The sequence below is a fragment of the Physella acuta genome, unplaced genomic scaffold (assembly GCF_028476545.2).
Source record: "Physella acuta isolate Inbredline_101_S28 unplaced genomic scaffold, ASM2847654v3 ptg001192l, whole genome shotgun sequence".
Lineage (NCBI taxonomy): Eukaryota > Metazoa > Mollusca > Gastropoda > Physidae > Physella > Physella acuta.
In genome coordinates, this window is record NW_026732709.1 from 78,187 (window position 1) to 150,275 (window position 72,089).

The following is a 72,089-nucleotide window of genomic DNA, read 5'->3' on the forward strand; positions in this document are numbered from 1 at the left end:
CTTGACTCATGATTTCTATAAGAATTTTACAAGGCTTAATATATTTTTCATTTCACTGATGGGAGTATGCCTTGAGATAAATAGCTTGGTTGGTGCATCGAAATTATTATTTTAGTGGATTCGTAAAACTGATTGGTTTTATTAACAGCATTCATTAAACTATGCATAATTCTTTCCTATAAATTGACCTCAGAAACATGTAAACCTTGTCTGGCCTGAAAACTAATCTTGAAAGGGTATATTAATAGGTTGTGAGTTAATTTAGCAAGCTGACTCTTCCCTAAAAATCTCATGAGATTTAATGTTGTAATTGCCAGGTTTTTCACAAAGTTTGTTTCAAATGCACCAACTGCAACAAAAGCTTGGACTCTACAACTGTCACAGAACACTCAGGGCAAGTTTACTGCAAAGGTAATTTCAACTTTTTCATTTTTACCTTTAGATTATTTACCTGATTAAGCTCTGTGTTAGAAATAACTTTACATTACAAGTTTGCACCCTATGAGATTTGATTGCGTTGTGACATTTTGTACATTTTTGTACTCATGTCATAATTTGCATAATACGTGACTGATGGAGATGAAACTTGGTATACCATGTCAGGATAGCCACAACATCATTTTCCATCTGTGGGATAATTTTTTTGGACAAAAAATCCTGAGGTCGTGTTGGAAGGGGTTAAATAAAAAGCGGCAGTTATTTAGTTTGTAGCTTGGGTCATAACTAGATCTATAGATATATTTAGGATATTTTTGTTTGTAAATGTATTGATTTAAAATAAATTTGGGTCATAACTAGATCTATAGATATATTTAGGGGAGATATTTTTTGTTTGTAAATGTATTGATGTAGAATAAAGTTATTTTTTATCATTCTCACATCTCATCTTCTTTCATGATTTATACAACTGTAACTCATGTATATGACATGATTTAAATGAGCATGTACTTAAATTAACAGCTTGCTACACACGTAATTTTGGACCAAAAGGATTTGGATTTGGCGTGTCAATGGTCACTGAACAAGCTTAAAGCCTGCACATGGTTACATGGAGTGTGAAACTTTGAAGAGGTTTTTTTAATTACGTTTTACAAAATGTAAGGTTTGGACTTTGTAAATCTTTTTGAAAGTGTAAAGAGTTTTTCTTCTGTATTTTTGTATCTGAAAGATTGTTATGGGACCATGTATTGAATAGATTTACCTACTGACCAAATATATTACTATAAACAAGACTTTATGCAATGGTGTTTGTTAAATTTTCTAAAACTATAGCTCTAAAAGATTTATAATACTCAGTAGAAAATAAACATTATTCATGTGTATTACCTTATTTGAGGGAATAGCAGTTGCTTTATTTTTACTTTAGCTTTTTTTTAAAACGTTGTTTGATAAATTTTGACGATAATTTATAAAGTATTGTGTAGAATAAGTCTTGTGACACATTGACTCACGCACAGTTAAACTATTTTTTATTCAATTTCTCTTTTTAGCCCAAATAACTTTTTTTATGTTATTTTTTTATTCCAAGTAAAAAGGTTGTTTTATTAGCTTGATAGAATTTTGTGAAATGTTCAGCGAATGCCGAAGTTTTTTTGGTATTTTAAAATCTATTTCCTCAAATTAGAAACCTATATCTAAATAGATGGACTACTTAGTTAAGGTTTGTCACTTCAGTCACACATCCCCCACTCATTTTTATTTAAAAAAAAAATTGTGCTTTATTTGCATAAGCTGTCTAAAATCTGTTTAAAAAATTCCCTTTTAAAATGTAGAAGTGGCACTTCCTGAACATTCTTGTCCCACATAGGGGTGACATTGTTTATTGATGACCCTTTATTGATTCTTCACTTTCTAGCTTGATGTTCATTCTACAAACTTATGGAGGTTGGTGCTTATACTTATCATGTTTAACTTTGAAAGCTTTTTACCAGCATTTAGTAGTTAGTTTAATAACCTGCATATGTAAATAACTAAAGACCATATGTTCAGATATATTTACAGATTTAATTTCTTTATTAAATAACGGGTTTAAAATGACATAATATAGTATACATTTTTAATTTATAAAATGGCTTTTTTAAAAAATGAAAGGTCTTGTTGACCCCATTTTTTTTGTTACACCTCTTAACTTGTAAAATGTTTTGGAAAAAAAACAACTCATGACACCTTTATTGTAGCATTTGAAGACAAATAACCAAAATATATATATTTCCATCATGAGCAGTTATTTTTCAGTTGAATGTTTGAGATTGATAAATCTGGTTTAATGTTTTTTTTTTTTTTTATGTTGCCACATTTGCCTAATTGGCTAATGCATTTACCATTAGACATTGTACATTCCTGATGAAACCCTGCAGTTTCTGCAGTGAAGAGTGTACATGTTTGTCATGCACTTACTGAGAGCACTTGTTAAACAAAAATTGTTATTCCACTGTCCTCCACATTGTTGAATATTCTTGGTTCTACGTCACATGACATTCCACCTGATTTTAAATTGTGAGTCAGCAAAACAAAAACTTTCAATGTCTACACTAGATCTGATTTCTCCACTACTAGTAAATAATTTGTTTATCACATTAAAAACATTTTTTACCTTATTTTCCACACAATCAAAAAAGCAAGTTTTACAACACAAGATCTTATTGTATGTGTTTTGTATCACCTACCTCCCACCCTGGTTCAAGAACAAATATTTTTTATGATCACAACCAGCACCGCTGTTCTTACATATATATGTGATGGGACCAACACCCTTGTTTCTTTAAATATGTTATTATATTCACAATGCATACATTCTGAATGTTATCAAACAGGATTCTCATCTCTTGTCTTTCTGGTTTTTAAGAGTGGCTTCCCTTAGGTGGTTGTGAGATTGGTTTTCAGAGGCCTTTGTCTCTCTATAATTATAGCAATACTAACTTATCTACTTGTACAATGTTTTTAAATTCGATGTTTAATTAAATATGACAGTTGAAAGTTGTGTTTTTTTTTTAGGGGTTGGGCTTATTATTTAAATGCTTGTATCTTTTGTGTGTGAGTGCTATATTTTATACTCAAGATCTGTCTTGTGCTACTACATCTTAAATTGAATTCAATTCTGTTCACTTCTATTTGTTTAAAGCCATTTGATTTGCAATAATTTTTTCATTGATAATAATTTCAAACACTATAAAAAATAATGATACCACCATTTATATGTACATGTTCTTTGGCAAATTTTTGTTGCACTATATTCATACACCAGTGGTTCCTAATCTGTTTTCACTTGGTACCCCAATGTACTTGGCCTTTGATGGCAGGAAACTGTTTTAAAATACAAATTTATTTCAGTTTAAATTGAATTGTATTTATTAATTACAACAACCAGTTAACGAATGAAAGATGAAAAAATTTCATGTTTGCCGGTTAAAAAGTAATTTCAGTATTAGGTTATGCAGCATTAGTAGGAAAAATTACACTACAGTATTTTTAATAATTAATGTTAAGTTGATTTTCAATCTGTTTTTAATAGTTCACCTGTAATAGGACTACATTTTTCCAAATTTATCATCTCATTGTAAGATGTTTATAAAAAATAAGGTTTATGTTCATGGTAAACATAAATGTAACATAAGAGTTAGGGCTATGGTGGCAGTACTGTAAAATGGCTTGATGTAACCTGCCTGTGTTTTTACAAGTAACCTGTAATATTATTGTGAAAAAATAAACACCTGAAAGTTTGGGGCATTTACATGTTGAGAATCCCTGTATAAACACCTGCATTGTTTATTGCATGTTACCTGCATTTATTCCTATTTATTATGTATTTAATTACTATAGCCACAATCCATAATAATGTATTTTATTATCATGTTTGCTGTGTTGCTAATAGACTAGTATATGAGCGCTAGCATAGCACTTGTTTAAAATGGTATTTGGTTTTATTATTGCCGAGGTCAGGTTTATGTAGCAAATGGAATCAACTTGATAGAGTTTTGCGACTTGAATTTGTGGTGTGATTAAAACAATTATTGACCATAAAATATTTTATCATGAATACACTAGTTTTATTTATATATTTTAAGTGCTAGATTAATTTATATTTTTTAAATAAAGAAGTGTTCCACCTTAGTTCTAAAAGTTTTCACAGAAGTTTTAATAAATCAACTTTACATGTAGAATTTAAATTAAATCCATAAAAACATGATTGATTGCCTAAGCACATTTTCTACCATACAGGTAGACTTTATGCAAACCTACTATAGGTAGACTAAATGTAAACCTACTAAAGGTAGACTTGTATAAAACCTTTGTTTACTAGTCATTTTACATGTTTTAGCAGTAACATTTTTATTACATTGAAACTGGAATTGTAAATCTAGATATGGTGATTTTTTTTTTCCAGTAAATAAGTAATTTTTATTTTATAATCAATGTTCAGCAAATTAATAGATTGACTATGTTTAAAAAATTCTTAACTGAACTATATCCAGATGGTGAAATTTTAAAACTTAATAAGCTTATAGAAAGAATAAACTTATTTTCAGGACTTTATATATATTTTCAGGAAAATGCAAGGTTACCGTGTTAGATCATAGGGTTGCATGTCCATAGACTTTAGAATCAGTTGATGTGTGTTTATCACTTGAATGTTGTGTGTAGCATATTTTAAACCATTGTACCCTAATGTAAACCATGTAACTAATACTGAGCTAATGCAATTAGCAAGTAAACCATTTGCCTGTCTAGATTTTCAAACTTACAAAATCAGATCAGATGTATTTATTTTTTGAAGTAATTTTATGATTTACATTTAAGAAAAAGTAAATGATTATTTTCTGTTTTTCTAAAATGCAGAATATATTCTGGCAAATAGGAAGTGACATATTTGTATGGTGAAGAGTATTAGGTTTATTAAACACCTTCAGTATTGAACTATTAAGAATTGAATATTGATATAGTTTATAATTTAAAAATAAAAATTGTGGATGATGAATCAAATAACATTTAACTAATTCAACCAAAGAAACAAACTTCTTACACATTTGGACAAAATTTACATTTTAAATAATCATAGTAAAATATTTTTGTATATTATCTAGTAAATGTTCCACTTTTTGTTAGTTTTTTATATTACATTACATTTTCTTGTGAGTGGGGAGTGGTGTTTAAGTATTTAAAGCTTTGGACTTATAAAAATATTTCTTTTGTTAATGAAACAAACTTTATTTAAGATTAACTTACATGTCTTATGTAGACCTTGTTAAATTTGTTTTTTTTTAAAGCTGTCATGTTTTTAAAAAAAAACATTCCCATAATTAATAGAAATTTCAAACCATCACATTTTGTAACAAATTATATAATCAGGAAAACATTTTTATTTATAAAGGCTAATCTAACGTAATGTGGTCTGTTGAAATTTGGCTTTAAACTATAAACAGTGTAATATTATATTAAATCTGCAGAAAAAAATCATATCCCAGTGTTAAATTTTGTAATCTTTTTCTTGTATTTATTAAATAAAATAAAAATTACAGAGAGTTGTGTTTGTCTTTTAAAAGTTTGGTAAAATCTATCGACTGTTGGAACTCCCAACCCTGGAAAAATACTATTTTAGAAATGTAAATAAAATTTACCACATTTAGTTAGCTGGTTGTCCTGTTAACCCTTAAATCTTTGGTTGTTGGCCTATTTCAATCTATTTCTTATCATCAGCCCATTGTAGTATTTGTACTCGAGTTTGAATGTAGCTTTCAAGTTTTAGGTGCAAATCTTTATTAGAAGTGAAAATTTTAATAAACTCAAAAATACACATTCCTGGAAGAAACTGTAAAGCAGTAGCATCTTGATATTGTATGTAGGAAATTTTTTATCTAAGAATGGAAATCATTGCTATAATATCATTTTGCCAAAAATAAATGACTCATGTTTTTTTTCTGTTAACTTTATTCTTTCATGTTTCAATTCTCTAACAGCAGCCTTGACTTACAAAACATCTTTGCAAACTGTTTCTTTTGAAATACTTGTAATTGCAAGGTTATATAATTTTTTAAATTTTCTACAAAAAAACTTGTAAACAAAGACCAAGTAAGCTGAAAGCAATTTTAAATTTATTTAAAATTTGAATGGTTAACAGGAAAAAATACAATAAGAGATAATCTAGGGTAAGTAACTCTTAAACAACTCTTTCAAATCACTGAATTCAATAAACATTTCTGTCTCATACAAAAAAAGTTCCAATTTCTTCAACCAAGAATTAAGCAAAAATTGTAATTTTAAAAAGTGCCGAAAAGAAATGCAATGCAGCAATAACTTTCGCAGTTTTTCTCAACACAAAATAATACAAGTAAGCAAATTATTTAAAAAAATAAAAATCAATGGGGGGAAAAAGTTGGCTCTGGTGATTATATGATCTAACGTTAAACTATTTTTAGAAAAAATGAAATAAAAACATGGACTGGAAAGCTTTACTACAAAACTGCAGGACAAAGTGTTGACATAGAGGCAAATGAAAAAAATAACAACATAGTTATTCATCATTTCATCTTCTGAGAAATTGAATTCTCCTATTCTTTCGACCATTAACTCTAAATTAAAAAAAAGTTATCTGCAGATTTATCTACCTTGCTTCTACTAGGATTGAGTGTTACATGGCAGACTGCTAAGCTAAGAGTTACAACAGTACAAAATAAAACTAAATGAACACATGTAAGGCGAGTGTTGGGTACAGTCCAGCAAGCACTTGTCCTATCACAAAGTAAACTGATTTCGTCTTTAGTTTTTGTTTTTTTATTTCAAGAAAAGTAAAAAAAAATGTATAATCCCAAGGAAATTCTTACAGTACCTAAGCTGAAATACTGCAGTCATATGGTAACTCTAGGCGTGGGTAAATGAAAGTCTAAAACAGTAGGCACTGATACAATGAAAGCAAAAAATCTACAGGGTAACAACAGGCAGATGCATCTTGTTTATATACAAAGCCCAAAAGGTCAATCCTGTGTCATTCATACAGTTGAGAGGGGGGGGGGGGTGTCAAGAGATCATTCTAGTGCATCTATATAATGGCACCATCTCAAGCTATTCAAAATAGAGAGAGATGGGCAGATAACCAAACAACACAAACGATGGAACTCTTCAGGGAAGATGTGAGGAAGTTACAGAAAGCCATCTTGTCAAGTTCAGAGTTCATCCAGGTCCTAGATCTTAACTTTAGAAGAAAATTCCAAGCATTTCTTGTGTCAAAAAATTACTGAGGATGATGGAGACCTGACCACTAATTGCATAAGATGCCAGTATCCATAGCAACCATGAAGATAATGCAGAAAGACTAATTCAACATTGTGCGCATAAAAAAAAAAAAAAAAAAAAAAAAAGAAAATGTGATGTTTCTAGATATTTTCAAAATGGTGGATTACTTTTGTAGCTTCATCATTTGTGCTGAACATGAAAAAAAAAAAAACAACCTTCCAGCGTCTTGCTATACAACATTGATTCTACAAGATCATTTTAAATATTGCGAAGCAAAAAAAAATAAATCTTTAATCAGTAGCAATCTCTGCTTTCCACGTCACCATCTTGTTCAATTTCACCACAAATAAACAGAAAAGGAAGAAATAAACAAGATGGCAGAAGAAAATAAAATATTAGTCTTTTTTTTCTCATAAAGTATGGAAGTTTTAGAACTAAACTTTCAAAATCTTTTTTTCATTATAGACAACTTAAATTGTTTATTTTAATAATTTCAATATTTCTAAATGTTTTGAAAATATTGCTACTGAACCAATCTAAGGACAGACCAAAACAAAGGGGAGGTCACCACCAGCAGTCTCATCCAACAAACTCAACAATGATATCAGTGAAATCAAACATGCAGCAACAATGTCAAAGCTAGGTAGTAATTTTCATCAAATAACTTACTCCCATGCCATGCTCATAGAATGAAAGACTGAAATACACTTTTTTTAAAATCATCATCATCATCATCATCAGCTGCTAAATAAACAAATACCAGGCAACCAATCAAAGGTCACATTAGTTTTCTGTTGATCATGTGACTGACCATTGGTCATGTGACCCACAAACATTTTTTTTTTTTACAGTCATTCAAAGATATTTTAAATAAATATATATTTGAAACTGAATAACTTGTGAAATAGTAAAGCATTGGATATACTTATTTCCTGCTAAGCTATTTCATGAGTTCATGGATATGATACAATCTGTGTGCCCAGAATGGCAGCATTCCTGCTTTATGATACAAGAACAATCTATTTGGTAGAGTAGCATTTATCAGAAGTAACATTCATGTTTCTTGGGGCAGTGTAAGGGAAGAACTTTGGTGAATCTACTCAATTCATGAAAAATAACTCTTTAGTGGGATTTCTTCTTCAAATAATAAGTTTAAAAAAAAATTCAAATTCTTTGTAACATTTTTAAAAGTTGATAAATTAAAAAAAAATATTCTAAAAAAAAAACAACAAATTCTAAAAAAAAAAAAAATTCTAAAAAAAAAAAAAAAAAAAAACTAAAAAAATAAAAATAAATTCTAAAACACAAAAAAAAAAAAAAAAAGACAAATGTTTTGTTGTGTGAATGTTATAATCTGACAATAGTGAAGTGATAGGTTGCTATTAAATGCCATCAGGAGAAGCAGGAATGTGGGGATGATCAGAGTTTAACACAGTAAGAAGATCAGTGGGAGACACATTTATCAGCCGCGAAGCTTCATTCAAATGTTTTCCACAAATTTGTTTCAAAAAAAAAATTCAATGAATTCATTATGCACATTAATTAACTGATATGAAAACAAGTTAATCAGATGATGAAAGGTACGAGGTTTACAATTACAATGGCGGCAAAATGAAGCAATATAAAAAAAAAAACTTGACCAGAGAGTGAAACAAAAATTCTGCTTTAACCTAGAACTAAAACTACATAGAAAAATTGAATGAATGTATTTGAATATTGCACTTTTAATGGATGGCTAGCCATGCTCTCTTTCTCACACACAATTTTATTAACATTTTAATCTACAGCAAAAAATCCTGAATGGAATATTAGTCAAAATAAACTGTTTGATGGATGAATAAAATTTTTAAAGTTTAGGAGAAAATCTATTTAAAATTGTTGGCAAAATCCTAAGATTATACATTTCATTATTCAAAAGAAATACTTTTCAAAAAAATATCTAATACAATATTTTAAATATTTTCTATATAAATTTGTTGTATTTGTAATTACTAATATTTTATAGTTGTAACATTACTAGATCTAGTTTCATTATGCAAACCAATAACTAAAGAACAAATCTAAATTCTAAATTCAAACTTCTATTCTATAAAATTAGAATAAACAAGTTAAGCATAGCATGCTACAAAACTGCAAAATTTAACAAAACAAAAAATGAGTAATTTACAAGTAAACCTCTTGTTGATGTCTAGCCTAAATTAGCTATCATAAAAAAACAAATTATGAGTCAAATTAAATAAAAGGGATTTCAAAAGCAAAGATATAAATGGATTCTGTCCACTCTAAATGCTACTGTCCTCTTTTAACATCCAATCATGGAAATGCTCCAACATAGCATCAATGTAGCCAGGTAAGCATTCCAGTTCTCTGCCACTTCTCTTCATGGCAGATTGGCTGACAACATTTCAGCCAATTACATCATTATGACAGTTACAGTAAGGATCACTGGTGTTTACAACAGTCGATGTATCCAAATATTTTTTTTCTGTCCTTATTTTGGATAGCGGATATGGATTATGCCACGAGATCACCCAAAAATGGAGGTGATTACATAATTAAACAATAGAAACAGTTCTGGTCAGCGGGAATGGCCGACATGAAATGGTTAACTAAACGAGTGAAAGATCAGAGAAGTCAACTGTCCTGAGACGCTGGCCATCACGTGATGATGGCCACCAGGAGACTCTGGCCATTTGGAGACAATGGCCATCAGGTGGCCGAGACCTGTAAATTAGACAACCACTCCGAGGGGGGTTTGGTCGTGTCCATGGCCTCGCCCCTCCCCTTGTGCGGGGACAGGTGGGAGGGGGAGAGCGGGGGGCTGGAGCTTTTCTTCAGCCCGTTGTGCTCCATGGGGGAGTCCTGAGAGTTTGTATCACAGAGGGAGTGAATGAGATTACTGCCACCGTTGCTGACACGCTGGGAGCTGGTACTGGAATCCTTCTCGCAACTGCTGTCTGTGGTTTTAGAGTCATACGGGGGTCCAATCACCCCTTCTCCTATTCCCAGGCCCTCCCGCAGTTTCGGATTCTGGGCCGGGTCGGCGAGGTTTTTGAGGAGGAGGGAGAAGAGGTGTAGGAGGATGTCTGACTCTTTGTCTTGGACCAGGTCAAACTTGGAGGTGAAGACCATGAAGTGGGTGAAGAGGGTGTTGAGGTGTGCGTGGAGGCCCAGCTGGCGCAGGAGTTTGTAGTGGGCGTGGTAGATGTGGGCCAGGACGTGGAACAGGTACTTGTGGATGCGCTTGACTACAGCCTCCAGGTCGGGGGGAAATGCATGGCCTGTTGACCAAAGACAAGGGTACCAGTATTAAACATAGCTCTACATGTCAAGTTTGTTTTAAAAACAAACATAGCTCTACATGTCAAGTTTGTTTTTAAAACATAGTTGAACATATCAAGTTTGTTTTAAAAACAAACATAGCTCTACATATCAAGTTTGTTTTAAAAAAAAACATAGCTCTACATGTCAAGTTTGTTTTTAAAACATAGTTGTACATATCAAGCTTTTTTTAAAAACAACCATAGCTCTACATATCAAGTTTGTTTTAAAAACAAACATAGCTCTACATATCAAGTTTGTTTAAAAATTGTCTTTACACTATGTAGTTTATTTACATTAAAAAGTACTTCATTTGAACAAAAAGTACTTGGTATACATTATTTTAAGGCTTAGTTATAAAAAACAAATTACTTTATTATTTACCATATAAATTAACAAATTAATAATTTTTTTTTCTTTTTGCTTTCAATAAAATTAAAGGTATACATTTTTTAAAATTTCAAGAGAAATCAAACTTTTTAAAAAGTGCTCTGTCTATGGTCCATGAGGCAGATCAAGTAGAGTTCATCTCTTTCTCTGACCTTATGAAGTGATAGTATGGTCAGTGCCCAGCTGCCTTTATTTTCCCTAATTAGTCAGGTACCCATCAAACATGTTTGTACATAAGTCCTAGAGACTCAAGCCAAGGCAGAGACTTTCTCAAGTTTTAATGAAAAACTATATCACCTGAATTGTTTTAAGAAAAAAACAATTCTTATAAAAAACTGCCTATCACAGCAGTAAATCTTATTGTCATTGTTTCACGAAACACAAATTTTTCTGTCTTCTCAAGTCACTCACCAAACTTTGTAGGGAAGACAGACTCGTCATTGACAACTTTCTGTATGTGTGTCATCACGTAGTCAATGTACTGGGATGCTGTGTGCTTGCTTTTCTTTCCTTTGTCATCGTACCAGAAGTATTGCCTGCAAGTCATACAACATCAGGAGATGAGCACTACAAATCACAACTTGACAACATCCATAAATCACAACAACTTGACAACATCCATAAATCACAACAACTTGACAACATCCATAAGTAAAGTATAAGACATTTTTTTCTAAAACTGCACTAAAAGAAGTAGACAATCTATAGAAAAGTAAGATAACTCATACAATCCAATAAAAGAAAAGTTAGATAACTCCTAATACCTGTATAATAAAATGTGTATTGCATTAAAAGAAGTAGACAATCTATAGAGAAGTTAGATAACTCCTACAATGCTTAAAAGAAAAGTTAGATAACTCACACAATCAATAAAAGAAAAGTTAGAAGTTAGATCTGTATAATTAAATTTGTAGAAAAAAGAAGTAGACAAACTATAGAAAAGTTAGATAACTCATACAATCAATAAAAGAAAAGTTAGATAACTCCTTCAGTGCTTAAAAGCAAAGTTAAATAACTCCTAAGATCTGTATAATAAAAAAAAAAAAAAAAAAAAAAAAAAAAAAAAAAAAAAAAAAAAAAAAAAAAATAAATAAAATAAAATAAAGATCTATATAATAAAATGTGTACTTACACATTGTCAGGTGCTGTCATGATGGGACAGGAGTCAGCTGTACAGTACTCAGACACCACCCCATAGATTAGGTTGACATGGTTGAAGAAAGAGATGGCTGGGGAAGACAATTCAGATATATAAGGGAGGGGAGACACATCAGATATACAAGGGAGGGGAGACAAATCAGATACATAGAGGGAGACAAATCAGATACATAAAGAAGGGGAGACAAATAAAAAATATTAGGGAGGGGACACAAATCAGATATATAAGGGAGGGGAGACAAATCAGATACATAAAGAAGGGGAGACAAATCACAAATATTAGGGAGGGGAGACAATTCAGATACACAAAGAAGGGGAGACAAATCACAAATATAATGGAGGTGAGACAAATTCAAGGGAGCGAGGATAAATCACAAATACCTCCACCCACATTTAGTACATGACTAAAGAAAATCCTGTAAATAAGTTGACTTATGGTAAGGCTATACATTTTATGTTTAAAAAAAAAATGCCACAAAATATGGAAAACAGTGGCAACCTTGAACTTGACGATGACACTAACAATACAGGTTAGTCACATCTGACGTTTGTGATGGTAAATGTCAGAAAAAGTGGTGGTCAGCACAGTGGGGTTGAGGTGGAGGGGTAGGCTGATGATCAGGTGGGGCTGGCATGGGGGATGGGTGGGTTTGAAAGTGGAGTCTGTATTTAAAAAAAAAAAATTCCAATATTCTCCCCTCCCCCATTTCACTGTAATTTTCTCCCTAGCTAAAGTCTAGCACTGTTAGACCAGAGTTCCATCCTGATCTATTTTTAGCTCATACAGAAATAACCAGAGGTCAGTGACCCCATGACATTAGCCAGCATATGCACATAGGACAGACAAAGCCATGCAGCAAACCTGCACCACAACACTGTCTACAATGATAAAATCCTTATTGGCCAAACTGGCACTAATCGTGATAACAATTATGGCTTCTTATCAACAAACACCTGGCAACATTTTTTTCAGTAAACAGCTGTGTATAATACACTGCACAGATGGAAAACAGAATCTATTTTTGTAGCTATGCCAAGGATATATCCAACATAAAAACAAATGACGTGGGATAAATGTTATATTTGGCTGACCTGTTGTTTATCAAATATTTCTAGAAATGGTCTCCGAAACGGGAAATTCCGCTACACGGTCGACGTAGTTGAAGGGGGAACAACTCATGATAAGAGTTCAAACAACGATATTTGCTATTGCTCTCCCTTGACACATCACCGCATCGTAAACAACAAATCGGCCTTTCTATTAGAACTATTTAAATCTGTCTGTATTAAATGTATTTGTGAGCTATGAGAGATTCGTGACACTTATCCACTGAATGGCATGAGTCTGGGTGTAATGTACACTGAGAAGCATGGACAACAGATGATATCCAATGATGACCTACCTAACTATACACAGAAAGGCGTAAACCTCTGCACGTGTTGGGGGTGGGGGTGGGAGTGGGAAGGTGTCCAGTGTCCACCCAGACCGACAATATTGGCAGACGATCTGGATCCGTGACGCACGTGACGGGTCTAGAACCCGGGGACCGTTGCTACAATTACGTAATGGACAAATCATCTGTGTCAGGGGGATACGGGGATCATGTGACAACGTGCAGTAGGGGAGGGGATGGGGGATTTAAGATCAACAATTTTGTAATGGGTTACATTACAACACTGGGGGGCAGGTGTATCTGGTTTTATAAACATGATCTGATGGTAAATGTTGATGGTTAAATGTTGCATGTTAGATGATGCATGTTAGATGCCATGTTTTATGTTAGCTGTCAGATGGTTTTGGTGTCAGATTTAACATGCCAGATGTCTGAGGTGTTGGATATCTGATGTGATGTCGTCTGACTGTCACACTATGCTCCCAGAATCAACAAACACACAGACAGATTCGGCCAGTGGCGTCAAACTTTTGTGTATTACTGCAGTATCGAGCTTTGAACTGGGTGGTACATCAGTGATCAGATGTACCTAAGGTACTAGGGTTACTGCTTGAGCATCAAATAACCCGAGCCGTTAGCCTAGACTCGAGAGAACAGACACGTAGGTTAGAAGCGAGTACGTTTTTTTGGGTATTAGGCACAAGTAGACTCACCGGATAGGTACCCATTAGAGCTGATTGGACTCAAGGACACGCAACTAACTCGGGCACTGAGCTCGTGATTTGCGGGTTAACAATCAAGCGCTCTACCACCCGACAGCACTATTGAAATGTAAAAACTATAGCGCTAGGCCACTAATTAATATCAAATTTCACCATCCAGCCTCCCATTCCCCCCTCCCCCCTACCAGTCTGGCCAGACTACAGTGCCAGACACAACATCAAAGCCAGGTATGGGTAACAACAATAACACGTCCACGGTATTTCTAGCACCAACATCTCCCCCCCCCACCCCCAAACACTTTCCTGGGGCCTCTGAATCACGGTTACGTAACCTTTAAGCCTTCAATTATCTGCACACACACAGGAAGCACATCACAGAGGCGGTGACATAACTAAGACAAATATCACTTACCAAATGTGTTTGGCCCCGACACCCCTGTATTTTTATACACCCCGCCCTCAAGTAACGGTTTTTATTCTAGAGGTCGCGGCTGGCGGTGGGGGGAGGGGGGGGGGGCTTCTGAGGGGTGCCATGGGTGTTGTGTCACTCCATCTGGCAATGATATGGACGTTTGTTTTGTATCATCGCACACGGCGTATGTCTTTTTGATATGTCCGCCCTCAAAAGGCGGGGTGGCGCTAGCTAGACGTGAAGTCGAGGTTTGAGTCCAAGACAAAGGGCCGTAACTGTGTCTGCACCCAGGTAAAGGGGGGTAACAGGTGGGGTTGATACAACCAGACATGCACTGGCTCGTTACAAGGTGTGGGATCGCACACACATAGAAGACAGGGGACCCCCACACACATAGAAGGCTGGTACCCCCACACACATAGAAGGCAGGGACCCCCACACATAGAAGGCAGGGAACCCACACACATAGAAGGCAGGGAACCCCACACATAGAAGGTAGGGAACCCCACACATAGAAGGCAGGGAACCCACACACATAGAGGGTACTGAACCCACACATAGAAGGCAGGGAACCCACACACATGGAAGGCAGGGAAACCACACACATGGAAGGCAGGGAACCCACACACATGGAAGGCAGGGAACCCCACACATAGAAGGCAGGGAACCCCACACATAGAAGGCAGGGAACCCCACACATAGAAGGCAGGGAACCCACACACATAGAAGGCAGGGAACCCACACACATATAGCAGGCAGGGAACCCCACACATGGAAGGCAGGGAACCCCACACATGGAAGGCAGGGAACCCCACACAAAGAAGGCAGGGAACCCACACACATAGAAGGCAGGGAGCCCACACACATGGAAGGCAGGGAACCCCACACATAGAAGGCAGGGAACCCCACACATAGAAGGCAGGGAACCCACACACATATAGCAGGCAGGGAATATCACACACACATATAGCAGGCAGGGAACCCCACACACATATAGCAGGTAGGGAACCCCACACATGGAAGGTAGGGAACCTACACACATATAAGGCAGGGAACCCACACACATATAGCAGGCAGGGAACCCCACACATAGAAGGCAGGGAACCCACACACATAGAAGGCAGGGAACCCACACACATATAGCAGGCATGGAACCCCACACACATATAGCAGGCAGGGAACCCCACACCCAGAGGGGAGGGAAGCCCCACAGAGGACATAAAACCCCACAGAGGACAGAAAACCCCACACACCTAGAGGGTAGTTAACCTCACACACCTAGAGGTTATGGAACCCGCTCCACTCCACAGAACGCAGTAAAACGCACACACATATAATGCAATGAAGAGAATATATACAACACAGCCCCCCCAACCCACACATAACCTTAGTTATAAGAAAACACCACACATAGCACACAACATTCCAAATCTTCCATTGAAACAAGTTTGACGTTGTTGTTCACGCCAATCAGCACACCTATATATTTTTAACTCTATCCCTTTTGTAGAATTTTACCACCCAGCTTCTGAAACTATGTGGATGTAAATCTATATTTACTAGATCTATGTTGCATTTAATATTACTGGACAGAAATAAGTTTTGTGTAGGCAAGTTTAAAATGATTTTTTTTAAAAATGAGAAACTTAGATCTAGACGTCTATAAATTTTAGTTAATCAATTCTTATCTTTACCCTGTTTTCCCAAACTAATAAATGTAGAAAAAAAAAGCGGCATGCAAGTGTTGGGGGAAGGGGGAGTATAGGGGAATAGAATGATGCATCATTTAATAAAAAATGACATTCGTGAAAGCCGCACTAAAACAACAACAAAGGTTTGCACACACCCCTCTCACCCCCACCCCTCTTTCATCTCCCTGACAATTTATTGAGAACGATTATTTTTTTTTTAATAAAACAACATCAATATCAACAGCCAATGATAGGACGTCAATATTGGGCTTCTATTAGCGGGGCCATTGACGAATGCACTCTGGGATTCCGTCTCGGCCTCTGTTTCAACACAGCGCTCGCTTATATAAACTTCCATCGCTCGGATTCACACAGCAGTTTAAAATTTCGCTCTACTCAAAGTTTGTTATGTCGTTTTTTGATAACAAGTTGATCTGTGTTTTGTTCTCATTTCGACAACAAGATTTGTAGCGTTTTTTTTTTCACAGGCAACTTGATCTGTTTTTTTTTTAAAATTAATACAGGGTCCATAGCCAAATCCCAAAAGAAAATTCAAGGGTTTTTCAAGGATTCAAGGTCCGCTACGGACCCTGTAATAATAAATTTGTTAAGTTCTTTTCGAAATTAAAAAAAATTTTTTTTCGTCGTTTGTCAACAAATGGTTAATTTTTCTCTTTGTTTTAACGGCAAATGTGTTTCATTGTTTACAATAGAAAATTTGTTTCTTTGTTTTTAAAGCAAATTTGTTTCATTGTTTTATATAATTTTAATTTAATTAAAAATGCAATAACAATTGTGTAGCAATGCGTTTATTTTATCAATTTAAAAAAATCAATGTGATGGAAATGAAGAAAAAAAAAAGACAAAGGTTGAGAGTTTGAATGTAATGAAGGGAAATAATGTCTCGTGGACAGACGCGGATGACCCAAACTGACCCGTGTTAAACCCAGGACAGAAGATCGATTGTCCGGCTGTGAAAATGTTAATTCAATTAGGGGGTACGTGTGGGGTGGGGTACGTGTGGGGTGGGGTACGTGTGGGGTGGGGTACGTGTGGGGTGAGGTGCGTGCCCGGAGGGGGAGGAAGGGGAGGTGATTCCAGACAGCGTGCAAGGTTTATGAAATTAAGGCAGAAACGGGTGATAGGTCATTAGGGGGATTGTTGGGAGGTAGGTCATTTGGTTCCTTGTTAGGAGGTAGGTCATTTGGTTCCTTGTTAGATAGGTCATTTGGTTCCTTGTTAGGAGGTAGGTCATTTGGTTCCTTGTTAGATAGGTCATTTGGTTCTTTTTAGATAGGTCATTTGGTTCCTAGTTACAGGGAAGGTCATGCGGGCCCTTGTTAGGAGGTAGGTCACATATGCCATGGTTTCTTCTTCTTCGTTCTTAATTTTAGTGTTGGAAGAGATCCGCTCCAACAAAATTAAGGATACGTGTCAACTGTCTATGCGCCATTTAGGCCATTGACTCCGATTTCGGCCTGCTTTTCTTTTTGGATTTGTCTCCATAGTCTTTGTCCAACCAAGAACAAACTACAAGGCAGCAGTTGTTTGATTTTGGAGTTGTCTCTCCATGTCATGGTTGAGATAAAGGTCATGTAGGTCCTTGTTAGGTAGGTCATGTAGGAACTTATTAGAAATTACATGACGTGTATACAGTACAAAGTAAACCAGCACTACAGAGACATGACGTGGATACAGTACAAAGTAAACCAGCACACCAGAGACATGACGTGGATACAGTACAAAGTAAACCAGCACACCAGAGACATGACGTGGATACAGTACAAAGTAAACCAGCACACCAGACACATGACGTGGATACAGTACAAAGTAAACCAGCACACCAGAGACATGACGTGGATACAGTACAAAGTAAACCAGCACACCAGAGACATGACGTGTATACAGTACAAAGTAAACCAGCACACCAGAGACATGACGTGGATACAGTACAAAGTAAACCAGCACACCAGAGACATGACGTGGATACAGTACAAAGTAAACCAGCACACCAGAGACATGACGTGTATACGGTACAAAGTAAACCAGCACACCAGAGACATGACGTGGATACAGTACAAAGTAAACCAGCACACCAGAGACATGACGTGGATACAGTACAAAGTAAAGTAAACCACCAGAGACAACTTACTGTGTGTGGCTAGCCACTCGTTAAGGTCTAACATAGGCGGCAGGGCCACGAGTTTGAAGAAGTCGGCGTCTGATATCCTGTCCTTGATGTTGGGGTCCTCCAGGTATTCCTTCTGTTCCTCGGCATTTGGGGGAGTGGGCGAGTCCTTGTCCTTCCTGCGCCCCTTCCTGTAACACACAGAGGGGTAATTCACTTACACGACGGCAAACAGTAAACATTGGGGTTCAAATGGCAAGAAAAATCAGCCTTCATAAACTTTTAGTAATAAAAAAAAACATGTCCCGGATCTACTCGTTCCAAAGATGACTGTTTATAGACTCCCCCCCCCCCACCCACACCCCTTGTAATTTTTTCCCGCATTGTTTCGATGACAGCAAATTCATGTCAACATCGATAACCCCTATACTGTGACGTCATGTGTAAGAGTGAGTAGTCTCTATACGGGTATAAAATCTGCTCTTATAGATACTAAAATTCAAATTTTAAGTTTTGTATGTTTAAAAAGGTCAAGTGAATAATTTGTGATGTAAGTTGAGAGGGTAGGAGTTGATAAATGCTAGAATCAACACTTGAACGTGCTCGCGCATGTTTGGGCGTGGCAGAAATACATCAACTTATCAAAAACTCGGATTGATAAAACTAGACTTCCGCTTTCATATCACATGCCGTAAAAATGTTCTCAAAACAGTAATATAATTTAACAATATTGACAAACAAAACAAAGTTCTTAAAATGTTTTATAAAAATAAAATCAGTAATAATTTTAGGTTAATATTTTATTCTTGTACGCAAATACTGACAATTTTGAACAGAGTAAAGTAGCACCATTATAAAGTCTAATAGTCTAAACACAAATTTATTTTGACATGGATTTATGGTGATTCTAATTTTAGCAATGACTGCCTTATTGGAGACAATAAAAAAAAATTTCACCATCATTCACTAGTTAATTGAGGTAGGAGGCAAGCGGCAAGGGGGGGGGGGGGGGGGTTATATGTATGACGTCAGAGGAGATAAGCCAAGTTCCTAATGTGTAGGCTGGGGTGGGGAGAGGTGAGAATTGTGTTACATAATAAATCAGAGAGAGGCGATAACGGATGCAGTCAACAGATGACTTATGTAGCAGACGGCAGATAACTCCAAGTCTACATAGCTAGGTCACGTGTTTCCGGGAAAGTGGCAGCCTACCTGTCCATGTCATTTGTTTCATATCAGTAACATCCTACCTGTTCATGTCATTTGTTGCATATAAGTCACATCCTACCTGTTCATGTCATTTGTTGCATATCAGTCACATCCTACCTGTTAATGTCATTTGTTGCATATCAGTAACATCCTACCTGTTAATGTCATTTGTTTCATGTCAGTCACATCCTACTCGTCCATGTCATTTGTTGCATATGAGTCACATCCTACCTGTTAATGTCATTTGTTTCATGTCAGTCACATCCTACTCGTCCATGTCATTTGTTGCATATGAGTCACATCCTACCTGTTAATGTCATTTGTTTCATATCAGTCACATCCAACCTGTCCAATTCATTTGTTTCATGTTATTCCAGTCAGCCCCATCACTAATGGTCATTTAGTGTCCGTCTCATCAAACAGACCAGCCCTCTGCCCCCAGAATTCACTAGTCACAATGTAAGGTCTAATATTTCTATATCCTCGACATACCACAACTACCTATAACAACTAGTATCACAGAATACCATACACTTAAAACTAACCCGAACCCTGTCTTCAACCATACATATAACAACAACCTTAAGACTCACGTATAATCGACACATTTACAATACGAGTACGAGGGCACGGCTAACCGATAAGAACATCCACACCTGTAATACAGACCCAGACACGAACCAACCGACCGTCCATCTAGCACTGACTACAGGACACGCCCACACAATTAATTACAATCTAAATCCTTCGACCACGGTCCAGACACTCTCTAATTAATTACTGATCACATTCTCTAATTAATTACTGATCACATTCTCTAATTAATTACTGATCACATTCCACCTCAAGCTCGTATCGATTTCCCATACCGCCATCAAACAGCTCAATTATTTTAGTAATTAATTACTAATCAATCAGTTACTTCGACCATAATTGCGCCGTGGAATCGCTTAATTACAAGCCCAATTACCAATTATAATTTAAATAAATATCAGCCCTATGATAAAAAATAATAATATTTAATTAGAGGAACAAAATTGTTTAGCTCAAGTGACTAACAATTTAATTACTTTTTAATTAACCTACTAACAATTTTATTACTTTTTAATTAACCTAACAAAAACATTTTAATAATATCAATCATTGTAATTAAATTTAGGTTAAATAGTTTTAAAAAATCTTGCATATGTAGATGGTAAACATTTGTGTCACGCCAACCTGGCATTTGGAGATGGTGTAGTCTTGCCAGGGTCGGTGGGGGAAAAGAGCAAGGGGTGTCTATATACTGAGTGGGGGGGGGGGGGTGCAGACAAGGGTGAGGGGTGTCTACATAATAAAACTGCAGGCTGGTGTGTCTATATATTAAAAGTGAGGGGTGTATCAAGGGTTGTCTATATATCGACAGTGAGGGGTGTATCCAGGGGTGTCTACATGATAAAACTGAGGGGTGCAGCAAAGGGGAATAAACATACTAAAATTGAGGGGTATCGCAAGGGGTGTTTACATACCTACAATGAGGAGAGCAGCCATGAAGTTAACTACAATGGAACACTTTAAAACAACATAAAAACATATAGTTATAGGAAGTGGTCGATTTTCTGTTTTGACCGCTTTTTTTTTTACCCTTAATAAACCTTTAAATAAGGTCAACGTACTTTCTCCCCCGGCTAAACAACAATGTCGTACGGGAGACAATCACCAGATGGCAGGGGCAACAACTCCCCTTGAATAGTTTTTTCCAAAAAAAAAAAAATCAGAAAAAAAAAACAGCGATCCCCCATTAATGACAATGTACAAGTAGTTTTTTGTTGAATAATAATTTCAGATGACAAGTTCACACACACACACAAATTACTAGAACTGGAATAAATCATTGCCCCCTCCCTCCCCTACCACAACACGAAGCCGCATAACTCCCCTGCACTGACGCCCTGTGTCAGCCTGACACCCACGCAGAAGGTATGACGTCACCGTAACGTTGGTCACGTGGCTCCCTACAACAGACGAGCGTTGTTCTCAAATCTTGTCGATATGACTCAGGGAAAATGTGAGTGATGCACCCGTAATAAAGAACGTGTAGAAGTGGTGGATTGTTTTAGCGGTAGAAAGTGATGAGTTTTAGATTGGAACAAAAAGGTGAAAACGGCATCTTCGGCATTAGACAAAATACTACAAGTTCAGTGTATAACTGATAGACATTTAACGTCGATATATAAATGACAGAAATTTATATTCAGTATTTGACTGACATCTGACATTTAAATTCAGTATTAGACTGACATCTGACTGACATCAATAGCCGTCATTAAGATGACACAACCTTGCGTGTTCCTCACCCAATTACTGCTGATTGATGCGCGCGCATCAAGGTCACGCCAATATCAGCGACCGAATTCTCATCGCTGTTATTCAAAGCAGGTACAATACTTGTCAAATCGGCAATTAGCCACAGAGGTAAACAAAAACAAAGATCCACTCTCATGTGATCGGCTCTCATGTAGGTGGGGGAGGGTGGGGGAGGGAGGGGTGACAACAATAGCACAGAACATAAAACCACATTGATGGTGCTGACATTTATGCTGCCCTGGATGACAACACCTGTCGCACTCAATCCATTGACCTAATTGTTCTTCCTCAAGGTGGTTCTCACATCTTAGTTTTGTGAGGTACCCCTCCAGTCTACGGCTCCTTACTATTGTATTAAAACTACTGCAAGCATGACATCTACTTTTTGAAACATTCAAGTATCTAATTCTTATAAAGTAAGCTTCCATCTTAAAACTACAGAACACCGTTATTGGGGTACTTAAGTCCCACTGGTTGAGAATCCTGATTTAGCTATACGAGTGTGCGATGTGATTATATCTAGAGATTTATAGAATCAGATACATGTTTCAGCATGCTGTAGACGGCTATGGGTTAAATAAGTCCATGTTTACAGTTCGCTGTGTTTGTTTTCAAAAGATTAAAATTGATCTTATTTAAACACAGCATCACTGTATAGACTTTTTTTTTAAAGTCAACAATCGCATGTCTGTATAAACTTTTTTATAAGTCAACTAAAGCATGACTGTATAGACTTTTTTATAAGTCAGCTAACGTATGACTGTAAAGACTTGTTTTTATAAGTCAGCTAACGTATGACTGTATAGACTTTTTTATAAGTCAGCCAACGTATGACTGTATTGTTTATATGTTTGTGTTTGCCTGCTAAGCTTTAAAAAAAATCGCGTGAAAAAAAAATTCAAAATGGCTGACTGTAGTAAAATCCCTCTATGCACTTGGCGCCTTTTTGGTCGTCTGCTACAGAACTAAATATTGACCTTAGGCAAACCGAAAGTAGTTCACACCGGTTCATCAAACAACCCCCCCCCCCCCTCAGTGACGTCACACTTCATTCGGTCGCTCTGTTTGAAACGACCGTGACCACGCAAGAAATACGGATTTATAAAAATTGGTTTAAGTTTAATTTTAACCGACGTCGAGTTTGTAACTTGGTGTGGATACTGAGTACTGCATGTCACCTGTTATTCCCTCCCCTGTTTCGTGGCGTTGAAAGTGCAAGCAATATACAAACTAGGCATGTCGTGTACAGCAGCACTGCTCATATATCAGTCGTTATAGTGCAGGCTAGATGAGGAAACGTCTTGAAAGAATGTGTGAAGAAAAGCTAAGCTGAACACGTCCATTGATATCTATGCTCGTTTAACGACGGGTTGGTACAAAGCAGTTACTAGTATTTAGCTATGTTGTAGAGTCCACAGAAGAACATAAAAGAAGGTAGCAGAGGCGTATCCAGGTTTTCAGTGTAGGGGGAGCGGAAATAGCAAAAAAGGCGCCGAAATTGTAATATCTTCTATATAAGTATATATATATATATATATATATATATATATATATATATATATATATATATATATATATATATATATATATATCTATAATAATAGTTTCGCTGTCTGTCTATCTATCTATCTATCTATCTATCTATCTATCTATCTATCTATCTATCTATCTATCTATCTATCTATCTATCTATCTATCTATCTATCTATCTATCTATCTATCTATCTATCTATCTATCTATCTATCTATCTATCTATCTATCTATCTATCTATCTATCTATCTATCTATCTATCTATCTATCTATCTATCTATCTATCTATCTATCTATCTATCTATCTATCTATCTATCTATCTATCTGTCTGACAAGAACGCTCTAGAGAAAAGACAAGCAATTTAAAAACATGCATAGTAATTCGAAAAACGAAGTATGACGTCGACACATTTAGCATAGAGTTGAAAATAATCTCACAGTAATATAATGACGTCATTGCTTCTGGCGTAAACATTGAATAAAGAGGAAATGTTGTCTAATCTAAGTGGTTTGCGTGAAGAGTTTCTTGCATACAATTCTTCGGGTAGGGGCGAAGCCCCACCCCCCGCGTAAGAACGTCTGAGCCCCTCCCCCTCCCCAACTCAAAAGAAATTTCTTCATCGATACTCTATAATAAAATTACCGCCTAATTAATGTGTCTAATCTAAAAAGTGGTTTTCTTGCAATTTCTTTAATGCAATTCTTCGGGTAGTGGCTAAGCGCGACACCAGTGTTTCTTTCAGACTTTTTCCTCCCCGGAAAGGGGTGGGGGTAATTGAAATTTTCGGGGACGGGGGTAGAATTTTCGGGGAGGGGGGCGGACACTGGAAAAAGTATATAATTATATTTCGTTGAATGGGACGGTAGACATGTTTTTTTTGGGAGTGGGGGGTGGGGGGTGGGGGGTGGGGTGGTTTCCTCATCGATACTCTATAATAAAATTACCGCCTAATTAATGTGTCTAATCTAAAAAGTGGTTTTCTCGCAATTTCTTTAATGCAATTCTTCGCGTAGTGGCTAAGCGCGACACCAGTGTTTCTTTCAGACTTTTTCCTCCCCGGAGAGGGGTGGGGTACTTGAAATTTTCGGGGGCGGGGGTAGAATTTTCGGGGAGGGGGCGGACACTGGAAAAAGTATATAATTATATTTCGCTGAATGGGACGGTAGACATGTTTTTTTGGGGGGTGGGGGTGGGGGTGGGTGGGGGGGTGGGGGTGGTGTGTGTGTGGGGGGGGGGGGGGGTGGGTTGGTTTTAGTTTAGAGAAAAGAGACAGCACTATCAACCTAGCGCCCGGTGTATCCTTCCTCAACGGGCCATTTTTCTCGTATATATATATTAGCTGTATAATATTTCTTCGATATGATGTAAAATAAATTTAAATTAGCACTCTGAAGAAATAAAATAACAATTTTAAATCGAGATAAATCATATATTCAGCAAATTTTTTGTGACCGAACGAAGGATATTTTTGAAAACTTTCTTCGGCAATATTGTTCTAAATTATGGCAGAAATCGATTGGTAAATGTTTCAAGTCGCTAAGTGGTCTGGTTGCCGAGATATGGACCAAAAACTGCATTTTTTCGAGGTTTTTTGGCTTTTCCGGGAAATCCAGGAAGGAATTCCGGGAATTTTTTTGGCCCACAATCATCCTCGGAACTTGCTTAACATATTTGCTTTGGAACTAGTCCTCGATATTGCTTCGTTGAGGAGGAGATACGACTTAAAGCTGCGGACACACATCCATCCAGAACGAATTAATAATGTGAATTGTCAGTATGGAAATTGCGCTAAAAATGCATAATAATTCCTGGGACATCTATTAAGACTAGCGAAAAGGGGAAATAATCAATATCTTAATATAAATATGTATATGTCTACATATTTTATTATAAATATCAAAACAAATCAATAACTACTTAAGAATCTAATAAAGTAGTTTAATACTATTCGTTTTTACAAAAATATTTTATCTACAATCTGAATTAAATATATTGTCATCATAAATGCTAAACTTTTACAGCATAATGCAAGTTTTTTAAATCAGAGTTGGTATAAAACCCAGCTTTTAAAAATAGAAGTAAAAGACTCGGAATAATAGCCTACATATAACTAAAATATCCGTCTTACATTACAGATCATGCACTTTTTAATTAGCTACTGACTTTTATTGTTCTTTAAAGATAATTTTTTTGACATAATAAGAAGGTATGGAGCGGAGAGGGTGGGGAGAGAAAGGGTAGTGTATTGTCCAGTTCATATGGGGTGGACCGGGTAATGTTAGTAGGTTGTCAGGTCATAGGCTGGACGGTCCATTCGATCAAATCACTGTCTTGTACGTTGTGATGGAGATTGAAAAGTCTTGCAGTAGGGGATTGAGCGGGTGTCAGGATCGTGTATGAAAAGGGGTGGGGGGGGGTTAAGAATGGTGGGGTGCCAGGGTCGGGTGGGGTGGATAAAGGGAGGTAAGGTGTTTGGGTCCTCAAGAGTGGGGGCGAGGCTAGACCTCAGCGATCGTGGTGGGGTTTTTTTTTTGTTGTTGTTGTTGTTGGGAGATTGGTGTGATACCATGTAGAGTGTGGTAGTAAGTGCTTGTGGGGGTGTGGGGTGTCGTTTTAGATTGAGCTAAACAAAACAAACATTCCAAAATGCAAATTCTTAATACTTGCTTGAGCTTATTCAGTTTCAGTAAGTACCCAACACCATTTGGTCAAATGTTTTAAAACCGATATAACATTTTGACATAACAATAATCGATAAAAAGAAAACAGAGACAAATAAAATAAAACAAAGAACATCTTAACTTAAAGTTTGTACAAATGTTTTTTACTAGTTAGTAATTTTTACTGATATGTTATAACAAGTTAGTAGTCCGTATTGCTCACACACCTTTTACTGGTAATTGCAAGAACAATATTCACAGAGATTTACGTTTCAAATGTGCCGACCAAAGATAATTTTTTAACAAATATCAATGTTTAAAACTTTGAGTTTAAAAAGTTTCCAAAAAGGCGCCACTTTGCTAAAAATGGCCAGAGGGGGAGCGGCCGCTCCCCCTGCTCCCCCCCTGCGTACGCTACTGGAAGGTAGGGAATCGTGTCGACCATGTATCAGTGTTTTAAATACTCGAAAAGTTAAAGGGGTAGGGGGAGACGCAAGAAGAAGTGTAGAAAGAGAACTTAGACACGAAGAGAGTATCAAGTATAAAGGACGACCACATCTCACCCATCCCGCACAATCACAGCTGGTAATGTTATACTTATGAACAGGTAACGCCACGGGTAACCTTATACCTATGATGTGGTAACCTTATACCTATGATGTGGTAACCTTATACCTATGATGTGGGGCAGCCCCTGATGGACGGGTACCTATGATGTGGTAACACCCATGGTAACCTACCAATGTGGTAACACCCATGGTAACCTACCTATGATGTGTTAGCACCCATGGTAACCTACCTATTATGTGGTAACACCCACGATAACCTACCTATGATGTAGTAACACCCATGGTAACCTTATACCTATGATGTGGTAACACCCATGGTAACATTATACCTATGATGTGGTAATACCAATGGTAACCCTATACCTATGATGTGGTAGCACCCATGGTAACCATATACCTATGATGTGGTAACACCAATGGTAACCTTATACCTATGATGTGGTAACACCCATGGTAACCTTATACCTATAATGTGGTAACACCCATGGTAACCTTATACCTATGATGTGGTAACACCCATGGTAACCTTATACCTATGATGAGGTAACACCCATGGTAACCTTATACCTATGATGAGGTAACACCCATGGTAACCTTATACCTATGATGAGGTAACACCCATGGTAACCTTATACCTATGATGAGGTAACACCCATGGTAACCTTATACCTATGATGTGATGGCACGACCTTGCGCTGAGATCGGGAACAATTAGCGCCGTCTTACATCACAGTAGGTAAAGTGGTGGGGGGGGGGGGGGGGGGGGGGAAGAGAATGTGAAGATGACAGGCCAGGTAAACAGCCCGGATGCTGGTCTACTAATGACGTCACACAAGGTGAGCCAAGGTTGAAGCGACCAAAGGGACTCCTTACCTGCACAATTAAACGCATGGTACATACTTATGGACATGTCTATTAGCCATAACGCGTATTCGTAGTATAGTGGACAACGATACTTTAAAAACAAAACATACACAAACCCTAACCTTACATCTGACATAAACAATAACCCTAACAAAGTGTAATTAAAATATCGATATCGGCGAAATTAGCTAACCGGTTCAATATGTGGATACAGCTCATCGGTAAAAGCCTTAACATATTGTCACCTCGCGCTATAACCGATCAATGAGCCATACACTTAAACCTGCCGATAGTCATCGCGACCGTACAACAGGTATTGCAAGCCCCTTTGTGTGCATGTCAGATCGACGACAAAGTATCGATTTCATGCCTCAATGGCCCACCACGTTTCCTGTATTGCTTGACAAAAAAATCTAAAGACACGTTACTACTAATTAATTTTAGACGCGCAGAAATTAATCAGACGTGCTACGTTAATTAGACGGGCATAGAATTAATTAGACGTGCATTACAAAAAAAAGACAAGTAAAATATTCTTAACAAAACTATGACAAAAATTAAACGAATAAATTGCCAGTAAAGAAATCCATTCAAAATAAACCGGGAGTGATCTCCCCTAAACTTTCTCGAATATTCTAATATAACACTACGTGGGATGTCAACTCGGAATATAGACATGATTTTTGTTTACTTAAACTTTTAAAAATAGAATAAAATCTAGTAGAAAAAAAAATGCGCACCAAGCGAGCACCAAAACCAAATGCGCGTAATAGTGCGCAATATTATTAGCACTTTATAAATTTACATGCGTTTTTTGAGAAATCGGAAATAGCGTAAATTAGTACTTCCGATCAACGGAAATTACTCAAAATTTGACAGAAGGTAGAGAATTAGATCTTTTACTTACATGTGAAATTTCATTTGTCTATCTTAATTAGTACTCAAGTTATAGGCTTTTGAAAAATTCAAAGTAGAAAAAGTACCACTTCCGGTTATCGGAAATCGCTCAAAAGTTGATACGGATCTACGATTTTGATATAATACTTATATATGAAATTTCATCAACCTAGCTGTAACGGTACTCAAGTTATCGTGTTTACACACAGACACACAGACACACACAGACATACGGACAAGATTGCAAAATTATGTTTTACCGTATCAGTGAGGTGTAAAACGTCGAGATTTGTAAAAATCTCGATTTTTTTTTTGCACGATTACAATACTTTCTCTATACTACGTATATACGAGAAAGTAAAAAGTAGAACAATGGCTTTAGTATAGACCACACAATACACTAGACTCACTAGACAATGCTACTTTAATCAACTTTGCATAAGAGTAGGTATTGAAAATTATTCGTATCGACAGGTCAAAGCTATCCAAATGTAGTTTGCCAACTGCTAGATCATAATACAGCTAATATCCAGGTTGAATACTATATTGGACAAATAAATCCCAGAAAACTACCACTTATCTAACAAACAACCAACAAGTTACTCCAGCAAGTAACATGTTACTCCAGCAAGTAAAAAGTTACTCCAACAAGTTACAAGTTACTGCAGCAAGTAACAAGTTACTGCAGCAAGTAACAAGACTACAAACCCACACAGACAGAAAGTAACAAGTTACTCTAGCAAGTAAAGACTACAAACCCACACAGACGGTAATTAACAAGTTACTCCAGCAAGTAACAAGACTACAAACCCACACAGACGGTAAGTAACAAGTTACTCCAGCAAGTAACAAGACTACAAACCCACACAGACAGTAAACGATCGAGTCCATCTCGCCTCAACACGGCCTGGTTCAACATCCAACATGGCGGTAAAGTGAAATATTGGCCCGAAACATTCACATCTCTAAGCTGGTTGTGATCACACACGGAAGGAGATGTGGGTATTTTAATAAACGTCCACAGCCACACAGCCGAGGTTTACATTCAGCTGGTGCGGTGGTTCATTCATCAAACAAAGGGAGGCGACTCCAGTGTCAATAGTTACTCATACCATCAGCATCTATGCTAGCTTGTGTGTGTGTGTGTGTGTGTGTGTGTGATGTATGTAGGTGCGTGTGTAGTTTCAAAATTCAGTCATTACTTGAACATACCAGATCTAAGTACTTGTAAGAAAGGCTATTAGAAACGTTAAAGCTATTTAACCGGATAGCTTGGCTACATCACCGATACCAATAACACTGACACAGGTTAAAAAACATCAATACCAAAAACAAATACTTGGATTCGATACTGTATTGCCCTTACGAGGATTCTACAAGAACTCTATCCATCGAACTTAGTTAAGACTAAACTACAAATGGATTCGATACTTAGGTTTCTACAAGTACTGACACTGATTCATACACAATAAACTCCAATCATTGAATTTAGTTAAGACTAAATTAAACATGGGTTAGACATTAAATCGATTAGTGACGTCGACGAGAAATAAAAAGATCCGATTTCATTTTTACCCATCGGAATCAATTGTCATCCATTAAGTTTAATGAACTAATTAATTAAGATTTGAGCAAGTTGACACCGTCTCTCAGGTAACAGCGATGCTGTGTAGAGGGAGGTGGGGGGGGGGGGGGACGGACGGGTGACAGACGCATGGAGTCCGGGAGAAGTGTAAAGGGGGGGGGGGGTCATTGAACCAGGGGAGGGGACACAGACTAAGGGAAATACATTTAAGGATGGGGGGTGCGGACAGGGAGATGGGGGGGGGGGGGGGTGCAGAGGCGAAGCGAGTGGGGGTGCGGACAGGGAGGTGGGGGAGGTGGATACATCTCTGTAAGATACGTCAATGACGTGGCTAGACGTCACTGTTGGCACTCTCTGTAACACAAGAGAAGGGGAGACAAGTTAGTCTGGAACGGGTGACCAAGTTGGTAGACCTAGTTCACCACCTGCACTTGATTATAACTGAATGGGTCGACCCGACCTCTAACCTTTACATCATGTAGTCAGGTTCCATGACGTAGATACCCCCCCCCCCCCGTTTGTGACGGGCAGGAAATGGCGTAGATACATACACAACTTTAATGACCTTAACATTGATCACGCGACCTGTAAAAGTAAACTCTTTAACAAAAGACCGATATACACACCGTAGTGGGTTAAACATGAAGTTTATTTACCAGACGTTATTTCTTTCGATTCTACTCTAGTAAGAAAAGTTAATAATAAACAAAAATAAACTTTTTGTTAATGTACCAAAAGCAACTATAATTTAACTCAACCAGTCAACTATTCCACCCAACCAGTCCACTATTCCACCCAACCAGTCCACTATTCCACCCAACCAGTCAACTATTCCACCAAACCAGTCCACTATTCCACCCAACCAGGCAACTATTCCACCCAACCAGTCAACTATTCCACCCAACCAGTCCACTATTCCACACAACCAGGCAACTATTCCACCCAACCAGTCCACTATTTCACCCAACCAGTCCACTATTCCACCAAACCAGTCCACTATTCCACCAAACCAGTCCACTAGCACATACTCCACACAATGATTAAATGTGTAAAGTCGAACAACAGGGGTTCGGTGTTTATTTTGTCTAGCCACGCATGGCTGATCTTTTTTTTTTTGTGCCGACCGACCAGCAAAAAGATTTTGACTTAGATCGAAAAAGGCGGGAAGTTGACACCCATTGACAGTCGCACGAAATTTTTTTTTTTACATTTGGTGAGGTGAGGGGTGGGTAAATCATACAGCTGGATGGATATCTTACAAGCAGGTGAAAAGGGGAGGGGCTGTAACGGTACACAGATTTCACTCTCCCAACGAGTTACAGAAGTTACACGGCTTAACGCAGGTTGGAGCCAGATCTTCAAGTAATGTGTACAAGACCAAACGGTTGATGTAGCGACCCGTATGGCCTTTGGAGCTTCTGATACACCTGATGCTATACCTTAGACAATAGTCGCCAGTGCAATCAATATGTAGGTTAGATGTGAACATGTATAGATTCTTATATACACACCAGCATTTCTGCAAACAGAATTTCTTTCAGGCCCCCCTGAAGGAAGTCTACCCCCCCTTCCCCTAACGAAATGAAATTTATATAGAAAATATACACTATGTCCGCCCGTAATATTAAGTCCCGTCCCCCCACCCCGAAAATATCAAGTGCCCCCCCCCTACCCCGGAGAAAAAAAAGTCTGATAGAAACACTGCCTGCAAAAAAGAAGTACAACGTGAATGCTATTCGAATCTCTAAACAGCAACATGTTGATACCACCCACACCACCCCCAGCATCACACACGTGTTGTAAAGCACTTATGATCCAATAACGTGAGCAGTATTTTTAGACCACCACCACCACCCGATCGATCAACGCAAGAGTTTATAGCTCTGTCGTCCGTGTCCGACTCGAGAGTTTTTCTTGTGCGGCTGGAGCTTTGTGGAGGCCGTGGCATTAAACGTCAAGATTAAAGCGAGGGGGGGGGGGGGGGTAATGGGATTTGTTGCTTTCTGCTTTTTAATAATCTAGAATCACAAGAATAGCAGGGGGAGGTAACAAAGTGGTGTTCATCTATTCTAGGTTGTCAATAATGTCAAGTATACAAGATGACATGATAACTTTTCTAATATATTTTTGACTGCTCTAATGCCAAGTCGTTTTTACAGCAACCCCTCCCCTGCTTATTTCCTCCACCATTCAACCGTACTTACATCTGATAAACTAAGTCAAGTATGACGGCGATGTTTTTTTTTAAAATATTTCTCTTGATAAAATCACGTGACCGTGTCACGGTGAGTGACCTTGTCACGGCGCCCCCAAGCTCCACAAGGTGAAAACACATACAATCGGCAATGGGGTCAGGGCACTTTTGTTGCTCGCCCCGGATCATGTTGACAAACTGGAACATTACCAGGCGATCTTACTTGAAGCAATGTCGCTCCAGTGCTGCTACAGTGGGGTGCATAGGGTATCACGTGATACAGAGGTGTAAAAACTTGATCAAATCTGATGGGATTTTGAGGACTGTGCCAAGTAGTTTTGGATAGGTACAACCACCTGAGAAGCGGGTTGTATGGCAGATATGCCCCTACTTAGAGGGGTTCGAGGACTAACCCGTATTTAGAGAGGGGTTGAAGGACAAGCGTTGTACCCGTATCGAGGGACGGGTTGGACGACTAGCATTGTACCCGTAGTGAAAGGTGGTTGGATGACTAGCATTGTACCCGTATCGAGGGACGGGTTGGACGACTAGCATTGTACCCGTAGTGAAAGGTGGTTGGATGACTAGCATTGTACCCGTAGTGAAAGGTGGTTGGATGACTAGCATTGTACCCGTAGTGAAAGGTGGTTGGATGACTAGAATTATACCCGTAGTGAAAGGTGGTTGGATGACTAGCATTGTACCCGTATCGAGGGACGGGTTGGACGACTAGCATTGTACCCGTAGTGAAAGGTGGTTGGATGACTAGCATTGTACCCGTAGTGAAAGGTGGTTGGATGACTAGCATTATACCCGTAGTGAAAGGTGGTTGGATAACTAGCATTATACCCGTAGTGAAAGGTGGTTGGATGACTAGTATTATACCCGTAGTGAAAGGTGGTTGTATGACTAGCATTGTACCCGTAGTGAAAGGTGGTTGTATGACTAGTATTATACCCGTCGTGAAAGGTGGTTGGATGACTAGTATTATACCTGTAGTGAAAGGTGGTTGGATGACTAGTATTATACCCGTAGTGAAAGGTGGTCGGATGACTAGTATTATACCCGTAGTGAAAGGTGGTCGGATGACTAGCATTATACCCGTAGTGAAAGGTGGTTGGATGACTAGCATTATACCCGTAGTGAAAGGTGGTTGGATGACTAGTATTATACCCGTAGTGAAAGGTGGTTGGATGACTAGTATTATACCCGTAGTGAAAGGTGGTTGGATGACTAGTATTATACCCGTAGTGAAAGGTGGTTGGATGACTAGTATTATACCCGTAGTGAAAGGTGGTTGGATGACTAGCATTATACCCGTAGTGAAAGGTGGTTGGATGACTAGTATTATACCCGTAGTGAAAGGTGGTTGGATGACTAGTATTATACCCGTAGTGAAAGGTGGTTGGATGACTAGTATTATACCCGTAGTGAAAGGTGGTTGGATGACTAGCATTATACCCGTGTTGAGAGACGAGTTGGAGGACTAGCATTATACCCGTACTGTACGGGACACACCTTACACTCCTACGGTAGGGGTAGTGAGTGTCGAGTGTGGGGTGGGTGGAGAAGTTTGGCGAAGATTTGTGGACTTTTTAGCGATAGGTCGTAGACGAGTCTAAGATTAGAGCTAAGACGGTTAAGCCACTGGTTATGCAAGTTTTATGGCGTTTAGTTGGGCTAAACACTTAAACGCGGGTTAAGACACTGATTAATTAAGTTGTATGGGGTTAAGTTGGGCTAAATATAGAAACGTCAAACAAGTGGTATAGGTGAACTATTCGACTATTGTTTCCAGCCATCATATTACATGTTTTAAAATTATAAACAAGCAGTTTAAAGAGAAATTGAAAACTAAGTTTAGTTATACAATTGTACATTAGATATAATTATAATTGATGACAGCTAATTTCTAACACACTAGAAAGCCTATAAAAACGAATGAAAAGTGAAAAAGTTAAAAAAGTTACTCAATTTCAACTCACCAAAAGTTAATGACAAACAACATTCCTGACGTCATCAATTGTAATCCATGAAAATATAAAAGGGGCTCAAGGTATCAGCCTCTGGTGGTCACCCAATGACCAACACAACAGAATAATAAGGGAACAAATATCCTCTAACTGTCTAGTCCCACAGAAATCATCTTATAGCTGGATATACAGGCAATGTTAATTCACAGACGCCTTACACAATCAACACATTACACAATGAGCATTTAGTAGGCTAGGTCTGTATAACCGAGATCTTATAAGACACAAACAGTGAGGCATACAATACGAAATACCTACATTACATTTCCAAAGTCCTCTCAAATTTCTTTGTTTCCTTTAATATTTATTCTAAATGCATTAGCACCCACATAAATATTTCTAAAGTTCACATTAATATATCTTAATTATCTATTCCTCCTATAAATCAAGGAAGCGAATAATTAACACAATACTTAATGAGGACTTCAAAAAGAACATTCGCGCCATATGGTACATAGATCTATAAGTTTCGTTAGATTTTTTATCAACCACAAAAATAAAATCAATTTTATTTCCACGGCCACACCGGTTTCATAAATCAACAATCATACTTTTAAAAACCTCCAATATAATCTGTGATAATCTGCTTCAAGTTTTCGGCGAATCAAATAAAAAAATGAAACCACAAGGCACGGCGTTTCCAAGAATTGTATCGACTGTCAACTCTCCCGCTTTTCTCGCGTCCCGTGTGAAGGTTCACTACCGCGTCTCGCGATGTCTTTTTTTGGTCCACTCGCCGCGTAGCCAGCCAGCCAACATCGGTGCGCGCATACCGCTAGAGTACATCCCCCCTTCCCACCTCGTCATTGATCGTTCCTTTAAAAGGTGGTTTCATCATGATTCAGGTAAATAATTCCAGTTAAATTTATCCGAGCAACCTGTCCCCTAGGAGGGCGAGAGTCGAGGGAGGAAGTTGTTGCGAGTTTGATGCTGACCCGTGGGGTCCAGCCACGGGGTACAGACGTGTGCTTGTCCTTGGGAGAAATTTATACCGTGGGGGTGGGGATGGGAGGTGGATGGTGAACTGCAGGTGGTGAGTAGGAGGGGAAGGGGGTGTCTGTGCCTGTGCGTGTCAGGTGTTACACGCACATTTGTGCAGTAAATGCTGACAGTTACACCACGTTTTAAGACGTTGTCAGTAAGTAAGTCACTTGTATTTATATTCATGTTTTAAAAATAAATATTTTCAAATAAGTAGAGAATAAAAAATTTACTGGATAACAATACAGGCTGAATACAATGTAACGATGTTTGTATAGAACGCTAATTGTATAGAAAGTAATTAATTATTAATTAATTTACTTCTATTCTAATACATAATGGCTAACCACCCCCCTCCCCCACACAGAAAAAACAGGTAATTATAAAGTGTAGCTATATATGACCACCTGTTTGACAAAAATGTAAAGAATAATAAATCCCCCCACCCCCTAATGAAAACAAAAACAAAGCACCGCCTTCCCTCACACTAAAAAGATAAGAGCAAACACATTTTTAGACATCTTCAAATTTTTAGCATCACTTGAATGCAACAAACAAACACTTGAAGCAAGTGGCCACTGTGAGTACTTGTCCACTGAACTATAACAACAACAACAACAGAGGAGATTAATAAAGAGAGAAAAAACCAACCACGACAACAGTTTACCAACTCTCAAGACAGTTTTACCTGTTCACGGATGTATATCATCTTTAACCCTGGATATTATATTACACTAAAAATCCCTAAACGCGATAATAAAAAAAAAAACCGCTGGAATGTGCTATTGATAACGACCAATTGTACATAGAGAAACCTGACTCTGTAAAATTCTTCACTAAACATTTTACTAGTCGCTCAGGTAACCTACCATATTTCTACAGTTGGTAGGTAACACTAAAAAACGACACAATAACCAAACTATAACTATCTCTATGGGCTAATAATATTACCCTTACATTAAACCTAACCGAAAATACTAAAGTACACTCTTGACATAAATAGAACAGTAAAAAACTAAACTACTCGATACCACCTTCCTGCTATAAGACACATCCTCCTTACCACACGATCAAATTCTTATCTATTACTTTACAATATTTTTTTCATTACTATATTATAGCCTGATCAAATCTTTTAAACTACTATTTAACAACTTTAAAATTCTTAACAATCTTTAAGGTACACATTTATGCTCTACAAGTGAACACAACATGAAAGCACAACGTATGAAAAGTAGCGCATGAGAACATACCATCAAGAAACCAAGGTATGAAAAGTGGTCCATGTGAACACACCATAAAAACACAACGTATGAAAAGTAGCGCATGAGAACACACCATGAAAGCACAACGTATGAAAAGTAGCCCATGAGAACACACCATGAAAGCAAAACGTTTGAAAAAGTGGCCCAAGAAAGTTTGAGTAAAGTGACGGTGAAGTGGCCTAAGCCCCCTGGCTATCACCTGTCATTAAGTCAACTACGTCCCACCATTACCTCGATGTTTATTAGTCACGTGACCCCCACACCCCACCCCGGGCGCAAGACTCGCCTGTATCTAACACAACCATCAGCTCCTAGATCAGTCAAGACATACTTTCCACCGTTTCATCAATAACTTTAATACCAAGAACAATTAACATCATGGGTTTTCGGACCTGAGTAACATAAAATTGAAAAAAAGGCGTAGAATAGAAGGTAAATAAGGCTGAGAGGGGAGGTAATGGACTATCATTGACTGTATCGTCTTTTACTGCAATACGCGTAGTATGGGAAGGAAAGTTAACAAGGGAGGTAACAACTTCACAGGGAGGTAACAGAACTCTCAAATATTAACAGACTTGCGTCTCGTATTTTCTCTCGAAGCCCAGAAAGTGCAGAGCCTAGTTAAATAGAAGAAATATGACGAACTCCCCCGTCCCCTCCCCACCAATCCAACCACCGAGCAAAGCTGCACCCGACCCGGGGGTAATCAGGCTTCACGTAGGAAGTTAGGTGAGGAAACCAATCAGATACCATATCACCTACAGCTGGCTAAAACGATATTGTAGAGGGGGGAAAAATCAATTTCCACCCCTCCGTTTCGCACCAAATACGAAAGCATCAACTATCGTTTAAATTACATTAATTATTAATTTAAAACACACAAACCTCATCCAATCCATACTCAAGGTTTTCACATATTAATGACCTATCACACTATTAAAAAACAACACTATATTTTTTACTCCCCTTTAGTGTACAATTATTCCCCTTCGAACAACAATCATACAGGCAAGTTCACAATAACCATCAACATCGTTCAGCTAGCATACTTTAAATTAAAATGTGTTTGAAAAAAATTGAATTAAAACACAAAGACATTGTTTAAAAATACAACAAAAGGCAGTTGAAAAACAGGTCCTTAAAACAGGATATGACGTAACACCGGATAACAGCACTGTGCAAATTGATTTAAGGGGGAAAACGGGTGCCTCGACACACGGGGTTATATGCACTAGTTCGGGGATGTTAAGTTAATGATGGTAAACTTTCTGCCTGGGGTGGCGAGGGGGGAGGGGGGGTAGTGTTTACCGGGCCGACATCGAGCCACTGGTGACAGTCTTTACAGGGCTGTTTCAAGTTCCTCAAGGGTTTTTCAACATACCGTCCGTGTGACTTAATAGCCGCGAGCCTATCGACGTATTGGTGATATAACCATGAGCTTATAGTCGTGTAGGGGATACAGGTAGTGTAGTTGATATAACCACGAGCTTATTGCGTGTGATATCACGATAAGCCGAATACCGCTGTGGTGTAGGTGAACTGATCAAAAGGAAGCGTCATATCAATCTAAGTCCCAATCCAATCGTATAGCCAGAGATTATTTCAGCTAATTTCTTGTCACGCCCGCAATGAGAACCAGTGTTGGTAGTCCAACAGCGTAGCTAAACATCTTAAAACAGGCACCAAACATGTCATTTTCCTGACCATATTTAAATGTATATAGAGAGCACGGACTCTAAGTACACGTCTCTGTTGGTACCCATTCTCTAGCATAATCCCATGCCGTTTACACAACTCAAGTTTGCTGTTTTGATACGAAGCCACTACCGAATGCCACAACCTATCTACAGCCCTGTCTCTATATCAGAACCTACACGACATGAGTACATCTCACTTAGTACACAGCAAGGCTTTACGACGTCCTTAAATCACATTAGTTAATCCCAGACAATTTCCTACTTCAATACATCACATTCACTAACAAGCGACACCTCCCCCACTAATAGACAGCTGCAACAGCTTACCGTAAATAACGCAATAAAAGCAAAGGTGGAAGTTAAACACAACCGCATCTTGTGGGTTTCTGGTGCATGATACTATTTTCCTAACAGTATACAAAAAAGCTCAGACATGTCAACTGACAATGATCTCATGACATATGACGGTGCCACATGTCAACCGACGGTGCCACATGTCAGATGACGGTGCTACATGTCAGATGACGGTGCCACATGTCAGATGACGGTGCCACATGTCAGATGACGGTGCCCCCGTGTCAGATGACGGTACACATGTCAGATGACGGTACACATGTCAGATGACGGTACACATGTCAGATGACGGTACACATGTCAGATGACGGTACACATGTCAGATGACGGTACACATGTCAGATGACGGTGCCACATGTCAGATGACGGTACACATGTCAGATGACGGTACACATGTCAGATGACGGTACACATGTCAGATGACGGTGCCACATGTCAGATGACGGTACACATGTCAGATGACGGTGCCACATGTCAGATGACGATGCCCACATGTCATATGACGGTACACATGTCAGATGACGGTGCCCCCGTGTCAGATGACGGTGCCCACATGTCAGATGACGGTACACATGTCAGATGACGATGCCCACATGTCATATGACGATGCCCACATGTCATATGACGATGCCCACATGTCAGATGACCGTGACCCCATATCTGATGACGGTGCCCCCTACAGTTCAGAAAACTGTGCACCAACATCGACATAAAATACCAACATGCACTTATCTACAGCCACAACATACCCTTACCTAGAAACACCCAAGGCGCCGGTGCACCCCCCCCCCCCATGTACCAATACAAGTTTACCACATTACATAACGCCCCCACGACATCCTACGATGGTGATGGAGTGCTCCACACGAGCACCACATCCAGACGAGCACCGGGCGACAGACCTTAATTACCTCAGCTTCCCACCAGGCAGGTCACAGAGTGCACGTGCCACAAGCAATGTCTTGCACGAGGCCCGTGAGCAGCTAAGGACGGCGCTAGAAGGGGGAAGCAGGTAAAACTCTGGTCCGTGGCACTGTGATGGTGTTCTCTATTAGCCCGGCCTGAGAATATCAATGCATCATGTGCTCGTGTCAAAACACGCAGGGAAAGGTTGCAAGAGAAGAAGAAAAAAACACACAAATGCATTATTTGACTTGCTTGAGTTATTTTTTTTCTTCTATACCTGCTTAAGTTTTACGTACACCTAATCTTTCCGGCATGCCCGTGTTGTTTTTTATTTTGTGTAGCGTAGGTTGTTAAATAATTAGAAGTAACAAATCTTTGAAGGGCGTTGACACTAACCAATTTAGAATAATGCCATACATTTTTTAACACAATACGCGGAACATTTGTTTAATAATGAATGCCGGTGAACGGAAACAAGACGATTAAATAAATGAACAATTAAATACAATCTTGAACCCACCCACATTATTTTTTTTAAAAAAGAAAGGAAACGACTGCTATAGTTTTTGAAAAATCCACTTTCTTCACTCCGTACCTAGATTTTTTTTAAGCCGTCCATACTAATTTTCAATATTTTCATTGAATCAACATGACCGAGCTAACTGCCCGAAACTCGCTACTGATCACAACACGGCGACTGACAGACTAAGGATTTATTAAGCCGAGACTTGACTTTCGCAAATATTCCGAGGGCATCAAGAACAGGCACTTGACATTGACTTGACTGGCAACAGAAGGAGCTAGCAGGAGCTAAAGACAGGTGGGTTACACCACACTACGCCACCAGTCTGATGAGCGTCTCGGCAAACACAATTACACTGATGCGCATCGAAATTTCCACTCATCAAAACCTACAGAGCACAACTCGCCTAAATGGAGTATACTCGACTACGTATGTTGCGCGGGTTCCGCCTTTAAAAACTCGGGGCCAGAGTTAATTGTATTAGAAAGACTGCAAACAAAGTTTGTAAATATCAAGTTAATGCGCGCGCATGCTGCTCCGTGGCAGGTGGTAACAATCAAGTTTTGTTGATGGAAACTTTCTGGCCTAAATAAACTCATTTGGTATCATATGGTAGAGATCGCTGGTGTCTGGGTTATTTTTAGAGATCTGCGGGTTTTTCTTGTGGAGCCATATATCATTAAGAGAGAACAAAGAAAATGGGGGTAAGACAAGCTACTCTCAATCAGCCCTGAGGGTGGACATTGGACATCAGTCTTGTGATGGAGGAGACGGCGAGCAGTAAATAATCGTTGGAAATAACTAAAGACTTGCCGTTTTTACAAGTTAAATACGATGGGTGACTTTTTCATTTGAAATTTTCTACATTTATACTCAAGAGTATAACTTTACTAACAATTCGTCTAGAGGTCCTACACTTATTCAATCCACTAAAATCAGTCCACACTACATTCATGTATTAGAAAATGTGTACTCAGCGACTATTCACCCCAGTATTAAGCCCTCTCTACACGTATGACGTGGCCTCCATACAACATGACGTGGACCCGTGTGTCCGGGGCCACTTGTCCCTTTGTCCCACACTTCAGGCCAGGGAAAACAAACCCGTGCGGTCGTCTTAGACAGCATGACCTTGACAAACACCAAGGTCATGACCTTGACACGTCACGATGTCACAAAATTAGTGTTAAGGTCGAAATACTTTACCCAGCTGGTAATATAATATGCAGAGGTTATATGATATCACGTCTACATACGCTGGAGATTAGTGGTGATTAAATAATCCCTAAACAAAACGAGCATTCTCAAGCTAACAAACTTTACAGTCGTCACCAACTTCTATACTGTATACAATGTCAGACCGGCACCTAAGGGAGAGAACAGTGGGAAGCAAAGACAAGGGAGGTAATCAAGTCGTTTGTATATTCAACAGGGTAGAAGTAACGTCACAACTTTGATCAACAGGTGAATCAACAGACACCGGTGCCAATTAACCGACAACGGGTGATGACGTCAGAAGGACGAGCTCTGATGTGACGCGTGAGATACTTTTCGCGTGGGCGGACACACTTTTAAAACTTTCCATCTTTTAAACACAAATCCTTTCGAAAAAACAAAAAAGATCAAGAACATCGTACGTCAAGAATTAATATTTTCAATCCATGTTAATCTTTTAAAAATAAACTCATCTTTAAAAAACACTCAGTTTCAAAACAAAAACGCGTTGTTTTTTTTTTATTTTTTATTTACAAATAACTCATCTTTTGAAAGACAATCTTTGAAATTAAACTCATCCTTTAAATAACACACATAAAGTAAATGAAGCTTTAAGAAATAGCCAGCGCACTAGAGTGACAAAATTTATTTTTGAAAACTACCTAGATCTAGAAGCAACCCTAAACATCAGTTCTCATATTCTTAATGATTTCTCTACAGAAATTCTAGATCTCTTCGTGTGTGTATTAAAGAACTTCTCTCGTATAATTACTTCCCCGATGCAAGAGTTCGTTCCCCTTCTCACTCGTGAATCAAAGAGATTTTAAACGATCTGCCGCCACAGAGCCTGGAATTATCGCCCTTGATCCCACGATCCTATAACAAGCACGGACGTCCCCCCAATCATATTAAATTAGTATTGTTATCCATTAAAAAGTTCGCGGCTGTGTTAAAAATTAGCTTTGATAATTAGCAAATCAGAGAACTCAAAAAAATAAAAATGAAAGCTGTAAATGATGTAACCAGTGATAAAGAGACGTGATGAAACACGAATACTGACCTGGACTTTCGCGCGTTAATTTAGTTAAAGATTTCATTTAAGTTCGAGCAAAAAGTATGACGTGGGCAGCAACATACACTGGCAATTAGTTCAAAGCATCGCCATAACTGCAAGTCCTTAAACTTTAGGCATTTCAGTGCAGGGCTATACAGTTTTAGATATAATTTGGACATATGGATGCTATTTGTATAGGCCCTATCAGTAATATATATATATATATATATATATATATATATATATATATATATATATATATTTATATATATATATATATATATTTATATATAACGTGTATCGATGTATCAATTTTATACTTCACAGAAATACATTGAACTGATTCTGATGAAGGACATTTTGTCCCACTAACTACCTAAACGTCCCCTGAACTTTAACCCGTGCCAATGATGCAGTATATCTTGGTGTGCCAGCAATAACCATAAAACATTACGCAAGTACTACCGTCGTAGCAAAAGCTATAAATAACAATTTAAACAAAACAGCTTCTAAAAATAACTCTGCCCACAAATTTAAATACAATACAACCAAGAAGAAAAAAAACCCGACCACAAATGGGTTGTTTTGTTTGTTTTTTTTGTTTCGTTTCATAAATCGGATTGAATTATTTATAACCCCGCCTGCAGAAAAAAAAATCATACAACAAGCCACGTGGGCCAGGAAATGGAAAGATACGATGTCGTCTTCCGGTCACGTGATTGACAGAAGAAAGATTCTATATGTAGCAACAGCGCCACCTGTCGTGTGAGGGCGTGCTGGTGGGGAAGTCAGCAAGATTTCTTAAACTTCTGGGTCCGGGTAAGTCAAGAGAAACTCGGTTGTCTAGGAGCGAAACAATCTGGTCTGAAACACGACATAGACAAGTGACGGGAGACAACGCAGCTTCCCTGAATACCAAACTATTTGCTATAGGACAGGATATGGGGGTTGAACAATACTTCACGTTGTACTTCAAACCAACTCTGACTGGTAGAGCATATACACTGACCAATAGAGCCAATATATTGCTCAGTAGAACCTATACATTGACCAGCAGAACCTATATATTGTCCAGTAGAATCTATACATTGACCAGTAGAACCTATATATTGTCCAGTAGAATCTATACATTGACCAGTAGAACCTATATATTGTCCAGTAGAATCTATACATTGACCAGTAGAACCTATATATTGTAAAGTAAAATCTATACATTGACCAGCAGAACCTATAATTTGTCCAATAGAACCTATACATTGACCAGCAGAACCTATAATTTGTCCAATAGAACCTATACATTGACCAGTAGAACCTATAATTTGTCCAATAGAACCTATTCACCGACCAGTCGATCCTATACATTGACCAGTATAACCAATTTATTGACCATTATAGCTTATAAATTGACCAATATAACCTATACATTGACCAGTATAACCTACATGTTGACAATATGAACCCTGTACATTGTTACAAAAACCCTATGAATCGACCAGCAGAAAGTTCACAACACCACCTGAAAAGTATTCTCACGTACGTTATGCACACATCCAAAACAGCGCTACGCGGAGAGAGCAAACGATTTGAAAATAAACAATTTGATTTCAGTTTTGAACCAACCACCACTTGAGATATGTCTAGACCGAACACTAGTTGCCAGCTATTCGAGTGTCTGAGCAAACATAAAAACTTCCCAACAAACGGAGGTGTTTGTGTTTTTAAAGACAATACGTTTTTTAAAACATCAATACAAGTTTTATGTAAGGCAGACAACAAAAACCATTAACTAGTATCTAAAAATAGTCTGAGTTAACTCCTTGGGGAGAGAAAGAACAATAAAGTATATTTTATGAAAAGAAATGTATACTAAAGTAGAATATAAATCTCAAATATGCGTTAGGATGGATACACAAAACATGGTAACACTTGGGCTTTCTAGGCTGGTCCTAGATATACACGCCCATTGTGTATTTTACTAGAAAATAACGCCAACCTGGGCAGACCGACCCCCTCCACCCTACCTTAGCGACGCCATTGTAGTTAAAAGTAAGGAACTTTCTTGATAGATATGCTCATCAAAGACTAGACCCGTCACCGTAGTATGAACGATCTACAAAACAAGTTAAAATAATCGTGTCTACACACAGACACACACACACACACACACACACACAGACAAGATTGCAAAATTATGTTTTTCCGTATCAGTGAGATGTAAAACGTCGAGATTTGTCAAAATCTCGATTTTTTTTTTGCACGATTACAAGACTTTCTCTATACTTCGTATATACGAGAAAGTAAAAATGTAAGTCCAAGAAAGAAGCAAGGGCGACAACCACGCGAGTTGAGTTCTCCAGCCCTTCCCACAGTCCTGTGGTATAGGGGACGCAAGCAACAGATCAATGCTGGTGACATTTTTACGTACAGAAACTAATGGAGTTTTTTTTTTTTTAAATCTAGTTTTATTTTAGTTTCCATTTATTTTTTCAACCACGCAAAGGACGTTTTATTTAACAAAGACGTCACTCTGAGCCGTTGTCTTGTTAAGGCTGAAATAACGTGGGGCGACACCCCCCCCCTCGCCTTCCTTATACTGGACTCTAATGCTCCATGATTGGCTTCTTCTTCCAACACCCACTGTTTCATACACTTCCTCCTCACGAGGTGGGGAGATAATTTACAGGGTAACACGTCAGGCCTTTCTTGGTTCCTCTCAGGGGCGGTAATCGCGGTGAATTTACAAGGCAGAGTGGTCGTTACTTGCAGCGTGAGCTAATAACGTCTATCAATTACTAAATAACAACGTCTGGCCTTTTTTTATGTACAAAACTACGTCCATTAGATCAATAACTAAATAGCCACGTCTGATATTTTTATGTACAAACCTACCTCCATTAGATATTTAGAACTGTTAAACAATTCAATAGATTATACAACATGTTTCACCATAAAATAGATTTTCATACCTGGCTAAACCATGTAATAATTTTATAGCACGTCTAACCATTTGTGTACTTTACCAACGACAAAAACTATTTCTACCAACCTACATGCTATTTCCATCTCCTGTCAAAAGAAAAGAATCCAATACATTATCGTCCGTCTTAAAATTTTTTTTATCTTTGATCATAATGCTAATCTTAGAATAAGGAAACACTGGGACTTTCTTTAAAGCTACCAGACAGCTTTTATATAAAAATGCTCAAACAATAACGTTGTTAAAATATGAACTACAAACTTTAAAACGAAACAAAGTGAGCGAAATAAAAGAAAGACGACGGAGTTTTTCTTGGCATCCCATCTTTGTAATGGAGTGTACAAGTGGCTTCCTACATTCGGTCTAGGACCAGCCCCACAAGCACCGTGTCAAGACCATAACCGAGCGTACGGTAGTGGAGGGGGGGGGGGAATGGAGACAGAGTGTCAATATTTCTCGTGGGTCGCTGGCGGTTACTTCACAAGTGGTACAGGGTCAAAGATGGTGAAGGTGAATGGTAAGACTGGTCACTGGCTTAACGGATACTTTCTATTATTACCTCAACCCATTTTTTTTCTCTTTACGTATATCCATTGCACATAAAACTAAGGGTCATGACCTTACAAAGCTCAATACAAGGACTCAATCGCCCGAACCAACAGGACACCACCATAAAAGCATACCACGGCTGTACTGAACAAACCCAACAGTTTCATACAGCTCTAGGTACGGATGGGAACAACATAGGAATGCAAGGGGACGGACTGCCCCAGCTATTATCACTGCCACACAGCAATGAACTCGCGATGGCAGAGAAAAAAATCTATACACTCTTACAGACGTTCTTCAAACCCATCTCTTCAATAAACTAAATTAATATTCTTCCAGAAGAATTTGCGTGGTAAATTAGTCACAAAACAAAAGGACGTCGCATTTAGATCATATAACAAATGTGAAAAGCACATGTCAACAAAGTTTTACAGTATAAAAAATGTGAAATCAATCTTGGAGTCTCGTCCACCAAATGCACACAGCTCAAGTTATTATCTTCACAAAGACCTAATGTAAATGTCATTTGCTCGTTGTTTTTTAGGTGCTGGTTTTTAACTGTAAGTATATTCTAAAAATAGAATAGTTTAAAAAAAAAATCTAACGATGCCAAGTTTGGTACTGAAAGTGTGCCAGGATCTGGTCACGTGATGAGCAGCTAGTTCATGTGTCCCGTGTAACACCAAGACAGCTGCCACGACACACCGTGTGACGGCTACACACCGTGTGATGGCTACACACCATGTGACGGCTACACACACTAGGCACGTCATACCGAGCACAGCTTTAGATCCTCTGTGTAAATCGCGCATTCCTTTACAGGATTAACCAACATGCACATGAAAAGCGAGCACTTAGAAAGAGACGCGCAACAGCTGGTGTTGACAAAATTCCCCATACAAAACTATCACTCAATAGCAGGCGTATCAACGCAGGGCTAGATGAATATTATGATCAATACATTATATACATTTCGTGCAGAATATTATTACAAAGCGAAATATAAAATGTTGTATTTGATTATACATACATATATATATATATATATATATATATATATATATATATATATATATATATATATATATATATATATATATATATATACATACAGACATGTAAGTATATATACATGCATATATACATGTGTATCAAGTTCACCCTGTGTAAACAACAAGACATGTGTACACAAAGTTTAAAGTACATGTAGAGTACACGGCCATAGTCCAAGAGTCCCACGTTGTTTGATGTAGCTCTGTACCCAACCACTCGTCTATTTTTAGCCCAACCTTTACGCCTTTATATTTATAGCAGCTTGCGGTGATAGATCATGTGGTGTATTGGGTTTCAAGGACCTCCCTGCAATGATCGAGATAATCGAAAACAAGCAAGTCGTGACCAGCTTACTATCCCAACCCAAAGCCTCTACACCAGTTACTGTTGTTTTTAAAGTCTAAGTAATACACAACAATGGGACGGCGTGGCCTAAGCGGTAGAGCGCTAGGCTGCGAACCCGAAAGTCTCCGGGTTCAAGTCAGTGTAACGTCCCTGCGTCCACACAGCCCTGATGTGTACCTAACTTCTGTTGGGGAAAGTAAAGGAGGCTGTGCAAGGTCAAGAAACAAACTACTTCATCTGCCCAATTGATCGTTAGGTCTAAAGCGTATTCTTTACTTAATACACACCCATAGTGCTTGAGTTCTTAGCGGGGTTAATAAAACTTAGGAGAGTGATTTTAATTTGGTCTTACCCCCCCCCCACCTATGTTTATAAGTGAAAAACAAACCGGATGCGTGTCATCAGACATGCGCACCAGGTGGTGGCAAACTCCATTTTAATAGCGCGATCTCCGTACCAATCAAAGACATGGGTTATAAATAGATCTTCACTCTCCCAACTAAGCCAATTGTTTACCAACGGTCACGTGACGTAGTTAACACGTGACTGCAGACATGCGCAGCTAGTAAGTTCAGCTTCTGGGCTAAACAAATGTATGACGTGCAGATAGAACTTTAACAGGCTGGCTATAATGTTGAGTTGCGGCGGATATGTAAGGAGACATTAGAGTACTAATGTGTTGGGGGACATTGATAAATCCAGATATAATGCTGAAGAGCAACTAGAAATTTTGATATGCTAGGGGCGAAGAGTTGCAGTGAGATCTAGTTTTGGGTAGCGGAAGATCAGCCACTGTTGTTTTTAGAGTCTAAGTAATACATAACAATGGGCAGAGGCGTAGCGACCCTTCCCGGCGCCCGGGGACAAACTTTTCGATTTGCACCCCCCCCCCTCGAGATTTCGATTTGCACCCCTCCCCTGAAACTTTCGATTTGCAACCCCCCCCCTCGAGATTTTGATTTGCACCCCCCTCACCCTTTCAATTTATTTTTCCAACCCATTTTGGCGCCCCCTGAGCTCGGCGCCCGGGGACATATGTCCGTCCCCCCGCCCCCCCCCCCCCCCCCCCCTCGCTACGCTACTGACAATGGGACGGCGTGGCCTAAGCTAGAACCACGGTAACCTGCTAACGTTACCAGCACGACACCGCCGGCTGGGACACGAGCCAACCACCACCAGACTAAAATGCCACCGGTCCTCACAGACCCACCTAACACCATGGCAGATTCCACCCATTGTGTACAGGCCAGCCCTGGTGCCGGCATGATGGTGCCAACGATCAAACGCCCACGCGGTTCAACATATCAAAGTAATTACCTCAAACCTACCCACCCCACAAAAAAAAAAAACTTCGATCCAGATGTTGTCCCATTGGGCTAAAACACAGCTAGGTGATATAAATAAAAGGTGGGGGGGGGGGGGGGGGTGGGAAGGTAGGACACTTAGGGTAGGGTGTACAAGTAGTGAAAAGGGAAGGGGGGGGGGTAAATTGAAGTAAAAGTTTTTTTCATCAAGTCTATTGATAGCCATCTGCAGAATTCCCAATACAGGATCCATAATGTTAGTTGCATGTGACGTAATCTAACACAAGCCGTGTGATGGAACTGATCCCTGCATCTAGCTCTGGCTGAATAATTCCTGCACAAAAGGTGTTATGCTGGTTCTTTTTAAAGTTAAGAACTTCATACAAAAATCATTAACATCCACCTATACTGCAAACCTTCCATATTGATCTATACACCAATAGCTTAAATTAATCCATTCCCCAATTAGATTAATCCATACAAAAAATCAGTTAAATTAAACTGAAGTGAAAATCCTATATAGACAGAGTAACATCGATAATCAAGCTTGATTCAAACAAAGAAAGGGAAGAGATTACTTTGAAGACATTGAAGGTCACACGTAAATGTAGGGCTTGGATAATGATGGCTTTTCAAACATTAAAAGATACAGAATTTAACGCAATGGTCGGAACTTTACATGCGTTTAATAGTCGAGTTAAATTTAGAGACGGGTTAATGCATTACTTTTCCTACCATTGATGAAACTCGTTAATCCAACAACTGTTACACAACTAAACTACTAACAAGCCTAGTGTGTGTGAGTCTGTGTGTTTTACACAGAAGCCCCTCCCTAACAGGCCTGATACTTGTTAACCAGATTACAAGGACGGCAAAGCCGCAGAAGCCCCTACATTTATTCTAATACTTGCTAACCAGATCACAAGCATCAGAAGCCCCTGTTCCTTTTTCTAATACTTGCTAACCAGATCACAAGCCCCAGAAGCCATTACATTTATTCTAATACTTGCTAACCAGATTACAAGGACAGCCAAGCCCGAGAAGCCCCTACAGTTATTCTAATACTTGCTAACCAGATTACAAGCCCCAGAAGCCCTTACATTTATTCTAATACTTGCTAACCAGATTACAAGCCCCAGAAGCCCTTACATTTATTCTAATACTTGCTAACCAGATCACAAGCCCCATAAGCCCTTACATTTATTCTAATACTTGCTAACCAGATCACAAGCCCCATAAGCCCTTACATTTATTCTAATACTTGCTAACCAGATCACAAGCCCCATAAGCCCTTACATTTATTCTAATACTTGCTAACCAGATCACAAGCCCCATAAGCCCTTACATTTATTCTAATACTTGCTAACCAGATCACAAGCCCCATAAGCCCTTACATTTATTCTAATACTTGCTAACCAGATCACAAGCCCCAGAAGCCCCTACATTTATTCTAATACTTGCTAACCAGATCACAAGCCCCAGAAGCCCTTACATTTATTCTAATACTTGCTAACCAGATCACAAGCCCCATAAGCCCTTACATTTATTCTAATACTTGCTAACCAGATTACAAGCCCCAGAAGCCCCTACATTTATTCTAATACTTGCTAACCAGATTACAAGCCCCATAAGCCCTTACATTTATTCTAATACTTGCTAACCAGATCACAAGCCCCAGAAGCCCTTACATTTATTCTAATACTTGCTAACCAGATCACAAGCCCCATAAGCCCTTACATTTATTCTAATACTTGCTAACCAGATCACAAGCCCCAGAAGCCCTTACATTTATTCTAATACTTGCTAACCAGATCACAAGCCCCAGAAGCCCCTACATTTATTCTAATACTTGCTAACCAGATTACAAGCCCCAGAAGCCCTTACATTTATTCTAATACTTGCTAACCAGATCACAAGCCCCAGAAGCCCTTACATTTATTCTAATACTTGCTAACCAGATCACAAGCCCCAGAAGCCCTTACATTTATTCTAATACTTGCTAACCAGATCACAAGCCCCAGAAGCCCCTACATTTATTCTAATACTTGCTAACCAGATCACAAGCCCCAGAAGCCCTTACATTTATTCTAATACTTGCTAACCAGATCACAAGCCCCAGAAGCCCTTACATTTATTCTAATACTTGCTAACCAGATCACAAGCCCCAGAAGCCCCTACATTTATTCTAATACTTGCTAACCAGATCACAAGCCCCAGAAGCCCTTACATTTATTCTAATACTTGCTAACCAGATCACAAGCCCCAGAAGCCCTTACATTTATTCTAATACTTGCTAACCAGATCACAAGCCCCAGAAGCCCCTACATTTATTCTAATACTTGCTAACCAGATCACAAGCCCCAGAAGCACCCAGCCAACCCAGACACTCCATATTACCAGAGTGACATTTACATCATCGATTGGGCCAAACAAGGTTAGGCCATGTAACCAATCGGTGCCAGTAATTCAAGCACAATGCCAAGATTGTTTCGCCCACAGGACTGCGTCAAAGATGACCCCTGAATAATCCACTACGGTTGGAAAAATAAAAGAATTATTAATATTCCCCAGTGCATGACCTCGACACAATGCTGTCACAGAAACAGATGATCTGATATGAGTTAAGTACAATGTTGAACAGTAGGTAGATTATAGAAAACTGATACACGTTTAACAGAAGGTAGATTATAGAAAATGATTTAAGTATGTTTTTTTTTTTTACAGTAGATAGATCATAGAAAACTCAACAAGTGAAGTACCATGTTTAACAGTAGGTAGATTGTAGAAAACGAATACAAGTTAAGTATAATGTTTAAAAGTGGATAGATTATATTAAACTGAATAAGTAAAGTATAATGTTTAACAGGAGGTTAATATTGCAGTAACAAAACAATGGACACTATACAGTTAAAAACACTAACCAAAGACCCATCATTTCTTATTCAATGACTCCTTGTAAGCGAGGATTTGTTCGATAAGATAACATGGGAGACCACTCTCACAATTTATTATTTCGTAGTACGATATAACAGTACACCCTATGAGCTCTACAATTTTAGCTTCAATCTTCTGATGGCATGTCCCTAGGCTACAAGTCTACAGACAAAACAATTACAATATCTGGGAGAACTTTACAACAAAACTTATTTCTTCGTCGGCACACAACACATCGAATAAAAAACGTATTGTAATTTTCTTTTATCGATTAATAATATACATATCTCCAGCCATTTCCCATTATTTCAAACGAGCGATAAAAGTAATATTAAGTTGTGCAATATAGCTAACGATTTTCTGTCAAAACGGAAATATTTAAAGCTTATTTTCTTTTTTACATCTTTAGATAAAACGAAGTTTTAAAAAAGGTAAGCAAATCACGCCGTATTAAAAATAAATATTTGCTACAGGCAGATAAGGTTCAAACAGCAAACATCGCTCCCAGATCGAGCAACATCCGAAAAGATTGGCGGCAGGATTTCTAGAACCAAACCTGACATTTGCAAGCAATTACCTGCTGCCTGAAGATAATCCCAGCCGGGTTAGCCAGGATTTAGGTAGGTAAACAAAGATAACTCAGACGGTTAGCCCTCTCTAGGTAGGTAAACAACGATAACAGACGGAGACGGGGGGTGATGAAAGTGGTCATAATTGATGGGCTTGACACAGGGACAGACGCAGCTTTTAGCCTTCACTCCACTGTCAGCACGAAGACATGAATGGCAGGCACTTCGTCGTTTGACTATTTGTCTCGTGATTGAAAGTGTACAAACACAAACATACGCCAGGTGTAGCTGCTTACTATAGTGTCCTTCGTATGCCGAAGGTCAATGAAACAGATGAGCTCTACTTCACCTGCCCAATGTGTCTTGGGCACGAACGGGAAAAGATGACGATAACCGCTTACTATATAGGCTTTAAAATAATATTCTATGTAGGCCTACTTATTTTCAAATGTTTCAAAACTTTCGTCATTCTGGTGCGCTATTGCGAAAATTCCACCAATTAAAAACAACGCCAATTGCTAAAGCAGTTCATGTGTTTTGTAGTATCGTTGTCCTATTCCTTTTGCAAAAAATAAACAGTCGGTCCCATTTAAAACTACATAGTTTGAAGGCTCTACAGTAACATTTAATATTAAGTTCATCCTTCCTTATAAAACTACAGTAATTCTGATGTAATGGAGTATTTATTACCAGTTTTAACTAGTACCACCAGAATGTACATTACTGAATTATTCTATTCATGAATTATTCCTACATAAATACAATTCCACTAAACAGAACCAAATGTTGTTAGAACATTTTGTTTTGATCAAGAAAAACCTCAGAGCCCCATGGAACCAACTAATGCAATATTCCGTAGGAACAAACGGCGACAAAAATATGGCCACCCTGGGGTGCCATTTCCGGAATCTCGCCATCCAGTCTGTGGTTCCTCAACTTCCGGTTTCTTTTTATATCCCAGTAATAAGCGGTTATTCCCTGAACCAGTTTTTATCGACATTTTTTTTTTTAAATTATTTTTTTCCCTTATCTAGTCGCAATGAGAAAAGTCGTTTCCTACTGGAGTTAAGATAAACCCCTTCTGTAATGTCAAGGTGAGAAGCTTGAGCTATCAGCGATGAAGAAAACGCAGGTGGGCAGGTAGTTTTTTTTTTTTTTTTTGTGTGTGCTGGCTGAATGAACGCCCCGAGCTAGTCCGGTCCACGTTATACATCACTGTCATGTTGATCCTAATTAACAAGCCCCGAATAATATGTCGAATTGATGGCTTAGGGGTGTAAATTTTTTAAATAAAAAAAATGTATTCTGGATTATAAACAATCCATCATCCGGCAGATAAAAACATCCGGGTTCTTATCGACGAGTAATGTTATCATCCGACTAGCTAAGTCTTCATAGGAGACGTATTTCATAGAAATGTATAAATAGAATATTTCCGCGAAGAATTCTCTAAAGGCAAACTCGTCCTTAAGAGAGTAGTACATCAACTAAACAATGTACCCAATGAAGGACAGTGAGAACAGAGGGAGGGGGGGGGGGGGGGGGGGACTACCACGATGTGTTTTAAGAAGGAAAAAAAAATCAATCAAATGTTATATAAATTTTCCGTCAAGTGAGACAAGGAAGGGAAAAAAAAAATCAAATTATCGATTATTTAGACAGCTCTACGAATCCAAAAGGCAAATCGAGCGCGGTGTCTATTTTCGGAACTAAAGTTTGAAAGCTGACAATATTTGGCGCGCTATTTTGGTAGTGGGTGGCAGAGGGAATATATGGGAACTACATGGTTATTGATTGGGTGTTTATGTGGGGATAAGTCGTGTTACAAATCACGATTCTCATGGGACAGGATGAAAGTAACGGGTAGTGGTGTTGTGTAGTCTAAGTGTTTGTAGGTGCAGTGTGTGTTTATGTGAAAGGATACAAGTGATGTTGTGTAGTCTAGTGTTTTTAGGTGCAGTGTGCGTGTTGATGTAATGTTGATGTGGCGTGTGTTGATGGGAAAGATAGCAGTGGTGTTGTGTAGTCCATGGTTCGTAGGTGTGATGTTGTAGATGTGATGTGTTGATGTGGTGTATAATGCGCTGTAGCCCAGTGTTGTTGATGTGGAAAGGTACCATGTAGTCCAATGTTTTTAGGCGTGGTGTGTATTGACGAGGAAAGATGAAAGTGGTGTTGTGCAACCCAGTGATATAATAATGTAGTGTGTTAATGAGCATCACTGAGTTTAAGTCAATAATGACTTGCGTAGCGGTAGAAAACTATGTGTTGTGGGTACACGAGTAAAAAATTTGATCAAAGACTTTCTCCCTGTGTCTCTAGTTCATAGATGTAGGTGTGCTTTAGATTAGGCCAATAATGTAAGATGTATTCATCATGTCACGTGTGTTGATGTCCTAAGAATAGGTCTAGAATAGGATCAAAGGTCAACGTGTCAACTGTGTAGCTTAAGAACTAGATTTGTCTCGAGTTTGACCTATGTTCACCGTAGCTGTGTTAAGTATGGGTCACTTCTACCCAGTCGGTATATTTATAAACACAAATCATAACAAAGGGTTTAAACACCCTTTATCCTAACAACACATTAAAAAAATACGAGTCACACTGAACAGGATGACGCTTTTATTGAGCTGATTACATGCTACACACTAAAGGCGAGGGTCGTAAATTCAAGAGATTTTGCAAGTGTACAACGACATTGTAAACCCGCTAAAAATAGATTGGTTACCGATAGTCATGGAGCGTCTAAACTGGATCAATATCAGGGTGTAAAAGGGATTTGTACATGGGTCTAAAGTTTTCATTGTCGAGTCTAAAATGGATCCGTATTAGGGACTATCACTTATAAGCAGGGAAATTAGAACTGTTAGGTTGGATATTTAAGAACATTTATACAACAATAATGGTGCTTCTTGATTTATCGTACCTAATTATTTTAACAGATGGTATCCAGAAAATGATATTTCTACCTGTATTGTTAGTTGTATGTTTAGCTTAATATTAGGTTTTTGGTTGGGGATGATGTACCATTGTCATTACTAGGTAAATTCAGTAAGCCATAACCATAATCACAATATCTAGCCCTAAAAATCGACCAAAGGACACATCGATACTTCAGTTCCTAGCCGGACATCACAGGAATACACCGCGTAAAGAGGTACGGCTAATCGATGTGAAGTAAAGATAGAAATGAACCAGATGCTGACACAGAGGAACACATCCACCCACGGAGAAGGACACCTACATGTACAAGTACTCACCACGGAAACATGGTTATCCAGAGGGACGGGAACCACCTGAGCTGATGACGTAGAACAATGTGAGCGAACACCCAGCCGACGCGGGAAATCAACAGTTACCTGACACACTCACACCGGGCTGCAGGAGCGCGTGCTTCTTGTCGCCTAGGCGCGCGGGCCGTTCGCGCACGTCCGGTTCAACGGGCCCCACTCTACACAGATGTCCCTAATGTGTTGTTTAACTTCAACTCTACACAGATGTCCCTAATATGTTTAACTCTACACAGATGTCCCTAGTGTGTTGTTCAACTTCAATTCCACACAGATGTCCTTAATGTGTTGTTTAACTTTAACTCTAAACAGATGTCCCTAATGTGTTGTTTAACTTCAACTCTACACAACTGTCCCTAATGTGTTGTTTAACTCTACACAGCTGTCCCTAATGTGTTGTTTAACTCTACACGGATGTCCCTAATGTGTTGTTTAACTCTACACGGATGTCCCTAATGTGTTGTTTAACTCTACACGGATGTCCCTAATGTGTTGTTTAACTCTACACAGATGTCCCTAATGTGTTGTTTAACTCTACACGGATGTCCCTAATATGTTGTTTAACTCTACACGGATGTCCCTAATGTGTTGTTTAACTCTACACAGATGTCCCTAATGTGTTGTTTAACTCTACACGGATGTCCCTAATGTGTTGTTTAACTCTACACAGCTGTCCCTAATGTGTTGTTTAACTCTACAACGAACAACACAACATTGTATTTGAAATGTCTAGCACCGGATTACGAAAACAAAATGCTGCCTAAATTCAACTACACAAATCACATTTTTACACCTCAAACTATAAACAAACTTAACTTCAAAATATTTTTAATTAATTCCAAAATATACTATATACGTGTGGTTTTTAATAGAATCGTGATCCGAAGTTTCCAACTATCATTTCCAACTGTAGCAATACTAAGCTAAACAAAACAAAAACCTCCAATAGAAACGAATCACCGACTATACACAGCAATAAAAGTCCACTAAAATGTGAAATCAAACGAGACAGAACCACTGACGAGATTGAGACACTACTTTATTCCCATTCCAACTCAACATCGCTCCGTGTTTTAATAGTTACACAATCCACAGCAGCGAGGGGAAAGGGGGAAGAACTAAGGGAGACAAACAGCTGTTCACGCTCGGTTTTTTTTTTAAACTGCTGGTAACAGCTGATCTACAGTACGGGGGAAAGGGGAGGAGATTTATTTGTGGGGAAAGAAAAAAAAAATAGATAAACACGTTTGATGGCCGTGTAGATAGTTAGTGACCCATTGGGTTCAAGGCAAGTGTCAGCCGTCGCGTGCTAATGACGTTCCTCATATGTTCCACTTGTAACATGTTCAAAACATTACAACACGCTCCATTGTGATTTTCTTCAAAAATTCTGTCATTAAAGGTAGGTTCACTTTCGTTACATTTATATTTTAAAATGGGTGGGGTGGGGCGTAGGATGAGTTCATTTTGGAGGAGGGGTGGCAAGCTTAATGTGAACAAGTCAAAGCATATCTTTTAGCGTGTATGTGTATGTGTGTGTGAAGTGTGGAGGGGTTTTGAGTTATAAGCATCGGGTTAATCCCGTGATGTTTTTATTGAAGACCTTTAACTACAATACGTCGTTGTGAATTCAATTCTAGAATTTCATATGATTCATATTTCGTTAAAAATAAAAGAGGAAAGAATACGAGATAAATAGAAGGAAGAAAAGTTTAGGGGTGTATTAAGCACGAATGGCGGTGAGGATGGGATACAAAATAGAAGGGTTGTGTACTAGAGGTAGTTAGCACTATTCATATGTCGCTCGCTGGCAACTATAGTCCGACTAATGTACTAACACTAGCAGCACAATGCAAGCTCCACGTCTCGTTAGGACGAGGCTATGAGACAGTGGCGGTTACAGGGGGAGGGCTGATCAGGCTAAAGCCGGGGGCCCTAGAATATTAAGGGGCCCCATATTATTTTCTTGTATCCATAACAAAATAAAAATTACCCACGCTATTGGACTGTCACCGGACCCCCGATTCCTACACAAGCTAGATCCGCCCTCGTTTAGACTTAAACACTAACTAACCCCGGGGCTAGTTAGTCTAATTCACACAGAGATAAATGCTGGTCCATGTAAAGTGATTTCGTGAATCAAGGAAGTAGGAAGTTACACTTGTTGGTTCAAAGGTTACTTGGTAAATATGCATGGTTTCAATACAAGGTTTTAATGAATGGTACCGAACCATTGGCAATATTTGACAAACTTACGGTAATGTGAATCGCACAACAGAAGTGGTGTTAGACTTAATATGTCTGTATATTCTAACTAAGCTTGACAGTTACAGTAGGATTTCGCCCTGGGAGACTTCTTAATTGAAAGGTTAGAGCTAGGGCGAGGTTTAGTTTAAGTATCAAAATAGGGAAGTAAAACAATGCGTTGGTTGTTACTGTCTCACGAGCTTTAGAAGAAAGTAGGCTACCTCACATAAAACCTATAATTATAACCAATCATACAGACTCGGGACTTTGAAAGGAATAACATGTAAAATTCCCGTTTCGAACCTATCTGTCCATGGGGCAAGTGAAGTAGAGTTCACCTGTATCTGCGACCTCGGCATGTGAAGGAATAGTCTGGTTGACTTCATGCCCTTGGGTACCCATCAGAGCTGAGTGAACTCAGAAACGTTCTACTGACTTGAACCTCGGATTCGAATTCGATACTTTCGGGATAGCAGTCTAGTGCTCTACCGCTAGACCACGACACTGTAGCATTTAGTGTAGTTCTAAAATTAACCCACCCGTGTAGATAAGCGTATAGTTATGGTAACCATTACAATCAACGTGTTGGTTATATTACAATAACTTTTGGTCTATGCAACCACAGGTTCATGTTACTCGGGTAATGTAAAGCAGATCCCCCCACCCTATCAGTACGGGTGTACTGTAGCACAGCTCGGTCAGCAAACATGAGTAAAAAATATCACAGGATGTACTCACTCACAGGTCGGGGTTCTAGCGGTTTCAAGGTGTGGTGAGATTCAAGAAAACACTCACACACTGCTCTCTCACCGCTGAGACCCAAAAATAGCTCATGTCATAATTGAAACACCGCCGTCGTACAGGTGTACATTGTACAGGTGGGGGGATGGCGGTAAAGGAATTCGTTAGGGTCACTGTGTTACACTACAGTCATTAACCCGTTCATTGCATGCACTGGGGTAAAACCTTCCATTCATCAAATGCAACCTTCCATTCATTAAATGAATGATTGGACGCCGAACTTAATATATTTGAGAAAAGTGTCCTTTCACGGCCTACAAGGTTGAACTATACACATACAGTCATAAGTATAAGAAAACTACAAATGAACCCATTTGGAATAGAGTTCATGTTTCTTGACCTCGGCATATGATGGTGTGGTAGGGTCAGCACTATGCCCAGAAGCCTTTACTTTACCGAACGTAAGGTATCCATCAGAGCTTAGGGGACACAAGGACGTCATACAGTCCCGGGTCTAAACCGAGATCTGAACTCAAAACCTTCGGAATAGCAGCTGAACTCTCGACCACATCTAGTTTCCCAAGCTTAACCTGTTTTTTTTTTTTAATTTTTAAATTAATATTCAGTTTACAGTTTATTAATATTCAGTTATACATTTGCATTCTTCTACCCAAAAGTTGAAAAAAAAAAAAGTTTAAAAAACAATGGTGTGTGGAAACAAAATCACAAACTGACTAAAAACCAAACTTATATCTCAACACTCCATTAAAGTATTGTTTCTTTTAGACTTTTTGTCTCCAGGGAGAGGGGGATGCCTGGAAGAAACTTTGCATTAAAGATACATATTTGACTCTTTTTTTTGGACTTTAAAAAATTACCCGCACCTTTTAATTTAAATATTTGAAAACTTTCCGAGATGGAGCTAAAAAAAATAGAAAAGGACAATGTAAAGAATCTGCAAGACTGCGCTGACCTAACGACCACACTTTTGTAATTAAACAGCAGTGAATGGGCTGGTCCCAGTTAAAAAAAAATACCCTGGTCTCTCTTTTGTTCACGTTAATGGAAGAAGCGTGTAGAGCGTCAAAAGAACACACACACACACCGCCATTACCATTGACTCAACAGCAAGGCTAAGATGGAAAAACAGAGAGGGAAAAACTGAAAGTCGACAAGCGTCATTGATTCACTTCCGTTACTACTGCAAGTGGAAGCGAAGGCCAAGGTCAATACCTTTTTTTAAAGAAACAAGTGGAGAGAATTCTATAATTAGATTCTACAGTGCATCGTTATGATCTACGAATTGATTTGTCTTACAAAGTGAAAGTAAAAAGTGAAGTTCCTTTTCGAACCTGTTTCTTTGACCTCGACATATGAATAGTGTACGATGCACAGCCGCCTTTACTTTGCCTAACGTGAGTGAGGTACCCATCAGAATTGGGTAGACTCGGCGACGTTCTACGGACTTGAACCCGGATATTCGAATTCTAGACTTTCGGGTTAGCACTTGTACGCTCTACCATTCGACCACACGGTGCCTACATGATATATAAACGCCAGTACACAGAACTAAAACTTGCAATTACTACAGACAACTACTATACGCACTACAGTGAGAACGACAACAAGTATAGTTGTTATGTACCACTAAAGTATCAGCTCCCAAGATGTGGATTACCTAAGAAAACAGCCCCCCCCCCCACACACACTTCAATTAGATTCTAAATCCAGACAATTTAGGAAGAGGAAGACACGTCCCTGGAGAGTTGAAGATTGTACACATTAAACACCGGAGGAGGAGACTGGCAATCGTTAGAGATCCTACACCCACGTCCCACAAGTCGGACTTTTTTTTTTCGGTCTTTGGGATCAATTTCATTAGGACTCGCATAGTTTTATTCTTTCTTTCCTTGGCAGAAAATAACATACTTAAATAAACATGAAGGATCTTTAACTCAATTTCTATTTTTTTTAAAATTGGGATAGTATTTAAAAAAATTGTGGATGTAGATGATGTAAAAGCAATAAAAGATTAGTTTTCTATTTTTAAAAAAATCAATATCATTAAAAAAAAAATTAACATATTTAAAAACAAGTTGTGTTGGCTATGCCTCTCCTTTGGGCCCAAAATGTGTGGAGGGAGGGATATATGGGTCACATCCGGGTTTTCTCAAATTGCTGTCCATTGCTGTCAAAAAGTAACAATTTATTTATTGAATAAAACAGCTTGACAGGTGTATTACAATTGTGAGTTTATAAATATTCAACGAGGTACATGTACGTGTCTATTTTTTGAAGTATTATGATCCCCATGCTCATCTAGGTGAAGTTGATGCTTGCACTCAACTCATTTATTTTTCATGAGCTGCAAGAAAAACCATCTGCTAACATACATATAACATAGCATTGGTTGTAACTCAACTGAGACTCGCAGTGTCTTGATGGAAATAGGAGAGATGGTATGATGAAAGGAATGTAGAAAATCAATAATTTTCCTGCCCTTTAGTTCAACGAGATTTCTAGTTTATGAAGCTATACCTGGCCCTGGCTAAGTCTTTCATGCATAGTTGGATTACAGGTTCACATAGGGCACAACTTTAATGGTTTTCATCTTTAAAATACATCATATGTTGATTTCGTTTGTGTGTGTCTAGAATATTATTTTAAAGACTAGGTCTAGCTAGAAACCTGCCAAACTGGTAAGATGATTTACACTCGCTTCATATGATGACGTAATGTATTTATTTGAGGGGTATAACTCCGGGGATTGAAAGAAACCTGGACTGCTAGTAGGATGTCTTAAAGATTATTCAAATCTTGAGATAAATAAATTCTGGAGGCTTTAACCGTAACAACAGTGGAATACCAGCAATTTTCAGTCAGTGATTGAGGTGAATAGACGCAGCTTGAAATGACGTAGAAAAACCAGTTTGAAGCTGCATAACACGTCAGGCATACATAAGATATTACTCGAATAACCAGCGAGCGCCCCCCCCCACCCTCGTAGTGCTACGGTCCAGTGGACGTCTCGCTAATACGATGAGCACGTGTGATCTTGTCAACCTCTGTCGTTATCAGACAACGGCCAAGTTCTACGGTTACTCTACTTAAGCTCTTGGAGGGGCGGGGGTAGTAAAGTTCTATTCCTTTCCATCAAACGACTTCAACACCTAGACAGCTGCTCTGATCATAATGTACATTGCGTCTTTATTTTTTAGTACGGCCAATCTCATAGTAACATTCAGTGCAGCTGCCATGTACATAAAGTACACCGCACATTAACCATTAAATTCTGCCTATCTACCATGATCACCATTAATAGTCCATACATTTATGAACAATACTTAGGGTCCGCTGGCTCGACACCATTCATAACCTCTGGAAAAGAACAAGACAGCTTTCTAATGATGAGGAAAAGAAGATGGGGATGGATGGGACACATCCTACGCAATCCGTCAAGCAGTACCATTAGACAGGTATTAAGGTGGAACCTGCAAGGAAAGCGCAAAGAGGTCGCCCAAGACACCTGGCGACGTGACCTTGAGGCTGACATTACAAAGATGGGCTCCACCTGGAGTCAGGTAGAGAAGATGGTACAGGACAGAGGACTCTGAAGGTCTTTGGTTGGCGGGCCATATCCCAGTAGTGTTGGCGGGCAGTGAATGAATGAACCAAGTCTCACAACGACTGAATACGTTTAGGCTTATGTGTACCAAATGTACACCACACACTTATTTGTACAACGTGTCCATGCTCCAAGTTTCACATCGACCAGTACACAGAGTGCACTGAATACGTACACGGCCACGATGTACACAAATGTACACCAGGCATTTATTTTTACAACTTGTCCATGCTCCAAGTTTCACATCGACCAGTACACTTAGTGCACTAATTACGTACACGGCCACGATGTACACAAATGTACACCAGGCATTTATTTTTACAAGTTGTCCCTGCTCCAAGTTTCACACCGACATGCACACAACTGTCGGCCAGTGTTTATCAACGTTTGCTCATCCCGACGTTTTTATCAGCCCCAAACACTGAGCTATGACGCTGCAAACGGCGAGAGAAGACGAGTAAAAGACAGGTAAGCGAGGCAGGAGGAAACAGGTGGGTTCAGCCGCACGAGTACCTCCATAGTTACCTGCAGACAGCATTACCGGAGCTGTTTATTCAAGTATACCCATAAACTTACACGCTACTGGCATATCCGGAGCTATTAGTCCATGTATTTTAAATTTGGTTGGTGATGAAACGGGTAATAACATTCATGATTAGACAGTTATATTTTCCTGTTTCTTTTTAGACAGAGTTCGAATTTAGGTAGTTAAAGGTTATGGTTATTAATTAAAGTTTTCCACGTTTAGACCTGACGATGAAGAAGAGTTGGTGTTTCTTGACCTTGGCATATTAAGGGATGGTGTGGTCAGTACTATACCCAGGCGCATTAATTAAGGTAGTTAATGTTATTAATTTAGATGTATAAGTGAAGTTAAAGCTATAGTACACTAGTATTCATTACCAAAACAAACAATCTAAGATACGAGCAAGAACAGTTCCAGACTTTAAAAAAGCAGCAATTTCAAAAGCGACGTGAAATCCTCTTTTAAATCCCACCAACATACCACACGTCGATCGCCCTGTGATCACCATCACAGCAAGCTAATTCCCATCAATGAACAGCGGCCATTTCTCCCAGCTTTCCAATTCTCTGGGGTAAAAAAAAAAAGAATTCTTTCCCCCTCTGAAGCACTAATCCACGGGTTCCCAACCTGGGGGTCGCGACCCCCCTGGGGGTCGCGAAGGTCTTATTGGGGGGTCGCCAACTGGTATACTAAACCTTAGTAATTTGAAACAAAACATAAATATTTAGTAGAAGAATTTTTGAAATTCGACTTCATTAACATCACTGGAAATGTAATAGAGAAGAAACAAAGCGCACTGTACAAAGTTGTTCTCAGTCACGAATCTATGAAATCTTCAAAACTAAAACGCCATTTGAGACAAGTCATTCGGAACACACCAAAAATATATGGAGTTCTTTCGTCGGTAAGAAGCTAGTTGCAAACGCCAGAGACTTGATCGATTAGGAAGTTTTCACCAGCATTAGTGCAATCATCAAATGAAGTCGCGATAGACAATGCCAAGCAAAAAAAAAAAAAAACAATAGGAGAAAATCTCATCAAACGCTGCATGTACGTAAATGTTAAATAACACATTTTTATCGAAATTAAGCTTTCACCAGTTTGCTTTTCATGTTGATAAATCAACAGACGTGATTTCGTGTTCGCAGTTGCTGGTCTGTGTCTATATTCATGCGAATGATAGCAAAGAAGAGTTGCTCTTTTGTGAAGATAGCATGGAGAAAATAAATACCTTTTTTGAAATTGGATGATTAAAAATGGGTTAGAACGGCTGTGGGGGTTTGTACGGATGGCGCGCCATCTATGTTTAGCTTAAAATCGGGCTTTCAGAAAACAGAAAAGATTTAGCTCCCTAACCACTGCCCTAACCAATCGACATCAAGAGTCCATTGCTAGTATAAGTCGTAAATTATATAAAATCTGGAGCCTTCAAAGAACTGAGCAAAAACATTAATATAGATCACGAGGTTCTTCTCTTCTACACCACAGTACGCTGGCTGTCAAACGAAATGTTGTAAATTGTGTTTTTTAATTGAAATCTGAAATCAAATTGTTCTTGGAAGTGCAAAGGAACCAAAGACTTTTAGGTATACTTAAAACGACATAGAGTGGTTGGAGAGAGTATCATACCTAGCAGATGTGTTCGAACATCAAGATAAGCTTAACCTGATTCTGAAGCTTCAGGGAAAATGAACGAATATTACAACTTTCCATGATAATCTCGGGACATTTATATCAAAGCTGCAAAATCGGTAAAGAAAATAAATCTTGGAAATATTGTAAATTTGAGAAACTCTGCGGTGTGGTAGATGAATCTGATTGTGAGATAATTAAAATTTTGAAAGAAGCGATTTCTGGGCATCTTGAATCTCTTGAAAACTAACTGCATCGCTATTTCTCTGAGATGAAAAAAGAAGAATTTGCATTTACGCATTACCCATTCTCTTCTTCCCTTGATGTTGCCAGCATTCCCGATGAATTACAAGATGAATTCTTTGATTTGAAGAATGATTCCGAGGAAGATGAAAAACTGCAGACACAATTTTGGTGTAGTATTCACCATTCATACCCAAACGTAAAATTGATTGACTTTTCGAGAATATATTTTCAACACTATTCTTCGGTTAAAAACAAAATTAAGATAATTATAATGACATAGGTTGGTGTTAGCAAAAATTTTTTTAAAATTAAAAACTTAACCACGAAGGTTTAGTGAATAGTATGCAATTTTACTCATGCTATTAAAATAGTTAGCAAGAGTAGTTCATATTGAAAGTCTACTAGAAAATCTTATTTTAGTGTTTATTAATTTCCATACTAATTTTGGCTTTTTAATTCTATGGGGGTCGCGGTCACTTACTTTTTATAAAAGGGGGTCGCCACTCGAAAAAGGTTGGGAACCACTGCACTAATCCCTCTAAGAACTAAGCACAAAGCAAACATACATTATAACGCGCTTTACCTCGTTTGTATCAATTCTAAATAATTAGCCATCCCTGGTTTCAAGCTATTTTACCCCAGTTAAAATTCTTACCCTCAAATTTCGCTTCTTCTTCAACTAATGAATCCAGCAAATTTAGATCTTTAAAAAAACCTCTTCGGACTCCATAAAGCCTTTGTTTATCGGCAGTATTTTTTACCTGTAGCCGGCTAAGTATTTGGTTTAAAACATGAGTTTAAAAACCTTGAAGAAACATCCGGCTCTGAAGCTTAAGGATTGTGCAGACTATGCGGGTTATGGAGACGTGGGTAATTTAATTAGGGTTTAAACACCACAGGAAGTAGGGACTTGCAAGGTGTAAAGCGGTGGAATCTTGAGTAACAGAATGGAAATTCTTGAATGTGTAACACTATAACACAGTTCTAGAATATAAAGCTCTTAAGCGGGTATCTCTAAAATTTACGTTCTAAAAATATAAACTCTGTTTATTCCAATAGTATATAGCACTAAAATGTGCATTTGTTAAATGTAAATTCTTAGATATCATGGTACAAGGTCGTAAAGTTCTTGTATAGTTCTGTCATGTGTATGGTACGATATAGAGGCATGATACAAAAGGTAAAGCTAAACCGACTTTGTTTTGCTAAGTACAATCTTCAAACGACGCCCAGATTTAAAAAGAAGAAACGTGTATTTGCCACGCGATCTTTATGGGATTTTGTAAACATTGATCACAACCAGCACTCGCGTCTTCAAACTTTCACTTAATCGATAATAGGTATCGTTTACTGTGGGCATTACCAGAAACACGAGTGCCATGTGAATTGGTTTTTTCCGTGAAATCGATACGGCCCGTTCGATCCAGGCGTGACAGGGTAAGACAGACGTCCCCGCGGGATGGGGAAAAAATTGGACGAGAAAATACAAAATCTGACAACATTTTTTTTTAGCAGAGATAATATTTAGTTTAGTTTGTTTATAAAAATGCTTAAATGTTTGGTTTAAAAAAAAAAGCCAGTCGCATTGATGTGAAAACGAAATTTCATTGTACATGTTGCTTAAAGGGGAAGTTATTTAAAAATTCAAAGAGAGGCCAAATGAAAACTAAACATTCAATAGCAAAACTTTAAATGTCATTCTGTTCGCTACTAAACGATAAAGTATTTATAGAATCAATTATTCCGTTTCCGATGGAACGCTCTGATTGTCTGTTATTGTTTCCATTCAACACAAAAATCGTTATCTTCTGACACAAAGAGGATAAAAATTTTAACGCTTCATTTGCAAGAATAATTGAAAAATACTTGAGCCATTATTTTATTTAAGACTCGTCGTTTTTTAAATCTTTGATTTAAAATCATCAAGACAAAAATATTTGCAGATTCAACGCGGAACTTCCTCTTGTAAGGTCCGATTTTGTGCGCGTATAAAAGCTGGAGAACCGTTCTACGATTCCTCTCATCATAAGAGACAACTGTAAGAAACATAAGAGGATTGTGAAATCGTTTGACAACCTTTGTATAGCCATTGACAGAAAAGTTCCCGTGGGTATTTCAGCTAGACGGGAAACTGCTAGTACTGTACTTTAACCTGCGGACTACCGCAACGAGCAGCTACAGAGGGCCAGCTGTCGGCCAAATACAAGTACCAGCGTGTTCAGGAAACTAAGTTCACTTGCACTAAGACAAAGCACATTTTATCAACCTACGTACATAGAAATATATTTTACAAGATCAAGTTAGACTTGGATATCTCATTTTAAAACTTATTAAATAAAAAGCCCAGCTCTATCTACAAAACAGGGAGATGTGGGTTTTAAAAAACAAAACATTGGTTCTTTCAAGTAAAGCCGCAGGCTAGCTCCGTAACCTTACGACGTGACAGGGATTAGAACCTACTCCACTACACGATATCTGTCCCAGCCCCCACCCAGCAAGCAGCCATGTTCCTGTCACTAAAACCTCCCAGCTAAAGGTCTCATGTTACCAGCGAATCTGCATGTGAAAGACACACGGATTTGTCCACCCTCTTTCTTTACGACCTACCGTTACGGCGACCATCCTATTATACAATACATCTGCTTTAAATATTACGACCTACCGTTATGGCGACCATCCTATTATACAATACATCTGCTTTAAATATTAATACCTCATTTAATTATCTCTATTCGCCAGCAGTGCCATGAAAAAAACAAACCATCATTCTTTATTCATAATCGATACAATGATTTTACGGCAACGCGTATTGATTTGCATTAAAGAGAACTATTTACAGCCAATATCGATTAATTTTCAAATATTTATTTGTACTGAATTTGTGTAGTGTAGTTGAGTACACACCCCTTAAAATACACACAACAAGACACAATGAACGTCTGTGAAACATGTAAATGTCAGATAAAAGAATCTTGGCTGGAACATCTCGTGTCGCATGCTGGGAAGGGGGCGGGGTCATGAGCTGGATGCTATATTTATCCCATCTATAATTACCCTTCTATTTTCAGCGAGCCAATCGGTTTAGAACGGGGAGCGTGGTGAGGGACAGGAAAGTGGGAGGGGAGGGGGTGGCAGAAGCAGGGGTACACGAAGGTAAAAAAACGGATTAGAAACTACTAAAAATGTCAGCAATGTTAATTGTACAGTGACGGGGAAGGAGCCAAGTTATTTTGATACGGCTTCGATCAATGATCCCGGCTAGAGACTAGAGAGACTCGACTCTGGGCAGAACTGGAGGTCTTAAAACTAGAACTCGACTAATGCCAGATAAAACTACTGGCCAACAAAATAAGACTCGACTCTGGGCAGAACTGAAGGTCTTAAAATTAGAACTCGACTAATGCCAGATAAAACTACTGGCCAACAAAATAAGACTTGACTCTGGGCAGAACTGGAGGTCTTAAAATTAGAACTCGACTAATGCCAGATAAAACTACTGGCCAACAAAATAAGACTCGACTCTGGGCAGAACTGAAGGTCTTAAAATTAGAACTCGACTATGGCCAGATAAAACTACTGGCCAACTAAATAAGACTCGACTAACCAGCAATGAATCAAGAGGATTACGTAGGGAGGGGTCGTCTAAAAATGTAGAATATCATTTATGAACGACCCCTCGATATTAGCATCTTAGGAATCCCTACTAAGGTCAGCTGTATTTTTAGCGATCAAGTTTTCTGCCAGCAAATGCCTCTAAATACCATCTGCCTACACCAAGACCAGAGCCCTTGTCGTGTTTTTTTTTTTTATGTAACAAAAACTGGAAATTTTTCCTCGCAATTAAAAACAAAATAATTAGATTCCAACACTCCACAAAGGCGAATAAAACCTATTTCTCTGAACACAACAGCTTGTTGTGAACTTATTCTTCTCAGCGGCAAAACACGATACTTTTATTTATGAGTTGACAAACAATGGGCAGCAGTAGTACAGTCGACCCAGTGCTTTTGAAAAGGTGGTGTCTTTGACTCGAACAGCTTTTGTTATTGATATTTTCAATCGAGATTGGTAGATATGACTCGCTGGTTTTGGTATTGCTGTTTGAACAAGTAAACACGTCTTGCTTGATCAGTGTTCATCGGAGTGTGAATCAGAATGAGCCTATTACTTAAATGGGAATATAAGTTGTTTTTTTTACGCTAATATACCGTGTCGAATGAAGCGTGGGATCGAATCACGTTGAGAAAAGCAATCACGAACTAACTGTATCTATGACTTGGTACTTTTGATGTCCCAAGTTTATTTTCTTGATATTTTCTACAAGATTAGGTCACAATATGGAGATGTATGTGTGAGTAGGTTTGTTTCTAATCAAATCCTATACATCAGTTTTAACTCAATTTTTCTTATAAACTTCTCAGCTGAGTTAATTAATTCACGGCAAGACGCTAATCTACTAAGGTATTCGATTGCTAAACTTTTTTTAAAAATTGAAATCCACATAGAACTTCAATAACTTGATGTTTAAATAAATGTATGTTCACCTCACCCACCTTCCCCCCCCCCCCTTTATTTTAGTGCATTTAAAAACTTGCTGCCATAAAGGTTTTCATCATATTCGAACTAAAAGAATGTCTCTGATGATTAGCGTTGGACAGAGTAAGGCCTAATAAGCGTTATGTTAAACTCAGTTCACTTGTTACGTTTCAACGCTGGTTGGGGTACGGCATGAGATCTAATTACACCAGGGGAGGGGAGCCTAGCACACACGAACAACAGCGACTACAAACACAAACAAAATTATTAATCGATTGGTTTCAGACTCGGCCAATTGTGACGCGGACCGTTATGTGTTTCTCTTAACGATGAAATGTAGAAGAGAGAAACTGTTGATTAATGTAAGGGAAATAACTCTTATTTCTAAATCGTCTTGTACACTAGGTGTGTGTGTGTGTGTAGGGGGGGGGGGGGTTAGAAGACACATGGGAGGAGGATGGGATACACTTTTAATATAGGGATACACTTTTAATATAAGGAAACAGGGTAATACATTAAAAAAAATCCCTGACATTGTCTGTCAATTGATGCAGCGTAATGTAATCAAGAAGACTTTCGTTAAAAGCTGTAAATGTATATTTGCCAATTTAAATAAATGTTCTTCAAAACTCTCATTTATTATTTGGTTCCTTTTCTCAATACACAGCGACACTGTCAGCTACAGCACAACACTCACGACTAAGCAAATTTTTACCAGCCACACAAAAATAAACAAAACATCCCCCGTCTATAAATACCCCCACTTCCTATCTGTAGTGCTGTTGTCAAGTGATGCTTGACTTAACTTACTAATGTTGTTAGTCATTAGTAAGTTGAGGGGGGGGGGGGCTATTGTAGTAGGTCAGGGGGACTGTTTCGGTTGATGTATGTGTCATGAAGAGATGGGAGGGAGTTGGACTGGGAGGTGAGTGTTCAGAAAACAATGTGAAACCATATGACATGTATCAGAGCTTGCGCAGGCTACTAATAAGGATTAGTTGCGTCAGTTTCAAACAACACTGTGGGAATGTCCTCCGTTTATACAGCTCTGCATTTGTTTTTATTTCGCTTCTTTATTTTATTGATGTTGGTAAAGTAAAGATCCCTTTTCAAAACTGACGGTCCATCGGGGAAGTGAAGTAGTCCACCCGTTGAAGGTATAGTGTAATCAGCACTATGCCCAGCTGCTTTTACTTTCACTAAGTAAACTGAGTCTTATTTTATATATTTAAAAGGAGAAACCTGTTAGGTAGCGATAGTTTTTTAGTAGCGTCAAAATACCACCTCGATGCATTATTAAGTAGTGATATAAAACGCTGTGACGAAATGAATTAGATGGGACGGTCCGTCCATTCTCTGAAGACACCGCAAGTGGTGATGATGGAATTCGACAATAGCTGCTGTTGGGGGGGGGGGGGGGGGGGGGGGGGGGGGAAACATCTACCTCGACATTTAAAAAAGTGTTCCAATGTCAAGTTCTTATCGATCATAAACATAACGGTATAATTTGTTTGGGGGGGGGGAGGAGATATTTTTTAAAGCCCCTCTGTGATAAGGCTTACATTAGGGTTAGTATAAAGAACTCTTATAGGGTTATATTAGGTTAGTATAAAGAACTCTTATAGAGTTATATTAGGTTAGTATAAAGAACTCTTATAGAGTTACATTAGGTTAGTATAAAGAACATTTATAGAGTTAGTATGAGGGCGGAAGTATCGTTACCATCCAAGCTTTAAAAAGAGTACAGCTAATCGAGAAACAATTTTATTTTAAACAGGTAATCAGAGCGCCTTTCTATAAACCGTTACTAAATATAGCACGCCACGGAGTTATTAAAAAAAAGTTTAAGAACCCCTCCTAAGTTTAGGTAAACTTGATGTAATCATGGGTGGGGCGAATGTTCTGCTTACCACAAAAGGTAGGAGATAACCGGACAGAAGAGGTAAACTTTCCATTGACAGTTTCGGTCGGTGACTCACCGCATGTTTTTTATACTAACAACAGACACGAACCATTGTCTTGCTTCCTGTACGGGATGGACGTCTTAAGAACGATTTACAACATGGGTATCTGAAGACACTGACTCGATGATTAGTCAACACGACTTTTGGGGTGTGGGCCATGTTAAAATAGTCATATCCTAAACGTATTGTAACGAACATGGATAATGGGCCATGTTAAAATAGTCATATCCTAAACGTATTGTAACGAACATGGATAATGGGCTGTGTTAAAATAGTCATATCCTAAACGTATTGTAACGAACATGGATAATGGGCCGTGTTAAAATAGTCATATCCTAAACGTATTGTAACGAACATGGATAATGGGCTGTGTTAAAATAGTCATATCCTAAACGTATGTTACATGGATAATAGGTTGTGTTAAAATAGTCATATCCTAAACGTATTGTAACGAACATGGATAATGGGCTGTGTTAAAATAGTCATATCCTAAACGTATTGTAACGAACATGGATAATGGGCTGTGTTAAAATAGTCATATCCTAAACGTATTGTAACGAACATGGATAATGGGCTGTGTTAAAATATTCATATCCTAAACGTATTGTAACGAACATGGATAATGGGCCATGTTAAAATAGTCATATCCTAAACGTATTGTAACGAACATGGATAATGGGCTGTGTTAAAATAGTCATATCCTAAACGTATTGTAACGAACATGGATAATGGGCTGTGTTAAAATAGTCATATCCTAAACGTATTGTAACGAACATGGATAATGGGCTGTGTTAAAATAGTCATATCTTAAACGTATGTTACATGGATAATAGGCTGTGTTAAAATAGTCATATCCTAAACGTATTGTAACGAACATGGATAATGGGCTGTGTTAAAATAGTCATATCCTAAACGTATTGTAACGAACATGGATAATGGGCTGTGTTAAAATAGTCATATCCTAAACGTATTGTAACGAACATGGATAATGGGCTGTGTTAAAATAGTCATATCCTAAACGTATTGTAACGAACATGGATAATGGGCTGTGTTAAAATAGTCATATCCTAAACGTATTGTAACGAACATGGATAATGGGCTGTGTTAAAATAGTCATATCCTAAACGCATGTTAATGAACATGGATAATGGGCTGTGTTAAAATAGAAAAACCCTAAACGCATGTTAATGAACATGGATAATGGGCTGTGTTAAAATAGTCA

The 72,089-nt window shown here is 38.5% G+C and overlaps 2 protein-coding genes across 3 annotated transcripts in view; one reads left to right on the plus strand and one right to left on the minus strand.

The window, feature by feature from the left end:
* LOC131956980 (muscle LIM protein Mlp84B) overlaps positions 1–5,509 on the plus strand; it is an 11,640-nt gene extending 6,131 nt beyond the window's left edge. Inside the window, exons 14-15 of the mRNA XM_059321663.1 lie at positions 318–411; positions 961–5,509. Coding sequence (XP_059177646.1) covers positions 318–411; positions 961–1,031 — 165 coding nt within the window. The 3' untranslated portion in view covers positions 1,032–5,509. The remainder of the gene's footprint in view (positions 1–317; positions 412–960) is intronic.
* Positions 5,510–8,822: 3,313 nt separating this feature from the next.
* On the minus strand, positions 8,823–55,577 carry LOC131956982 (MOB kinase activator 2). 2 transcript variants are annotated; one of them, XM_059321667.1, is made up of 6 exons: positions 34,886–35,011; positions 34,287–34,548; positions 18,468–18,634; positions 12,071–12,167; positions 11,350–11,474; positions 8,823–10,508 (listed from the first exon to the last, which is right to left on the minus strand). In XM_059321667.1, exons 2-6 carry the CDS (start codon positions 34,319–34,321, stop codon positions 9,937–9,939), a joined length of 996 nt encoding a protein of 331 aa, XP_059177650.1. In that variant the 5' UTR covers positions 34,322–34,548; positions 34,886–35,011; the 3' UTR covers positions 8,823–9,936. The 2 variants fall into 2 exon arrangements, with proteins under 2 accessions (XP_059177650.1, XP_059177651.1); XM_059321668.1 differs by lacking the exons at positions 34,287–34,548; positions 34,886–35,011 and adding an exon at positions 55,321–55,577.
* Positions 55,578–72,089: the final 16,512 nt, after the last annotated feature.

Coding starts and splice junctions, on each gene's coding strand:
- LOC131956982 (XM_059321667.1), bottom strand. CDS start 34,321: ATGACGTCAGGAATGTTGTTTGTCATTAACTTTTG. Junction 11,475..12,070: donor ATGACAGCACCTGACAATGT/GTAAGTACACAT, acceptor TATGACTTGCAG/GCAATACTTCTGGTACGATG. Junction 10,509..11,349: donor TGTCTTCCCTACAAAGTTTG/GTGAGTGACTTG, acceptor TTTGGTCAACAG/GCCATGCATTTCCCCCCGAC.